The sequence below is a fragment of the Zalophus californianus genome, chromosome 10 (assembly GCF_009762305.2).
Source record: "Zalophus californianus isolate mZalCal1 chromosome 10, mZalCal1.pri.v2, whole genome shotgun sequence".
NCBI lineage: Eukaryota > Metazoa > Chordata > Mammalia > Carnivora > Otariidae > Zalophus > Zalophus californianus.
This window is the reverse complement of record NC_045604.1, coordinates 4,518,302-4,587,396: the sequence shown is the minus strand read 5'-3', so window position 1 is coordinate 4,587,396 and position 69,095 is coordinate 4,518,302. Positions and strand designations below refer to the sequence as shown.

General features: G+C 50.0%; 2 protein-coding genes across 4 annotated transcripts; both read right to left on the bottom strand.

The window, feature by feature from the left end:
• Positions 1-10,065: 10,065 nt before the first annotated feature.
• Positions 10,066-19,913, bottom strand: SLAMF8 (SLAM family member 8). 3 transcript variants are annotated; one of them, XM_027609774.2, is made up of 6 exons: positions 19,723-19,913; positions 16,916-17,242; positions 13,597-13,902; positions 13,410-13,514; positions 13,042-13,092; positions 10,066-12,545 (listed from the first exon to the last, which is right to left on the bottom strand). In XM_027609774.2, exons 1-6 carry the CDS (start codon positions 19,865-19,867, stop codon positions 12,481-12,483), a joined length of 999 nt encoding a protein of 332 aa, XP_027465575.1. In that variant the 5' UTR covers positions 19,868-19,913; the 3' UTR covers positions 10,066-12,480. The 3 variants fall into 3 exon arrangements, with proteins under 3 accessions (XP_027465575.1, XP_027465576.1, XP_027465577.1); XM_027609775.2 differs by lacking the exon at positions 13,042-13,092 and having other exon boundaries at positions 19,723-19,911; XM_027609776.2 differs by lacking the exons at positions 13,042-13,092; positions 13,410-13,514.
• A 6,126-nt stretch (positions 19,914-26,039) lies between these two features.
• On the bottom strand, positions 26,040-41,859 carry FCRL6 (Fc receptor like 6). Its single transcript, XM_027613106.2, has 10 exons — positions 41,730-41,859; positions 36,720-36,740; positions 34,962-35,228; positions 34,199-34,483; positions 33,770-34,051; positions 33,275-33,400; positions 30,099-30,164; positions 29,400-29,471; positions 27,375-27,406; positions 26,040-27,299 (listed from the first exon to the last, which is right to left on the bottom strand). Exons 1-10 carry the CDS (start codon positions 41,788-41,790, stop codon positions 27,171-27,173), a joined length of 1,341 nt encoding a protein of 446 aa, XP_027468907.2. The 5' UTR covers positions 41,791-41,859; the 3' UTR covers positions 26,040-27,170.
• Between the last annotated feature and the right edge of the window lie 27,236 nt (positions 41,860-69,095).

Sequence of the window (69,095 nt, the reverse complement as noted above, 5' to 3'; positions counted from 1 at the left end):
TCCTGACTCAGTTCCTCTTGAGTCTCTCCGGGTTTTAGGAAGTGATGCTCTGGTCATCCTCTTTTAAGCCCCCAATTCTCAAGAATTGAGAAGCATGGAATCCGTGAATTTTCTTTGCCGGGTTTCCATTAGAGTAAGTATCAGCATCATGCTGCCCAATTACATTGTGATTGCTCTGGGCCTGCAGACTCTCGTGGTGACTCTGGGAGGGGGTGGTGGTTTTTCCTGCCTCCCTGGAAACCGGGGGCTTTTGAGAATTACACAATCACTGTCTGGAGGCATGGGACTGGTCTGAACTTTAGCCTTGTCTCCTGTGCTTCCCTAGAATGTCCTGGGAAGGCCCTGCGTGCAGTTTGCCCTCGGCACCCAGCCCCTCTGCTGCGATCTCTCATTTACTCCTGGGGTGTGGACCAAAACCCATTCTGGTCAGTTCCTTGCAGTTAGATCAGGAGGGACATGCAGAAGGCACAGAGCCTAGAGGGAAGTGGGACCATGCAGGTGAGGTGGGACGGTGTCGCTCTGGGTCAAGCTGGGGGAGCTCGGGCGCGGTGGTGGCTGTGCGGGCCAGTGAGGCGTGGACAAAACAGCCTGGTGCTGCCCCGCAGTGGCCTTCCTGCATGCATTTTAGGAGGACAGGACGGGACACTGCGTGCCTGGGAGGGGACTGAAGCCCTTGATCAAGTCAGGGAACAGAGTGGAAGGGGATGGGGAGACTCCAGGGGCTGAGGGGCTGAGTCCACGGTGATGATGGATCCCTGGTGGGTGTCTTGGGGAAGAAAGAAGGAAAGGTGAGGGGAAGAAAACTTGTAATAAATATGTGTGGGTTAGTCATGTTCACACATGCAAGGGAAAAGGCCTTAGTTCTGGAGACAGACAGACCTGAGTTCATCGTTACGTGATAAGCCCCAAAGCCTCAGCTTTTTCCTCTGTAAAATGAAATAGTAACAGGGCTATTTTGTGTGAATGCTTATTACACAGCCCGGTACATCTCTGGGGCTCTGCAAATGGTTGCTTCCCAGGCCCCCAGCCCTCAGTATGGCATTTCATGCGGCAGGAGGGCAGGCTTGCGGGCAGACGTCTCACTGCCCAGAGGTGGGGGCGGGGGCAGTGGCAGGCCCGCAGGGAGGGAGATGGGATCAATGATGCCTTGGGCTTGAATTTGGAGGTGACTTCCCATCTCGGGGAAGAGGCGAGGAGCCAGCAAGCAGCAAATAGGGAAGTAGGAGGAGAACCAGGAATCCACGTGCATGTATTAATATTGATGACAATCCTCCTTAGTAATAGCGTTGCTAATAATAACAGGAAGCACCGGAAACACAAGTTCAGCAGGGACCCAGAGTCAGGCCTGGGGACAGGCTGCCCAAATCCCCAGGGCCACCTCCTGTCAACCAGGGCGTGCCCTCCCGGGCTCTTTCTTGTCTGCCCACTTGCTCTCAGCTTCCCGTCCTCAGGCCCGCTCCGGCGCCCGGAGCACTGACCTCCACAGCGCCTCCCAGGTGTGCGGTCTCTGCTGTGGGGTCTCCACTCCCCGCCCAAAGCCGAGGAGGGGCCCTCCCAGCAGGGGCCACAGAGATTGTCTTAAACATTTTTGGGGAGAATCAGGTCCATCTTAGAACCGAGCTCCCTCAGCTCAGGACAGGTCCCACTTCCTGCCGGCCTGTCTCCACCTGTCAGTCCCCATGGGCGGGGCGTCCCCTGGTGTTGTGCTCCTCCTCCTCTCCTGCTGGGAGGCCGCCGAAGCCTGTGGCCCCAACCTGTCATGACTGGCCTCAGTGCGCTCCTTGACTCTGCAGACTCCCAACCCACCGCCTCCACCCCCAGCCCCCACCTGGCCTCAGTGCTCCCCCTGCTTGCTCCACTTTCCCCCTCCCCTGCCCCCCCGCCCCTCCCCTCCCCCCCCTTTGCCCTTTCTCCTTCCTTCCCGCGTTCTCTCTCTGCCTCCCCCCAATCTCTCTCTCCCTCTCCCCCCCCCCCCGTTTCTCCTCTCTCTCTCCCACCATCTCTCTCTCTCATCCTTTTTCTCAGCCTGCACCGATCTTTCGAGACAGACTGACCATCTCTGGCTCTACTATCCCAGGCTCTACTGTGCTCCCAGAGAAGGGGAAATGGTGTTGCCTTTGTTATCCTTGAACGGTCCTGGAGTGTCCTGCTACCTTCCTGTCTCCATCAGACTAAGCTTCCACTGAGGGCAGAGCCAGGCCACCTCCTTTCTCAGTATCTACTCCCTTCGAGAGCTCAGAATCTCTCCCCGAGCTGACCTTCCCTAAAATTAGTGTGATGGATGAAGATTGTATTAGATACTTCTCCCCCAATTTGGGATGCCACCAGCACCCAACAGCTGTGATCACCTCAGAGGCATGTGATGGAAAAAGTCACACAAATCCCCCCACATCTTCCTCAAAGTGAAAATTACCCACCAGCTAACCAGCAAGTCAGGTAGGACCTGGGGAGATCCCACGGCTGCTCCAGGCTTCCTGGGCTAGGGCGCCGGGCCCAGCTCCCCTGGACTAGTTACTGTGCTCCCTGACTTTGGCCAGCGGGCTCCCCAGTGCTGCCCTGGCCTCTCCTCCGTCCGCTCCCGCGCCGCCTTGCTCCTGCGTCGGAGGGGGCAGCACTGTCCCTCCCTGCTCCACAACCCCCCCCACCTCCCACCTGTCAGAAGTCCCGCCGGCTGTACCTTCAGAGCACATCCAGAGTCCAGCCCTCCTCACTTCCTTCGGGCTCCCAGCCTGGGTGACGGCCACAGAGTCCCAGCCGGGCCCCCTGCTTCCTCCCTCGCCCGCCTACACGTCATACTCAGCAAAGAAGCCGAAGTCACGCTTAGACCGTTCTTCTGCTCAGAATGCTGAGACGGCTTCCCATTTTACTCAGAGCCAAGGCTGACGTCCTTCCACTGGTCCTCCCGACCTTGCACCGTGCCGCAGGGACCAGGCCTACAGCCTTTCTCCCCTTGGCCCCCTCCCCCCGGATCCACACTGGCTCTAGCTTCTGCAACACTGGCAGGGGCTCAGCCCCTGCGGTCTCTTTGCCCAGAATGGCTTTCCTCCAGATTTCCCAATGGCTAACTCCTCACCTCTTTCAAGTCTGTTCAACTGTCTCATGGAGTCTTAGTTAAGGTTGGAGGGCCCTGCTGCCCACACTCCTGATGGCCCTACGCCCTCTATTCTTTAACCCAGAAGATGCATCCCCCGCTACCATGCCGTCATGGTTTTACTAACTGACACCCCCACCCGTCAGCTCCACGGGGGTGGGGATCTATGTTTTACTCCATGTACCTAATGCAAACAATGCCAGGCACTTAGGAGGCACGCCATACATTTTGTTTCAAAGATTTCAAGAGGCTGGCGGGAGACAGGCAAGCTGCAGCGGGGGGGAGGTAAAGCCCTGCCCAGGACCCCCGAGGGGGTGGGAAGTGATGTAGAGCAACCTGTCTCCTCCTGAGTGGCTGTGAGCTCCCTCAGAGGCCCAGAAGGTGGTCTGAGCCCAGCCATGGGATGATGCCACCTCAAGGGGGCCATCCAGATAGAAAATCTCCCACCCTGAGACTCCCAGCTTCCTCAGCGGAGGGGATGTCTGAAGAACAGCCCCTACTGACCACCTGCATGCGCCCCTCCCCCCATTAACTACTCTGTTCACAAGTGTATTTTGGCCACACACTTCCTGTGTGTTGTTGGTGGAAGGGGGTATTCAATCTGATCCTTCCAGGAGTTCCCAGGCTCCCCAGGGACACCATTAACCCCATTGGGAAAAATTAAAGAATAACGCTCATGACAGTTGATTCAGCTTCTTGCAAGGCTGGGACAGTGGGTGCTCTGAGGTCACTTGAGGGAAAGGTCCTGGGAGTGGGGGTATCTGGGGCTGGCTTCAGAGCTTGGGCTGGAGAACAAGATGGATGCGGGGCTATATCCTCCCTGGGAAGTACGGGAAGAGCCTGGGAAAAGAGGCGGAGGGCATGACCGTGTCAGGTTCGGGGGCAGCCTACTACCTGGGATGGAAGGTGTGGGTCGGGTTGCCGAGCCTCTTCCATCATAAGGCCCTCGCAGGGAAGAGGGGAGGCGAGGTGCGTGTGTCACCTGGGATGCTGGCCAGAGAGGGGTAGGGGTGCGTGTGAGGGGAGTGTTCCCTCCTCCATCCTCCAGGCTGAGGAACCTCATTTCTTCCGCTGAAAACTGTCCAGTGAGGCCTCATCCCTCCCGGACCCCAGCTTCCTCTCCGCCTTCCCCTGCCTCCCGAACCGGGCAGGGCAGGAGCATTCCTCTTCTCGGTGGTGTGGGGGACCAGGGAGGAGGCGCTGATCTCATGGCATTATCGAGGCTGTGCCGGTCCCTGAGGCAGAGACGGCTTGGTGATGGGATGTTTGCGTGTCCTTCAAACTGGGTGGTTGGACAACCTCACAGGAGGCTGTGTGTGCGGGGTTAGGATGTCCACCAGGGTCAGTGGTGGCCAGATGGCCACGGCTCCAAGGGATGGACCACAGCAGACTGCCAGTACCCTCCTCTGCCTACGAGCACCCCCGCCCCAAGGCCCTGACACATGTACCCTTGACTCTCTGCTGGCCCTCCCCTCCCCTAGGCAACTCATTGACCCCTCGGGAGGAAACGGGACATTTCCAGCCCGGAGTGGCTGTGTAGCCAGATATTCCCTGCTTCACCCCGACTCTAGCTCGTGGCTGCCCCCTCCCTACCATGGCCAAGGCACACCAGACTCTCCTTTCCACCAGCCAGCCTGATCCTGAGGCAAGTCCTCTTGATGTCCTCAGCACCCCATGGCCTTGACCTGGCTTGTGCGACTTAGCCAGTGCCGGATGGTTGCGGTGTCTGAGCATGACGCTGTCCCTTCACATGGAAAAGCTCTCCGGAGCAGCACTGGGGGCTCCACCTGGGCGATCCAGGCAGGACTCAGGATGCCTGCCGCAGCCGTGGGGAGGGTGTCCTCCCTGACCCTCCCCTTAGCCAAGCTATCCGGGTCTCCATCTCCATGTCCCTGGGGCCACTGCCCAAGCTCAGCTTTCTGCTGTCCCGCTCCAGCCGTTCTCTGCGAGGCCGCCCGAGTGAGCTTTTAAACATGCAAGTCTGGTCCTGTCGTTTCCCTTCTTACAACTCTGCGGTGGCCTCCTTTTACGTTAGAATTAAATTTTCAATCTTACCATGTCCTACCAGACCCTACATGGGCTGACCTCTGCCCTTGCCTCCTCCCAGCGAGCTCCTTCCGGTCACCCTCCGGCCGCGGGGGGCCTTCCTGCAGACCCTCCTCTAAGCCAGGAGCTTTCCAGAGGGGCTCTCAGGCGGCCCAGTCCTCAGCGCGCCAGGCCTCCCCGCTCTGCTCGGCGACTCCCGTCCCCGCGGGCCTCCGCCTGGGCCGTTCCTCAGAGACACCCTGTGCGTTGCCCTGCATCAGCACCACTTTTCCCCCTCGTCATTCTTGCTTGCAGTTTTCCCTTCTCCTCCGTAGAGCTTAACACAGTTTTAATTAAATGTTGTGTGTGTCTGGTGTTTTTTAAAGATTTTATTTATTGGGGCGCCTGGGAGCCTCGGTCGGTTGAGCGGTCGAGCGTCCGCCATCGGCTCAGGTCACGATCCCGGGGTCCTGGTCGAGCCTCTCTGCTCAGCGGGGGGAGTCTGCTTCTCCCTCTGCCCCTCCCCACTACTCCTGTTCTCTCTCGCACCATCTGTTCTCTCTCTGTGAGGCACACACAGAGAGAGAGCGTGAGCTCCATGTCTGAGCTCCACACTGAACGCCAAAGCCCCCTTCTTAGCTGCCCTCAGATGTGGGGGTGCACATACAGGCACTTTGGTCCATCTTTGGGAGGACGAACGTGGGAAAGGGGCTTGTACAAGTCCCAGATTCCCGTTTGGACAGGGAATTCCAGGATTCTGGATTCCCGGACTGTGTTCTAAGAAGGGAAAGAGTGAGCTCCAGGTGGCCGCAGCCTTGGCTCATTGCCTGTGGAGGAGAGTCCCAGCAGGCCCTGCGGTACAGACCCAGGGCAGCGGCCGTCTTGCCTTGGTGGAAGGGGGACACTCTCCGTGTTCATGGCCTCTGGGAATAACTGGACAGGGAATGGACCGACAGACATCCAGCTCTATCTGTCCTCGTCAGACACAACCCCCAGAAGAATAGACTCTCCAGTGACCGCTCCCCGGAGTTGGCTGAGGCTCTAGCTGGTAACTCTGGCCTCCGGTGTACAACTCCCTCCTGCATGAGTCATAGGTGAGCGCTCTACGTCTCCTCCCGACTGCCGTCCCTTTTCTGTTCTACCGGGAGGGGAGCCTAAGGGCAACCTGCCAGCCTGGGAACACAGCGACGGCAAGCCCTGATGCCGCTCTGGGACACCTGCCCCAAGAATCCACTGGCCGTACCTTCTTCCATCCCTGCCCACTGAAGCTTTGCTACCAGCCAGAGTCTCTGTCCCTTTCTCTGCTTCCTTTGGGGACCTGACTGCCTCTCCTTGGGGTCACAGTTCTCACAGGCCAGGAGAAGACTTTGAGACACACGGGGGGCTGTATTATGGTTGGTCACACGTTGCTTCCCCACTAGGCTGTGAGCTCTTTGAGGGCAGGGGTGGGGATGCCATGACTCAGACTTCCCTGCATCCCAGTCGGGCCTGGTGCACTGGGGGGTCAGCAGGGGAGCAGTTGATGCTTCCTGAATGAACAGATAAATGCATTTCCTTCCCTGCATCCCAGTTGGGCCTGGTGCACTGGGGGATCAGCAGGTGAGCAGTCGATGCTTCCTGAATGAGCAGATAAATGCATTTCCTTCCCTACCGATTCCCGGTCAAACTGCTTTTTTATCCTTTATTTTGTTAAACCAATACCCCTTCTGACAAGATGTCTTGTAACTCTTCTCCATCCCCTAGAGGGAGGATCCTTGACCCCATCTAGGCTGATCAAGCTTTATCTGTTTGTTGGGAATTTTAATCTTCAGGGAGCCACATGGAAACAGAAACAGAACAGATTTATTCTGTGGTGGCCCCAAGGAGGTTGTCCCAAGACCTGCATCCCCAGGGCCACCTGGCTTTGTCCCTTCTGAGGCCCAGTTCATCAGTGTTTTCTTTGATTCTCGAGTGCTATAGACTGAATGTTTTTGTCCCCTCCCCCCCCAGATTAATAGGCTGAAACCTAATTCCCAAAGTGATGGCATTTGGAGGTGGGGCCTTTGAGGAGATGAGGTCCTGAGGGTGGAGCCTCGTGAGTGGGAGGAGTGCCCTTAGAGAGGAGACCCCAGAGAGCTCGCTCACCCTTCTGCCGCCCCGTGAGGGCACAGCGAGAAGCTGGCCGTCCATCCGTGAACCAGGAAGCTGGCTCTCACCAGACTCTAAATCTGCTGGCGCCTTGATCTGGACTTCCTAGCCTCCAGAACCACGAGAAATCAACTTCTGTTGTTTAGAAGTCACTCGGACTACAGTATTTTTTTTTACACCTGCCTGACCTGATGAAGACACCGAGCTACCTACAACCTTCTAAACATTTCCTTCTTTTGCTTTAGTTAAAACCAGAGTTGGTTTCTGTTCTTTGCATCCAAAGAACTCTGATGCCAGGGTTTTCACATTATTCTTAGATCTTCTGAAGAACAGGATTGTTTAAATGGCCAAATGTATGATATTGACTTACTTGGCTCAAGTCCTATTGTTTGGTGCTTCCCTGGCAGTGGTATTACTCTTTTCTGCCGATCCCTCCTTCTTTTCAGTTCTGATGCATCCCTGAGCCGCACACTGAGGAAAGGGCAGAGGAAAGGAGGCTGAAGAAGTCTCGTTTGCCGGAAGCTGGCGTGTTTCCTTTCATTGGCCTCCTTTATTCCACGGTCCACTCATTCTTTCCATCCTTGCTTTCTAACTCGTTTGTGATGTGGGGAGGATCTTATGGGTCGTCTAGGGCAGGAATGGCTAATAGGTTTTGTTTTGGCTCCCAACCTCAATTAATTGGCCTGAGTCACTTGAGCGTCATGCTGCCTGCGGACTCAGTGTGTCGTCATTACTTCTGCGTGCCCGACACGGTCCCGGAGAGCGGAAGTCTGTGTACACGTACCGCATATTTGTCATTCCTGATTTAATGCAACTTCCCACCTAATAGGAAAAGTCTCTAGTCTGCAATACTGCCCTGAGATGGTTTCAGCTTAAGCACATTCATTGTAACAGCTCGCCTCATGTCGGGCTTCCTCTCTTTGTCAGAAAGTTCTCCCTGGTGGAATGGTGCAGGTGATGGGACTGGACGGATGGGATAAACCTCCAGCCAACTCTGCCCCTGCCACGGACCAGTCATGTGATTCTAGGGAGTAACAATCTCTTTGGGTCTCGGCTTTCCACCTGAGAAATGAAAAACTTGAACTGAGAAACCACAAGATTTCCTTCCAGCTTTAAGATCCTGTTACTCATGTGAGTCATTGTCTGCCTCTCAGGGCCATATGCCAATGGCCTCAGTTACACAATCTGGCTCCATGACAGCCCTTCAAACAACGGGAGACCTTCCGAGTCTTTTGTTCTAGGCTCAATATGACCAGTTTCTTTAATCATTTTTCATATGATAAGGTCTCTAGACTTTTTGCTGTGTGGGTCATTCTCTTCTTAACATTTGAGTTTTTGTGCTGCATGCAGAAAAGATGTGGGGAGCAATGGAGTCAAATCTGGAAGGAGATGGTGCTTGCCCTGAAGACCAGTAACTAACCAAGTGCTGAATAACCAAACAGGTGTCACTTCTTAACAAAAATGGAAGGATGATTTCCCAGAGATGTCGTTTGCAGAAAAATTTTTAAAAAATATTATTTATTTATTTGAGAGAGAGAGAGTGAGAGAGAGAGAGAGAATGCGTGCATGAGCGCAAGCAGAGGGGAGCGGCAGACGGAGAAGCAGACTCCCCACTGAGCAGGGAGCCCGATGCGGGGCTTGATCCCAGGACCCTGGGATCATGACCTGGGCTGAAGGCAGATGCTTAATCAACTGAGCCACCCAGGTGCCCCACAAAAATTTTTTTTTAAATTTTTAAATTTTTTAAATTTATTTTTGTAAATGTTTTATTTATTTATTCATGAGAGTCAGAGAGAGAGAGAGAGAGAGAGAGAGGCAGAGGCAGAGGGAGAAGCAGGCTCCCCGCCCAGCAGGGAGCCCGATGCAGGGCTTGATCTCAGCACCCTGGGATCATGACCCGAGCTGAAGGCAGACGCTCAACAACTGAGCCACCCAGGCGCCACCCCCCCAATTTTTTTTTTTTAAACAAGGCACTGGGTATTCCTAATCCCTACTGATGAAAATAAACATGTCTGTCTCAGCCTCGCCTTTTGCTATGCCCCCTTTCCATTCTCTCTGACATCATGTCCCCTGACCCCGACGCCCTATCAGCTCTTGCTTTGCCCAAAGGACAGGTACAAAGCCTCAAGGAAAATTTAATGAAAACAAAGAAAAGCAAAAACAGAGGGACAGGGTTCTGGTCTGACCATGTGCCAACTGGAAATAATGGTGTAAAGGTAGTCATGAGAGGAATCTGACTCCCAAACAGACAGGGGTGTTCCTGGCTACCCTAACCCCAGGCACATGCGTTCTAAAGACCACAAGTTCCCACGTGTTGTGGCCCAAGGCCACCACTCGGATCCTCCCCATTCCATTGTCCCCCACCACACTCCCTGTTTTGACCCAGCCAGTCTGGCCTCCACTCTATTTCTTGAAAACACTAACCATACTCCCACTCCGGGGTCTTTGCGCCTTTTGGTCTGTGGGTTACTCTGCCTACCCGCCGCACGGTTCACTCCACTCGCCTATCTGAGATGGGCTCCCTCTCCCCGACACATCGTTCTCTAGCCTTTTACTCTGCTTTATCTTCTTACTAGGGCCCATCAACACTGGACACATGCTTCCTTGCCTATTGTATTTCCAGAATATAAACTCCATGAAGGAAGGACATTGCATTATTCACTTCTGATTCCCCAGGGCCTCAAGCTGTACCCAGCATATGCTGAACCTTCCATCGATATTTGTTCTGTGTGACCTTTACGCCATCAATCCCAATGCTTTTAGCACAAACATTGTTCCCTCGGAAGTACTTTGAGTTTTCTGGTGGAGGGTTAATTAGTCCACTAGTTGACAAGGGAATCACGAGGGATGGGAACATCAATTTATTTGAGCAGCATGGATCTATTTAAAAAGGCCCTGATGCACCACCCCATTAAACCACTTAAGGTCACTAAGAGTGAACTCATGAAGGGAGAACCATGGGCCCCACCCCACCCAGAATTTTTCTGATCTGAGGTGGGGCCCAGGAGATGAAGGGAAGAAAGGTAGGGGCTATTGGGGGTGTGTGTGTGTGTGTGTGTGTGTGTGTGTGTGTGTGTGTGTGTGTGTGTGTGTGTGTTTCCCCCACATATCCACCATGGCTCATTGCTAGATCCGGGTCTTTCTCTTTCATCTCCCTTCTAGGGACTGAGGCCAGCTTGCATGAGAAATCAGTGGCCACAGGGAATGCCTCCAGGTGGCAGGTGGAGGCAACACAAGCTGCTAGGTTAGGAGGTTCATGGGCGCTGTTCAGGAGGACTCGGGGGAAGGTGACAGCAAAAAGTGGGCGCAGGAAAGCCAAGAGGACAAGACGAAGCCCCGTGACCAGCTGGGGACCTCTAAGCAGAGCCAGAAGGAATAAATTCCAGAACGAGTTGAGTGGATGAGTGGGGATGTAAGTCTAGAGGCTGATTGTGCTGACCATTTGTCGAAGGTGAAGTGACTGCCCAGAACCTGGGGGAAGGAAGAGAGATCCTTGCACAGGACTGACCTCGTTGGGGGAGGGATAAAAGCTGTCCTGGGAACATACTTCATAGCCTGCCCCTGTTTCTTCAATACCTCCTTCCTTTCTATTATCAAGCCCTGAGGGAGGTCCCAAAGAGAATCTGGTTACACCTGGGAGGGAGTCATGGTGGAACTCACCATCTGCAAACCCCCAAGCAGAAGTTTCCAACGGCAAGGTCCCAGAGTTTTCCCAGACATAACCACTGAGAGGCAGATACTCTTTTCCAAAGATGACCACGGTCTCAGCTTCCATCCCACATGCTCTTCTGTGATGGTGACCTTGGCCATCTTCACACTGAGTGGTGGAGTCTTTGTCTCTTCCTCTTGAACATGAGGGGATCTTCTGCACTTGCATCTGAAAATGAGTGTAGCAGATTCTAGGATGCCTCAGCACCTTTCCCCTCCATACCTCTCTTTCTGCTTCACTTTTCCTGGCTCCTCACCCTCTTGGTCTCAGGCAGAGACACTCAGGCTGAGCTGCTTTTCTTGAAGCTGTGCAAGAGCTTTCTGTAGGCTGGGGTAAATTTAATATCTCTCTCCGTGGTCACTGTGCTGGAGAGTGCAGAGAGAATCTCAAACCCTAGCCCCAGATCCTGCAAGAGGCATGGTTGTCAGCAGAGGTGGTGAAAATGTCATTCATAAGGTGTTACTTGCCAAATGGCACCATCCCTTGATTTTCTCTACCTGCAAATTACCTTAGAGGGGCCATGAACTCAGATGACCTGACAGTCCTTCATGCTGGAAAGAGAATCTTCTGACCCCCATCTCTTACCTTCATCTGTTTCTAGATCTTTCCTTATGATAATGCCTCGGACATCAGGAAACATCAGGGTCTCAAACTACAGGGGCTGGGCTGGGGCCAGAGCTGGAAGTGGGTGATTCAGAGTTTCTCTGTTAGTTCAAATGTCTAATGTCTTTTAGAGTCTGGGACCCAGACTGGAGGCAATCCTTTGGTGCCAGTTAGTTGATACGTGCATTGGTCTGCTAGGGCTGCCATAACAAGATATCACAGAATGAGTGGCTTAAACAACAGAAATTTATTTTCTCATGGTTTTGGATGCTAAAAGCACAAGACCAAGGTGTCAGCATGTTGTTTCTTCTGAGGCCTCTCTCCTTGGCTTGTAGATGTCTTCCTTCTCTCTGTGTCCTTCCATGACCTTTTCTCTGTGGGTGAATCCCTGGTGTCTCTCCCTCTTTTATAAGGACACCAGTCATATGGAATTAGGGCCCATCCCAATGACCTCATGTAATTTTAATTTTCTCTTTGAAGTCCTTTTTCCAAATACAGCCATATTCTGAGATATTGGGGTTAGGACTTCAACCAATGGACTTGGAGGAGACAAATTCTGTCTACAGTAATACTTCATGAGCAGTGGTGGGGGTGGTGGGGGTGGTGAATGCCCTGGACCATCAAAGTCCCTGTGGATCCTGGAGAACTTCCAGCATCTTTGAGGGGATGGTCTGTCATCTTGCCCCAAGCAGAGCCAGGAGTGGGGGAGGGCGGGATGTAGAAGGTTGTGTTAGTGTTTTCTGTCTGGTGGCTCCCAGCACAACAGCTGTCTAGGCTGCTCCTGGAGGTGGGACAGGAGTCTCATGGGAGGTACAAGGGCCATGGTGGTTTCCAGACACCAACTATGTTCCAGAGTATCATGTGCTTGGGCAGTGGGCTTCCTGATGGTCCAGGCAGCAGTTTATATCCTCCTCCATGGCAGACCCTACACAAGGGGGTTCTCTGTCTCTGAAGCCACTCTGTCAATACAGACGTCCTTCTGCTTTTTCCCTGGCAAAGAGATCAGAAAGGTTACTCCTCTGATGTTTGGAATCTTAGCCTCCTTGGCTTGACCGGAAGCCATCCCAGACAGCCTGGGGCGGATATCCCCCCAAAGCCCAGGTCTGTGGGGTGTTTCTGTCAGGGGCAAGGCATCCTGGGGTCGAGGCAGGGGCTGAGCTAGAGGGATGGCTCAGAATCCAGCCGCACCTCTGAGTTTATCCTGCTCTCTTCTCCTTGAGAAGGAGGTCTTATCAGCCCCTAGCCAGACAAGTGCTTCCCTCAGAGAGCACTTCCTAGGAATGCTAAAGCAAGAAGGGGTTGGGATTCATCTAGACTTCCACTCAGCAAAACTTTATCCATACCAGTGCTTTTCCAGAAACCATTGCTAGATGCCCGGTGGTAAGGCAGTCTTTGCCTTTAAGGGGCCGAGAATTCAGTGGGAGAGTTAAGTGCAGTGAGTGCCGTGACTAGGATAGACAACGGAGATTAAAGGAAGTACACCCACCCTGCCCAGGCCAGGGGAGGAGATCAGCAAGCCTTCCTGGAGCAGGCGCACCTGGGAGATTGTGGAGGAGATCGTCACATGAAGAAGGGGGATTGGGTGGGAAACCAAGGAAAGTGTTGTCCAGATAGGGAGAGTGGCACGTGCAAAGGCCTGAAGAGTTATATAAGACAAGAGTTCCTTTGAAGAAATGCAAATGAAACTTCACGTAGTTCAGTCTGATTGGAGACCAGAGTATGAGTCAGGAGATGAGGTGGCAGAGGTAAGGAGGGCAGACCATCCGAAGCCTAAAAGAGAGAAGGTCCAACCCTGCTCTACTCCCCAGTAGATCCCCCTCCTCCACACACCTCTGGCACCTGCAGGACTCCTACCTGAGCAGTAGGAGTGCCAGGCAGAGAGGAGACCAGCCAGGGTCAGGAGCAGGGAGATGGGCACCACCACCAACAGCACATCTTTGTAGGAGGACCTTCCTGGGGCTGGACATGCAGGGGGCAGGGTCAGAGGGGGGGTTTGATGCTTAACAATCCCTCAACCACTGACCCCTGGCCCTTGGCATACCTGCCTCGCGATGGCAGCTCTCCCAAGGGGTGACGGTGGCCAAGTCCCAGCTGACAGGGTTAGAGACAATGCAGGAATAGGCCACACTCTTGTCTCCCGGTCCCAGTGACACCCTCAGCACCTGTCCATCCGTGAAGAGGCCGCTTGGTTCAATACCAAAGTCAATGGTTCCCTCCTGTCGCCAGCTATAGGTTATGTCACTGATGTTGGGGGCCCGACAGAACAGGAACACCTGGCAGGTCTTGGGCAGCGGAGCGTCCCCTGATACAGCAATAAATACTTGTACCACGGGTCTGGGCACTGCATCTAGGCAAGAACAGTAGAGCGGGCCTGGGTTATGGTGATGCTGGGCAGGGCATACCGTGCCAGTCCTGGGATCCATGCAGGGTTAGAGGTCACCTCTGACTAGGCCACTCTTGCTCCAGAACCTAGTCTGGTTTCCCACTGCCCACAGGACAGAAGCTGAATTCCTTAGTCTGGTATTCAAAATCCTTCATGAAATAGTTGATGTCAACCTCTGTATTTGTAACCTCCTGCTGGTCTTACTCACCTACCCTCATTAATTTCCGGTTCTCCCAAGCGTGTCATGCTTTTCCACATCCTGCATGCTTTCATATGGCCCAGCTGTGCATGTATGACTTTCTCTTCTCTTCCTCCTAGGGAACTCCTACCAACCCTTCAAGACCCAGCTTGAGCACATCGCTTACTGTTCTGATTATGAAGCCTTCCCTGATACTGTAGGCTCTGAAGACTCCAAAACTCTGTCTGTCCTTTGTCATAGCGCTTTCCTCATGACATATCAGACAGGTGATAAGCACCTATTAAATCAGGGAAGAAAACAAACACATTCCTGGACTATTAGAGCTTATAGTTTGGTGAAGACAGGTACTGACAAGTGCCTGAATAATTAAGGAAATAATTACAAGGGTCCAAGCTCCTGTGGAGACCAGGGGGTGGAGGTTCGGTTTTGTTATCTTCATAACCTAGCTCTCTAGGTGCTCAGCCACCTGGACCAGTGAACACAGTGGAGTCCCGGCATCCCAGCCGGTGGCTCTCCTTTCTTGTATAGGTTGATGAGTCAATCCCCAGTCTCTGTGGCAATGGGGACCAGCGGGAGAGCATTCTGGTGACAACGGGAGGGCTCTGTCTCTGACAGCATTCCAGAGTCAAGCAGAGTAAAACCTCATTAATGCCAGCTCAGTCTGGTGGGATTTGTGATATGGAAAAGGAAAGATTTCCTGGGCACACTAATAGTATAAACAAAGATTACCGCGTGTGTATGTGGGGGGGATATTTACACTACTTAAGAGGACAAGCTGCTTTCAAACACTATCAGGCACAGTAGAAACACCCATTGACATTTCTAGTAACTGATCTGCTAATTCAAATCATTCTTATCTATTGTCAAAGCAGAGCTCCCAAGGACGGCTGCTTGGCAGCGTTGTGCAATTAGTTCTAATCATGCTATGTATTTGGAAGCAATAAAACAGCAATTTCCTTAAAATCTGTAATTCAGATGCTGAGAACAAGGCATTTTAGAGCTTAGTGGTGTGGGTGCTGCGTGTATTATCCCATTCAATGTCCTCAGTTCACATGTGCAGCAGCTGAGACTCAGAATAGGAAGAGGCTCCAGGGCTGCCTGTATGGTTCTGTAGGTTATTCACTGCACAAGCCCACCCCACGGGGCTAAGAGGACAATCAGTGACGGTGGGGCTGCTGAAATCCAGCCAGCACGCTGCCTGCCAAGCTGTGCGACTTGGTTCAGGGCTGCGTGCATCCAGGACACACGTCCAATGGTGCACCGGCAGCCCGAGTGGCTCACAGACTGGCTGTCCCTGGGTTGTTGGTGGTGGGGGGGTCCCCTCTCCTTCCCAGTTTATTGCCTTTCTCTCCCTCACTGTCTTCCTCTTCCCCGCTGTCACTCCTACTTTTTGTTCTTAACATTGGACCTTTTTCTCCCCACTGCCCTTATCAAATTTCTGAGGTTTTACTGAAATAGTGATTTGAGGTACCTCACATGCCTTTTCCAAGACATTAGGCAGATGAATGAGAGCTAAAAGGCTATTTTTTTTTCTAGATCAGCAGAAATATGGTGGAGGGGGAGGCAGTGGAGGTGGAGATAGAGGTGATGATGGTGGTAGAGATGATTGTAGAGGCAGCAATGATTGAGGAGGTGATGGTGGAGGAGGTAGAGGTGGTGGTGGTGGAGGTGAAGGTGGTGGTAGTGATTGTGGAGGAGGTGATGGTGGAGGAGGTGGAGGTGATGGTGGAGAAGGTGAAGGTGATGGTGGAGGTGGTGGTGGAGGTGATGGTGGAGGTGGTCATTGTGGAGGAGGTGATGGTGGAGGTGGTAGTGGAGATGATGGTGGAGGAGGTGAAAGTGATGGTGGAGGTGGAGGTGATGGTGAAGGTGGTGATTGTGGAGGAGGTGATGGTAGAGGTGATGGTAGTGGTGGAGGTGATGGTGGAGGAGGTGGAGGTGGTGGTGGAGGTGAAGGTGGAGGAGGTGCCTGGAGGGGGTGGAGGTGAAGTTGCTGTTCCAGTGCCCAGTGAAGTCAGCCGCCCCAGCTGAGGGGCCGAGTGGGGCTGTGTGAATGATCCTGCCAAACCACGGGGCGCAGAAGACCCGCCCAGCTGAGCCCCACCACCCCGCAGGTGGTGAGAAATTAAAATGGCTGTTTTCGGGCAGTAAGTTTCGGGGTGGTTTGTTTTGCAACAATGAATAATTGAGAGAACCCATGAATGTCATATAGTTAAAAATCTTTAAATACTTCTAAAAGAACTCTTTAAAGCGATATGAAATCAACATTCCATGCTTCAATTATATTTCAAGTTTTAATAAAAAAGTTGTGTCGTAGTTTGGCAATATTTTTTTCCTTGTTAATGTTTTGTCAAATAATGGCACATCTTATAATCTTAGAATTTTGGAGTGTAGGCCAGACCACTGTCTCTGATGCTTTCCCAAACGCAGTGTATCTTGCATTTGTGGGCAACTATGTGTAATATTACTGACGATGCCCATTTTATAAATGAGAAAGGTGAGTGCTAGGGAGGCTTCGCGTTGTGTCCAAGACCATTGAGCCCAGAAAAGACCCTGCTGGAGTTCAGGCAAGGACTGTGGGGTGGCAAAGCCGGGCTGCCTCACACAGGAGCACGCCTGCCTGGGAGCACCTGGGGAGCTTTCTCAGATGTGTCCCGAATCAGCTGCGAGGTCAGAGGCCAGAGGTCTCTGGAACCCTGTCCTCCCCAGCTCCTGGGACACAGGACCCCTTTCCAGCACTTTGTGGGCAGCCGGAGAGCTGGTGTGGGGCGCACTCACCGTACACCTTGAGCTGCAGGAGCTGGGTCTGGGCCCGACCGCTTGTGTCCACCAACAGCACAGAGAAGTTGCCGCTGTCTCCAGACTCCAGAGGCTGGAGCTCCAGGCTGAGGTTGCTGTGGAGCTGGGCCCGGCCCAGGAAGCGGGAGCGGTACAGAGTCTCTGGGGAGCCCCGGAAAAATGTGGCCAGGAGCTCCTCCGAAGGCCAGAGAGATCTCCAGATGGCCTCTCGGACTTGGAAGCTGGCAGGGCGCTCTGCCACCAGCAGCACAGAGCCCCCAACCTGGCCGTGCACTTGGGTGCTGGAGGCTCTGGTGGGAAGCAGTGCTGCAAGAAGAGCCACATCACCGCCGGCCCCAAGCTCCTCACCCGTCTCCCGCCACCGCTTACGCACCCAGCTAAGCTGCTGCGAAGCGCTGGGGCCCCTCTCCCCACACTCCCTCCACCCACGCTGAGCAAGGTGCACTGTGCCGGGGGTGGGGGTGGGGCTGGAATAAAAGCCTAAGGGAGAGAAACCTGTCTCTGTGCTTGGGGAGCTCCCAGAGGAAGTCCAACTCTAAGCAAGTGATTAAAGCATATTAAGTGAAGTGCCACGATGGGGAAAAAGATGCCCTGGGAGAACACAGGTAGGGTGATGGCCTTGGGAGGCTCCGGGAAGAAATGGTTAAGCTGAGAGCAGGAGGAGTGGGGATCGGCCGGGGGGGGGGGGGGGGGGGGGGGGGGGGAGGGGGGGGCGGAGGGCTGTGTGGAGCAGGGCTGGAGAAGTGGCACAGGCGAGGGAATGCGGCGTTCCGCGTTCGAAGGCCTGGGGGGCGGGCGGGAGCGCGTGGTTCTCGTGGTTCTCAGAACTGAAAGTTGCTCTCTGCAGGGGAGTAAGAGACTGTACTGCGGGGCTGGTGGGAACCTGGTCCTGCCGCCTGAAAGCACACGTGGGCTTTACCCTTAGAGCTCTGGGAGGCCTTGCACAGGGTTCAGTAAGAGAGGATGAGATGCTGGTTAGAAAGACGTGCCAGCAGGGGTGTGGGGGTGCACTGGAGTGGGCAGGGCCCAGGCTGTGGCTGTTTCTCGGCCTGCAGAGTGAGGGGAGGAAGAGGGAGGAGTTAAGACTCCGGTGTGTCATCAGTGGGGTCGGGTCCTAGGTGCAGTCTGGGGAGCGAAGGCGAAGGGCGTCGGGGGTACCAGGAACCCACAGAGCGCCGTTCTCCGTGATCCCGAGGAGCTGGAGGAGAAGCAGGCTGGGAGGTGGGGAGATGCTGAGTTTGAGGGCTGTGGGCGGTACCTTAGCGGGAGGGAGCCCTGACTCCTTCGCTGGCTAATTGCTGCTCATCCTTGGAGACCCACTGCCTCCCCTGACCTCCCCATTTGTTGGAGGGGGCGGGCGGTGTCCACACTGTTTCTCCGTGTGGCCCAGCAGCCTGGGGTGCTTCGTTCCTCTGCCAGGATGGCCTGGGGATGAGTCAGGGGCTGCCACGTGAGAACACAAGTTCCTCTTGTGTTCTTCGTACCCCCACGCCCACGCTATGTTTAGGAGGAGCATGGAGGAGAGGCTCAGCGCATTGTACTAGGTGAAAGGAGGCCCTGAGGACTCCCCTGGCACCTGGCACTGTGGGGCTCAGGGACACAGAGCAGCATAGCTCGTGTGGGACATGCCCGAGCACTGGGAGTGGGCTTGACAAGCCCTGTTCCGGGGGGTCACTCAGCCAGCTCCCTGCCCATCTCACTGCCCTCTGCAGCCCTAATCATCAGGCCTTGCTGCAGAGGCTACTGCGGGTGGAGGCCCAGGCTACACAGAGGATGGTGCTGGATGCAGGTCAAGGTCCCTCCAGTCTCTCCTGCCCCAACTTGGCCGCAAACCCATGCTGTGACTTCAGCACAGCACCCTGGTCCCTTCCGTGGTCTCACCCCCAAAACAAGAGGGTGCACCCAATCGGTGGTACTCATCTGGTTTACCATTAAGGGGCCTTCAGAAAAATTCTTTTTTGCCTTCCACGTCCAGGGACTTGAAAGATTTGTGCACCACACAGATTCCTTTTCCTTTGGGAGGGATTTCCTGCCTGTGTTTAGACAGGTTAGAATCCTCACGGCCTTTGGAGCCCTCGAGGCCAGGAGCCCAGGAGGGGCACACTGGATAAAGTCATCTCCAAGTCCCTCCGAGTTCCTGGTGGGAACCTAGGTGGCTTCGTCTTTGCCAGGCCCCGACTCCTGCCCCTGGCCTTGCACCGCTGACCCCTGGCATGTGGGCTGCCTGCTCACCACGGAGGGAAGTGTCGCCCTTCCCACGGCACACCCTTCCCACATGCCAAGTCCGTGTGCTCTGTTTGGCTCGCTCCCCCCTCTCCACCCTTCCCAACATCCCCCTCCCTTACACAGACCTGCAAGGAGCAGCCTCGGCTTCCCCCAGGTTGATGGAAAGGCCTCCTTCTTTGTACGAGCCTTCTCGCCCTGCCCTCCCTCTCCCCAGATTGTACTAGAATTCCCTCATCCTTCTCACAACCCTGTTTTTCCCAACCACTGGTACCACCAGCCTCAGTTTGTAACTGCCCGGGGCCACGGAGCAGCTCGTGTGTCATGGACAAGGATGCTGCTATGGCTGCCACCTCCTTCCTCCCAAGGACCCCGCAGAGCCTGGCTCTGTCCAGCTTTCAAGGTTGCCCGAGAACTTGCTTCAGTCTTCCCTGTCCCTCCTCAGCCCCTGGGTTCTCCCTTGGGATGCGGGCCCCTGCCCAGGCGACTGACAAGCGAGGGGCCCTACGGAGGGGCCTCCAGCTCTCTGAGGACGGGCCACACACCGGCCCCCCCCCCCTTACCTTCCCAGAGAAGCAGGCTCCACAGGGACCACATGCCCATCCTTCTCCAGAGAGGCCAGCAGACTCCTTCAACAACCCAAATCCAGAACATCTGGGGGCAAGTGGATACACGGGAGGAGCCTGTGGTCCTTCTGGAAAGTCCCATGTTCAGAAGGAGCAATCTTGACTCAGAACAAGATGCCCCGAAAGTGAAAATATTCAGAGTAAAGTGGAAGTTGGCTCCCAGCCTGGCTGGGCTTTTGTCAGGAGTGGATTCTTGTAAGTCAGCCTCTTTCATGTGCCCGTGGTGGGCCAATGCCATCCGCCAGAGGCAGGTGCCCCAGCACAAGCCCACATCCTCTGGTTGGACTGGCCAGCCTTCCCTGCATCCCACCGCCCCACGGCCGGCTGCCCTTCCTGCTGTAGCCACAGAGAACCCTCTAGACTGCAATTCCCTTTGTTACTTCTCTAAAATTCTTCCGCACCTCCTGCTGCCCTCGAAAAAGAGACTAAACTCTCGGCTTGGTGTACAAGGCGCTCCTAAGTTCGACTCCAGTCTGTTGGTCCGAGCTGGCCTCCCCGGTCCGTTTTCTGGCCATGCCAAGCAGGACTGCTCCTCCGGGGAGCACCCACTGCACCCCCACGCACTGTGCAGCAGGCACGCTGCTCCATTCAGCCCTCCGGACTGGGCGCGCTGCAGCCGGCCGGCTCCCCCTCAAGCCATCTGAGCCCAGTGCCGGCGGGCTCTCTGCCCTCAGCACACTGTCTTGCCACGGTTTTCACGTCTCCACGGACTGGTTGCCCACAAGGTCTTCCCCTACTCATTTCTGTGCTCCCCTTGGTGCTCAGCACGCTGTGGGTGTTTCCTAAACATTTGTAAATGAGTGCATGAATTCTAGACGTGCTCACAGCGATTCTCCGCGAGGGTCTTATCGATTCGAACCCAGAGCGAGGCTGGCACCTTGCAGAGGTCACGAGCGAGAGCTGAGACTGGAGCCTCGCCCCGGGGAGCCTGGGCCACTTTGCCAGTGCTGCCCCTCCTCATCCTGAGTCTCTTCTCACTTCCAGTTACGCGGGTTCTTGAGTCAGGGGAGGCCCTGCGGGAAGATGAAGGCAACCCCCGAGAGCCATGCTGGGCTCATGGTGTCCCGTCCACGCAGAACTCCTGACCTCACCTTGGGACCGGGCCAAGAGCGAGGCAGGCACGGCGGCCGGAGAGTAGGAGGGTCTGGGACCGGGTTCCTGCCCTCTAGTGGCTTGCAGCTGAAGTGTAGAAACAGGAAATGCCCAGAACGAAGGTCCACTACAGAGGGGGAGGGCTCTGTGCAATGGGCAGTGGGGCCTTCTCGCTGCAGAGGGTGCGGGGACCTACATCTGTGGATGTGGGCGGGGGACCCTTCCCTAAAAGTGGGCTTTGAGCTGTGCCTTGATGGTAGGCATGATTTGGATAGGCAGAGAAAAGGGGAGAGCCAGAGGCTGGGCCAGGCAAGGGGAGGAGCCTGTTAGGGCTGCAGCGGGTAGGAATGGAAAGGGAGGTTGAGGGTCAGATCACAGAGGCCTTGAACACTGGCTTAGGGATTAAGCTTTTGTTCTGGGGGCAGCAGTTCTTGGCCTTGCTGGACTCAAATCCTTGGAGACCCTGGTTCAGTGGGGCTGGGACGGGACCCGGGAATCTAGTTTGACCAGCACTCTGCTCCAGGTGATCTGCAGCTGGTGGGCCAAGGGAAGGCCCTGAGAAGGTCTGCTTGGGGGGAGGGGTTGTGGCCCGTCCTGAGCCCAGGGTAGCTGGCTGGGGGAAGGACAGCATGCGGGGCAGGTTGGCAGAGAAAGAAGAGGCAAGAAAGCCTGGGTAGCAGCTGTTGGGATGGTCCTGACTGGAATAGGAAGGAAATTCCAGAGTAGAGAGGCAGGGACAGGGCAGAGTCAGGGGACAGAATTTGGGAGCCACCTGGCCTCACGGTAGAGATGCTAAGGGAGGGGACTCATTTATGACTCCGCTGTGAATTCTGTCCTTCTTGCATCAGGTGTTTATTGAGCATCTACTTACGTGCCAGGGGCTGGGAACACAGAGATGAAAGGCTTGGCCCTGCCCTCAAGGAGGCTGCAGTTTGGGTGAGGAGACGGGATGTGTAACCCGATAATTACAGTCGGGGAGGCAAGAGTGGTGCGTGTAGGGGCTTATTTAGGATGGGGTCTGGCGCATAGTCAGCATTCCAAAAAATCTTAACTGTTGCTACCAAGTGGCCAGAGAAGGAAGAGAGGAGAACAGGTGAACGCAGAGCAAGGGGGTCAGGTGTGAGCAGTCCCCTCCATCTGTCCCAGACTGGCCCCTACATGTCTGCACCCTGCCTATAGCCAAGGACAGGCTTCCCAAGCGGGGGAGCCCTCCAAGCCCGCCTAGAGGTGGACGGTGTGGGACCGGGAGGGTGTGGGATGCAGGAGCTGGGCCCTTGTGGGAACGTGGGGGATAGAGACTCGGAATTCCCGCAGAGCAGACTGTGGGCAGTCACGCTCCCTCTTAGCAGATTGGATCTACGTGGGGGTCCATCCAAGCAGGAACCGAGTTGCCGTCTTCCCAGCCTCCCCACCTCGCCCCCCCATGCCCTTTTGCTAGAGGGGAATTTCAGGGAAGCCGAGGAAGGGGGAAGAGGAGGTTGGTGAGGGTCAGCAGACGTCCCACCTCCCCAGAGGGAAGAACTCCAGGCTGTGTAGCCACCGGAGAGAGACAAACGGGGGCAGCTCCGGATGGGTTAAGTCTGCGGAGGCAGGCTCTCCCCCTCTGCTGATCACTGGTTCAGAGCAGGATAATTAGCCCGCCAAAGGACAGTGTGCTGGAGTCACTGGGCTGGGAGTTCAAAGGCACCACTCCCACATTCCTCAATTAAGAGAGCAGAGGGGCCCCTGGGCCCTCCTGGGAGCCAGGGAGTGGCTGTGGCTCGGGGCTGTAGCTCCATCTGCACCTCTCCCCCTCTCCCCTAGCCCACCTCCACTGCGGGCAGGGGTGCGGGGACAGGTGTCCCCGGTGGCCACGCAGGCTGCCCCAGTTCCATTCGGGGCCAGTGGAATCTGGGTGTCCTGCCCACTCACACTTGCCCTCAATTCTTGGACTGGCCTGGGGACAGAATAGGGCCACACCAGAAGAGAGGAGAGATGGAGGAGAGAAAAAAGTCGGAAGGTGTTTGGGGGAGAGAAGGAAAGCGGGTGGAGCTCCAGACAGGAAGGAAGGGCATTTGGCGGGCTTTCTGGGAGGGAAGGGGGCACCTCTGGAGGGTGGTGTGGGATGTGGGCTGAGAGGCCAGGGACAACCCATCTTTATGTCTACCTTCACCTCCTCGGTTCGCGTAGAGTGGACCACCTACCTGCACGATCTGTCCGATGGCACCAAGCCACCAGGCGCCGGCTGGCCCCAGAGGCTGCCCTGGGTGGGGCAGTCTACGCACAACCCACCCCCTCCCCCTGTCAGCCAGCTTGGGCAGCAGAGGCAGTGCCTGCGTGTGTGAAAATGGGGTACCTGACCTCCCCTGAGATAACACTCTCATGCCTGCACCCACGGCCCTGAGCATGAGGGCCTCTTTAATATTTGTGCCTATAGCACCTGCCATGCCCCACCCTTGTTCTGGCTTTGCTCGGGATGTGGAGACAGAGTGCAATCTTTGATCTTTGATGCGCGAGAGCAAGGTGCACGCAGCAGGAGAGGGGAAGCAGGAGAGAAGAAACAGCCCTGTAGAAACTGGGTGGGTCGGTCGGAGCCTTCTTCTTTTTAGGGTCTGCTTTTGAGGCAAAGACAGACTTTCCCAGGGAGCTGAAGGCAGGCTGTGTAAAAAAGAGACAAAGCCGTGACCATGCGGAGGTAGCCAGGGAGGAACTGGAATCTCACTCACTCACTCAGCGAGCATTTGCTGGATCCCCATCCTGTGCACCTTCCCGCGGTGAGCAGGTGTAGAGAGCACTCAGCATGGGAAGCCCGTGAGCGCAGGGCTCGTGCTGGTGCCCATGACGCCGATCTGTACCCCAGGCAGAAAGAATTCCCAGACAAGTAGGACGATGTGGGCTGATCGTTCAAAGGGCTTGACAGACGGACCCCTCTGAAGACGGTGCAGAGGGACACGCGCCGAAGACGCAGGCGCGCTGACTGCCCTAGGCCCTGCCGGCCGCAGCTCCTTTCAGCAGTGCGGCTCCGGATGGGAACGTGTGTTTGGGGCACGAAGCATCCCGGTATTGGGTGAAAAGGCCTGGGTCTTCCCTGTCCTGTGCGCCGCATCTGTCGTTCCTGTCATCGCGGTCCGTACAAAGACGAAGGACGCAGAGCTACTTAGCGGATGCTGGTTTAGGTAAAAATGTCAAAGACCTTATTTTCTAGCCGAATCTAAAATAAACCCGGAATTGAAAGCAATCCCAGTATCTGCAAGCTGCCTGGCTCAGGGAAGGGTCACGCTCCATTTTTAGTGTTTGTCTCTAAAATATTGAGCCACATATAAAGCAAGGATGGGCGTCCAGTGGCACCTCCGGATGCGGCTGTCCTATGGATGGTCAGACGACGGAGGTCAGTAGAGGGCAGCCGCGAGGCCCCGTTCCCGCTCCCTCTCCCCGGAGGGACAGCCGCACCACACGGCCTCAGCTCTGAACCGTGCACAGAGCCCTTTCCTCCCTGCTTGCTCAGGAGGTGTTTTGACCCCACAGAGCCCCGTTCCCTACGTCCCTAGAGCAGGCAGACAACTCATCGCTGCTGGAGGAGTGTCTGCATTTAGCTCTGACTTGGAGAGAAAACTAACAGTGCAGAGCCTTGCGGTCCGTTCTGCAGCCTTCCTTGGTGCCTGCAGGGTCTGTCCCTGGAGACCCGGGAGAGTCCCATTCTCCTCGCCACCAGCGTCCTCCAGGACCAGCAGCGGGTTCCTGCTCTGAGCACTGGCAGGGAGCCTGGGGGCCACCTGTGCTGCTGTCAGGCCAGCCAGGGAGAGTCTGGGGTCTCCTCTGAAGCCTCTGCTTTCTCTATGTGCTTTTCGAGGATTTTCTTTCTCAATTTTCTTAGTAATTGTTCATTTTTAAAAATCCCGGCTCATTCTTTTCTAAACTAAGGGGGAGGGATATTTTCGGCTGTGCAAATAGAAGTGGGGGTGGGGAGGGATTCTGGGGAAGGAGCAAAGTGCAGGAGAGATGAGCCACAAGGGTGCGTGTGTGTGCACGTGCGTGCATGTGTGTGTGCGAGTGTGAGTGTGTAAGTGTGTAGGATAGGGCTTCTCACCTGTGTCAAAGGAAATGTTTCTCTTTATTCTGAATCCATTGTGGACCTATACTTCTGTAGAATACGATAAAAGCAATTTACTAAAAAAAGAAATAAAAGAGACATCCAAAATATAAGCCCTATTTTTTTATGATTGTATTACTCTGTCAGATTGCTATAAAAGTTTCTAAGTTCGGGCGCCTGGGTGGCTCAGTCGGTTAGGCGACTGCCTTCGGCTCAGGTCATGACCCTGGAGTCCCGGGATCGAGTCCCGCGTCGGGCTCCCTGCTCGGCGGGGAGTCTGCTTCTCCCTCTGACTGAGAGCACGAGAAGGGGGAGGGTCAGAGGGAGAAGCAGACTCCCCGCCGAGCAGGAAGCCTGACGCGGGACTCGATCCCGGGACTCCAGGGTCATGACCTGAGCCAAAGGCAGTCGCCTAACTGACTGAGCCACCCAGGCGCCCAATAAATAAAATCTTAAAAAAAAAAAAGTTTCTAAGTTCTTGCTTTTCACTGTTCCACTTATCCCACCCTGCACTGGTAAACACCGTGCACACACAGGCGCCAGTGTCACTGGTGTGGGGCAGGGGGTGGGTGGTGTGAATGCTCAGGGAGGAGCTGGTCCACGGGGGTGACTGGCAGGGCAGTCTTCTTCCCGCTCTCCATCATCAGTGTCTCCTTCATGAGCTGTCCTCTCTTTGACTTGACTCTTTACAAGGGGCCAGACTGTTTATAGAGGGCGTGGCAAGGCTTGGCTTCTGTAGGTGCTTCCTGATTGACCAGCGAGGACCCTGGGCTTCTAGATGACCTGGCATGTGCTTCCCAGCCTGGCAGATGAAGAAGTGAAGGGGAGGGGCCCTGATGTCTTCCGGACATGGCCTGGACCAGTGATGAGAGAGATGGGGAGGAAGCTGAGGAGGCTAAGGAAGAGGAAGTTCAGGTGGGGAAATGGGAAGGAAGAGAAGGCCCGGGGAAGCTGAGAAATGCTAGTGAGGGTTGTCTTAGCAGTTCTCTGGGCCCTCTGTCTTATCCAGTGATGTTCCCAAAGGCGAGTGGATGAAGGTACTCTCATGAAGTGTCTTTTGGAGGCAGACCAGGCTTTCTAAACTTTAATGTGCATACCAACAGCTTACAGATCTTACTTAAATGCAGATCAGGATTCAGCAGGTCTGGGTCTGAGTCTGAGTGGATGCATTTCTATTAAGCTCAAGGATGAATGCTGGCTGTGGGCAGCTCAGGGGCACCTGGGTGGGAGCTCTGGGTGGGCAGGAGGACGTGGGCCTCTTCCCAGGACAGGTGGGTGGGGTCGGTGACATCCAGCAGCGTGACTGGGACCTCACTCTGTGATTCGGGAGCAGGGGCCTGCAGGGTCAGGGCTGGGAGGAGGAGCAGGGAGAACTAATCCTCCTAGTTACCAGGACTAAACCCTCAGTATCAAGGACCAAACCAACCATCGGGCACTATGAGTGATCGGCTTTGGTGAATAGTATGAAACAAACTGATACACTTCTATGAACAAATAGATTCTACAAGTGTGTATCTTGGTAAACACATGAGGGGTAAGTGAGTGTTCTGATATACTCTACAAATGGGGGTTTTGGGCAAGCCTCAGTTCCAGCAACTTTGGTAACCTGGTCGCCGGAAGGGGTCTGAGCAGAAATGTGTTGCAGAGAAGGCTGGGCTCTCAGTGCCTGGGACGGGGGCTCTGGCTCTGGGGTTGAGAATTCTGTGCTATTATCTGGGCCAGGCCTTTCCCCCCAACTCTTGGTCTCCCCGAGCCACTGAGAGGTCCTTAGCCCTGTGGTCACTCAGGGGCCTCAGCGGCAGCTTGGAAGCTGGAAATGCTCTACCAGAGCTGCCCGGGGGCTAGCTCTCTCCTTCAGGGAGAGGCCAAGCCCATGCACAGGGACTGAGGCCACCTTAGGAAGTCCTTACAAATGTTGAAGAGAAGGCACTCCAACCCTTCCACTCATGTGCAAGAAAACATCTGTGGCTTCCGTGTCTGGTCCACTGCTTGGAACTCATGTGTGAACGGGGATGCCCCTGCCCACATGTTCCTGTTCTTCCACTCAGAGGGCAGCCCAGAGATCATTTAGGTGTTCCTCGAGTCTCCTCGGAACCCTGGCCGGGACGCCGGGCTCCCTCACTGCTGGGCTCAGGGATTGGGGACCTGCAGAAGGGACTGGGGTCTCTGCTGGCCTCCTGGGGAGCACTGGAGGCCTCAGGTGGGTGGTGTTGGGGGGATGCCATCAGTAGTAGAGGACCTCCTCGAAGTTACCAAGGGCAACTCTGTGGGTCCTGCTTCTTGTATTCGGTCCCCTGGCTGGAACCTCACCAAGCTTCGAGTGTTTCACCTCGGTGTAGATGACAGAAGTGTCCTGTGGCAGAGTCAGGTCAGGATGAGGAGGCAGATGTAACACAGAGGGGGAGGGAAGAGCAGGGGTCCAACTCACCCAGGTCCCCGAGGCTGACTCAGCAGGCCCGGCTGTGGGGGAAAGAGAAACACCCGGGTTAGGGTGTCTGGCTCACCTGTGCACCTGCTGTCCCCCCTCCCCAAGCCCAGGGAGCACTGTTCCCCCGCTTCCCTTCTCAGGACCCTCACCTGCCATCTGAACGCAGGTGGGCCCAGGAACCAGGAGGCCTGGGTCTGCGCAGCTCGACCACAGCCCAGCTGTGTGACTGCAGGCCAGCCTTTTAGCCCTGGGACCTCAGCTTCCCCAGCCAGGGAGAAAGGAGCGGTGGTAACGGTGACTGCCTCACAGGGATGATGGTTAGAAGCAAGAGAAATGAACGTGTCCAAGACATCAGACAGCGACCATGCACCAGGCAGTCCTTCAGGTGCGAGGATTGTATTTATTATATTAATCTCACACCAATCCTGCCAAGTAGGGACGACTATTTCCTTCTCAAATTGGGATGAGAAAACGGAGGCTCAGAGCGGCTAATACTCCCCAGGGTCATATCCATAAGAAGGGGAACTGTAGGTGAATATCAAATCTTTGCAAACGTGAAGCATTCTCCCAAGGATAGCAGATCCATCATCCCCTTCCTGTGCATCTTGGAATACAATGGCCTCTCCTGCCTTTGGGTTTCAGACCCCCTTGCCCTCCCCTAAGTGAAAGCCTGCGTCTTGCAAGCAGGAGCTGGGAGCAGGCCGCCCTGCCCCGAATCATGCCTTTGCCTTGTTGCCGTGCTAGGATTAAAACAGCCACATTTCCTTATTTTGTCCATGAAAACCACATATTTAGAGTTGGCTTCTTTTTTACTTTCTGGTGTTTAAGTTCTAATTGTGACTTTCCTCTGGAAGGAACCGTGCCTGGATGTGTTTTCCTACCTGCCCACCAATGCTTGGGTCCTGGGGAAAGTGGCCCTGAGCCCAGGAGACTCCCTGTTTGTCCACTTCCCCTACTGCCCTTCATGGCAGGGAGCAGAAACCCCAGGCTGATTCAAACCCATTTTAAAGCCAGGAATAGAAATCTCAGCAAAACAAAAACAAAAACAAAAAGCTTCATTTTTGAACACCTGTGACACACCAGACAATCTTTAAGGTATCTAGAACCTATGTTCTATCCCTAGTAACTTATGATAGTCTTGCAAAGTAGGCATTATCTCCACTTCATAGATTAGGCTCAGAGAGCTTAAATAACTTGCCCAGTTGCACAGTGAGTATATAGAGTCAGGTTTTCAACTCAGGTCTGACTGACTTAGAAACTCATACTCTTCCCACGACGCCAGGTTGGCCCCTCTCCATGGGAGAGAGGACTAGCCTTTCCCCGTCCCTGCCATCTGATTCTGGTATCTGTGGTTGGAGCTCATGGTCTTCTTGGCTCCTCTCAGAGCTGGGACTGTCCTGCTGAGACTTATACTGTGGGGCAAGACAAACTGCATCATTCCTTTCTCTCTTTTCTTTTTTCCTTCACAGTGCTCAGAAAAAGGCAAAAAAACATTCTAAGTAGGGTGGCAGCGGTGGTGGTGTGGTGGAGATGATATTGAAGGTAGTCATTATGGTGGAGATGGTGGTGTTGGTGTTGGTGGTGTTGATATTGGTGGTGTTGGTGTTGGTGGTGTTGGTGTTGATGGTGTTGTTGTTGGTGGTGTTGTTGATGGTGTTGTTGTTGGTGTTGATGGTGTTGTTGTTGTTGGTGTTGTTGTTGTTGTTGATGGTGTTGGTGTTGTTGTTGGTGTTGATGGTGTTGGTTTTGATGGTGTTGTTGTTGGTGGTGTTGGTGTTGATGGTGTTGGTATTGGTGGTATTGGTGTTTTTGTTGGTGGTGGTGTTGGTGGTGTTGGTGTTGGTGGTGGTGGTATTGGTGTTGTTGTTGTTGTTGGTGGTGGAGGTGGTGGTGGTTGTAGAGATGATAATGATAGTTGTTGTTATGGTAAACAGTAATGTTAATAGTAGTCAACTACCTCAAGCCAGGCCCAAAACTTCCGTTTTACATTAGCAAACATGTCAAGTTTGGTTTGAGATCACTCACCTTCACTCTTCTTTGGGACTATAATCATTGAAGAGTAAATATCATCTTCCTCATTCTCATTCGGCCAAGTGACTAAAAAAAGAAATGAGGCTTGAATAGGACCCACCTGCTCTCCCACCTCAAGACATCAGTGTCCTGAAGACACCTCTGGAGGGAAGCCAGTCAGGGGCTCTGTCATGGTGGTAACTGGGAGTGGGAGGCAGTCATTACTGTGGAATATCCATCTTGGTGGAAGCTGCCTGCCCCCATAGCAGATTCTAGCAGCTTTACCAGCCCTGACTTTGTTTAAACTAGGCGTTGGCAAACTTCTTCTATAAAAAAGAGTCAATATTTTAGGCTTTGCTGGCCATACAGTCTCAGCTCTGTAGCGCAAAAACAGCCATACACAATACATATATATTGTTCTTTACAAAGTACTTGGTGGACTAGATTTGGCCCATGGGCCAGAGTTTGCCAACCGTTGGTCTAAACCCTTCTAACCCTCCCTCTGGACGCCGGCCTTCCCTCCTACTTCCCTGCCCCTCCACCAGCTTCAGAATACTGGTCCCTCACACTCTCCCCAGAAGCCATCTACTTCCTTCCCCGATGACTGGTTCCCGAGACTTGGGGCTCACAGGGCTTCCTTCTCTTCATTCCCCCTCAGACTCCTTTCTTGGTCTTCAGCTACAGGCCATGCATGGTCCTGCTGCAAGTCCTTACCATTGCCATACAGTGGGTGCTGCTCTCCACCTGGGGCTGGGGGCAGATTCTGGGTTGGAATGGGCCCTAGGAGATACAAAGGCATCCTTCAGAGAGCAGGCTGGGCAGTGGGGGTAGAGAGTCTGAGAGAAAGAAAGTCAGTGGAGGCTGCTGGAGGTCTGAGGCTGGTTTGTTTATGAGGGCTAATTTACAAGTCTGGACATGGTTAATTTTTACAGGATGTTTCCTTTGAAACATATCCTAGAGGGTAGAATGGCCCCATGGGAATCATAAACTAGGAGAAGCAGGGCCAGAAAGGAAGGGTCACACTCCTGCATGGAGAGGGCCCAGACTCACCAGTCAGGCTGCATTTCAGAAAAAGGAAAAGCTAGTAACTTTGGCCACACACTATGTGCCAGACACTGGGCCAGGGAATTCAAATACAATGTCTACTTCACAGCACAGTGCCTAACCCAGTGACCAGCACATAGCTGGATGGCAAAAAAAAACCTCTCTTCCTAACTCTTTGGTGCCTGGTATTCTTTGTGACCATCTTGCAAAGGTTGATACTATGATGCCATAGTATCATATGTAGATGAGGTGTCTGAGGCTGGGAGAGGGGACTTCTCCAAGGTCACACAAGGTAAGTGGTAGGGACAGACTCTTAATCCAGGTTTATGTGCTTTTTCTCCACTAGCATGCTGCCTCTGTGAAAGCAGGTGCTCCCAGAACTTTAAAACTTATCTCCTAGGATAGGGATTGGGTCACATGGATTTTAGAACACTTGGTTCATGCCTGGTGCCCAAGAAATGTTTATTATCATTGATAGCAAGAAGGCACCAGAATCACTGGCAGGATTGGTGGAAATGGTGCTTCCTGTAAAACCAAGAATGCATTTACAGAGACTCCAAGAAACTCCCAGTTATTAAATATCCCCTGGTGCTCATTCGTTAGGGCTGTGTTTTTGAGTCTCCGTTTACTGAAGAGCTCCAGGAATTTGATGGACCTCTGTTTTATGCAGGGTGTGAACACTGTTAAACAAACCACAGTGGGCACACCTAGGCAAGTGCTACTTTGGAAGTGGGCCCCTTGCGTGACTAATATGGTGCTAGTGACACCATCGTTGGCCAAAATGTTTTGCAAATTGCCTTCAGAGATACAGCTGTCAAATATCTTTGGTGGTAGCACGTTTTTTGTTTGTTGAGGGAGTGGACATGCTATCTGGAGATGGTTAAGAGTCTTCCAGAGCTGGGTGTGAGTAACGAAGCTGTTGATCTACTGTTTTTCTTGTGAAGTTTTGGAATTAGGCCTGTGTGACATTCTCAAGGTTTTGCACCTCTGAGTTTCTGAGATAAGAGAACCAAGACTGCCACCAGGAGCCCTATTTTCCTGAGAGACAGGTTCCTTAATACAATGGAGCCCAGCTGTTCCCAGGTTGGCAGTGGGGGTTGGGTGGGGGGCGTGTGGGCTGCTCAGCAGCAGGGCCTCCACATGAAGAGAGGTGTTCTTTCGTTCCCTGTGAGAGGCTTCTTCCTCTTGAGGATCCTTCACTGGTTACTGCTCCCCTGCCATCTTGTCTGGGGCTGAGAGGGAGACAGCTGTGCTGTGTTGCTTTGTCTTTAATGCTCTGACCCAGAAGTGAGGGGCCTATGTTACTGAGGCCAGGTAAATGGCTGGGTCACTAGAAGGAGGCTTTATTGTAGATGCAGCGATGAAGTCACACATTTTCAGTTGCTGGTCTGCTACTCCAGCTGCCTCCCCATCTAGCTCTGGACCGGCCTCCATCTTTCTCCTACCGTACAGGTTATTTAAAGCAAGGTAGCCTGCGCAGAACCTCGACTCGAGCCTAGAGGGAAGGTTTGTTGGACAAAGACTGCTAAAAAGGGAGAGGAAGTTGGAGGCTGGCCCAAGCCCTGACTGGGGTGCTGGTAAGGCAGGGGAGTGGGTCCAGGGCTGGGGAGAGGCCCTTTCAGGGGGCCAGGCAGGCGCTCAGGGAGGAACACGCTGACTGCATGACTGGGTGGGCTTTCTCACAGAGTAGTCCGGCCCAGCTCCCGAAAAACTCACCACAAAGTCTTTAACAGAGGGAGCTGCCAACTTGAATTAGAAAACCTAGCTTCGGTGGTCTGCGAGAGCCATGACTTTTTCCCTTGGCAAGTGGAAAATAGGAATGATATTTATAATGATGTCTTATTCTTGTTCCTCTCCCCCCGGGGGCAGGGGGAGGAGGTGGGGTTGATTTGAGTCTCTGTAGGTGGGTTCGAAGGACTAGGAATAAGCTGGTACCAAAAAGCTTTGGCATGGGAAGCCCTTCCCTTAAATGTGGCCCGAGGTGAAGAAGGGTTAGAACAGGAGTAAGTGGGGAGCCACCAAGGTGATTGCAGCGGGAGCCCCCATTCCTCCTGCATCGTCATGACCGGACAGGAGAGGAGCAGGGTCTGGAATCCGCATAGACTAGAGGGAGACTGTACCAAGACCCCGGCAGATGCCAGCCCAACACTTAGGTATCAGGTAGATGTCATCTCCTTAGCCGAAACCCTCACAATAACCCCAAGTGGGAGATACTTGATGACTTCTAGAGTGAACGGGCCCAAGGTCACAGAATTAGGAGACAGTGTTGGGAGCAGGCCATTGCTGGGTCGTCTCCGCCATGTTTCCTTTCTGATGAGTGAACCTCCACTGAGCACTCCCTCAGGCGCAGCACTGGACAAGATGGGTGTGTGCTCATAAGCATGCAGATACTCACTGGGGTTCCCATTCCTTCTTTCTCCTCTGCTTAGCAGAGTTCTGGTGTGACAGAGTGTGGGTGGCTTGGGGTTTTCTTGGCATATTCATCAGCCAGATTGTCTTTCAAACACGAAGGACTCTGATGTGCATTGAGTTTGGCCGGTAAGAATTCCTCTGTTTGTGCCTCTGTTTAAGCCCAAGTGTGCGGTCATGTGTTTGTGCGCATCTCTGGGCGACTATGGGCATGTGAGACTGTGTGTGTGTGTGTGTGTGTGTGTGTGTGTGTGTGTGTTTTGGAAGCTGGAAGTGTCCCTCCGTGGGCTCCTTTGTGTGACATGTAAAGAGAAGTCCCTCCTCCCACCCAGACCCCAAAGAGGAGCAGCTGGTCCCCTCAGATGCTGGCTCTCCAAAGGCTGGGCAGTGCCTGGCTTAAGGATTCAGCCACTAAGAAAGTCAAAAAGTTCACTGACCAGTTTTCCTCCAGGGTCTGAAGTAAGCCACAAGTGCAGTGGCGATGACCAGCACACCAAGCAGGCTCACAGATAGACAAGGAACGAGCCAGGGGCTGCTGGTGAGGGTAGGCAAGCCCCGAGGACCTAAGGGATGAAGTAGGGGTGACCATGAGCGTTGAGGATGAAATTCAGAAATGTACCCCAGATGGGCACAGAGGAGGCAGAATGGCTGGCATCAGGGGGAACCGTGTGGCCTAAAGGAGCCTTGTAGATGGAATGAGGGATGGTCCAGAGGATACCAGCACGGACGGGCAACACCACTGATGACCATGTACAATACCCCTGCCCCCCATGGATCTCATGCTTTCCCTCCAGTTTCAGTGGGCAGATACCCCAAGCAGGGTCCATCTCACTCATGCAGTGCAGGGTGTGGGTGGGGGGTACACAGAGGGGTGAGACCTGACCCCCGCCAGCTTGCTGAGGCTCAGAGCCTGGGTGGGGGACAAGACATACCATCCAGGGACAGTGTCCTGGGCTCACTTGTCTCTTTGGAGACATTGTTCTCCGCCTGGCAGGAGTAGCTACCAGCATCCTGCTCTGACATCACAGTGAAGGGGAAGGAGGCAGCTCCTCCATGGGGAACAGAGTGGTTCCCCAGGATCTTCTCGTCCAGGTAGAATGAGTACAGGATTGGAGGGGAGCCATTCTGGGTCTCACAGAGGAGCTCCACCACGTTCCCCACAGCAAGGCCAGTGGACCTGGGTCTCAGGGTGAGCAGAGGCTGGGACACAGGAGCTGGGGCAGCACACGGGGCGGGAGGCTCACCTACACCACCCAGGCCCCTGGCCCCTCCTCCCCTGGGGACCCCTCCCCACAGGCCCAGGGGTCCCATTACCTGAAGCCCATATCCCTGGGGAGTGTCTTCCCTTCTTCCCCACTTACCTTGCACCCTCACCTCCAGATGGGGGCTCTGTTTCTGGACCCTGCTACCCTCAGGGGTCGCCTGGCACCAGTAAAGCCCAGAGGCTCCCTCCCGGGCTTCTGGGAGGCAGAGCTCTGAGTGGGGGCCCCAGTTCTGCAAGGTGCGGCCATCTTTGTGGAAGGAGAAGAGGAGCCTCGAGGCCGACCTCTGGGGGTGCAGCTCCGTCTGGCATCTCAGGGTCAGCGGGCTCCCCTCACGGAGCTCGGGAGAAGGGACAGCACTCAGCACTGGAGGTGCGAACAGCTCTGGGGAGGAACAGGCCCAGGCTCAGGGGGAACTCCCGAACCCTGAGTCCCCAGAGGCGGGGGTCTAAGCTAGGGCACATCCCAGGCCACAGCCCCGTGCCCCATGACAGACACTGCCATTGTCTCCCAGGACCCACCTCTCATCCCATGACTACACCCCAGCCCCTCGGGGTATCCTGAGCCAGAGCCAGAGGGCCTATAGGGCATCTGGTCCCCAGAAGGGAAGGGTCTGGCCCAGGGTCTCTGGGACTGAGTGGCGGGCCACTCCGCGGCCCGGAGCATCCCCCTCCTTCCCCGGGGTCCAGATGTACCCCGCGGGGGCAGGGCATTTGGACAGCATGGTGGACATCTCAGGGCTCTGTGGTCAGCCCGGCATCAGGGGCAGCCAGAGGGAGGGCTGCTGACCTCTAGAGACCAGATCCCTGAGCAGCACCCTAGCCCCCACAACCCCCCGACGCCCCCGAAGCTGGTGACTCACCTTGGACTTGAACCGTGGTCATCTGTGACCTTTGTGTGCCCAGGTGCAGGATGAAGGTCACCTTCCCAGTGCAGCTGTACTGGCCACTGCTTTCCAGGGTTGCTGTCCCCACGTGCAGAATCCATTTGGCCTTCGGGTTGCGGAGTAATTTCCTGTCTTTGTAGAACTGGACCTGGGACAGGGCTATGTTCTTCCATCCTTGGCACTGCAGAATCAGGATGTCGCCCTCAAACACGGGGTCTGGCAAGGTTCGGAGGTACAACCAGCCTGTGAGACACAAGACCGGGGTCATCCTGGAGCCGCATGTCCCATCAGCCCATTTTCTCCCTCCATCCTCCAGCCTCGGGCCTCCCCTGGGGATGGAGGCTCCTGGGCAGCACCTGCGTGGCCGCCCCGTCCCCCAGGCCTTCGTGCCAGACCAGGGCTGGTCCTCTGCTTTCCTTTCCCCTCCTTCCTCTCCCCTGCCTCTTCTCTCTAGTCCACTCCACTCCCCTGCCCTGCTCTCCTCACACCTTCTCTCTGGTCTTCTTCTCTTGTACCTCCTCCTTGGCTCCTTTCCAGCTGCCCTTCCAACATCTCCAAGCTTGGGTCGAGCTGAATTCCTTCCATCGTTGTTCTACCTCCTTCCTCTTGACCCAATTCTCACCCCCCAGACGGGCTACTTACCCCTGTTCCCCCAGGGCAACTCTGTGCTGCTTCCACCTCTGAGGACAACTGCACACGGCCTACCAGCCAGAAGCCGGGGGTGGGTGTGGGGAGTGTCCCCCCACCCCCGGGCTCGCTCCTTCTGCTTTCCTTGTCAACCTTCTCCCAGCCCAGCCCCCATTCCCACCCCCCTGCAGGGACTTTCATTTCCACCACTGTCCTGGGGAGGGATCTGTCCTGTCTGTCCTCATTCTTAAAATGCATTCTGTCTGTCCTCATTCCTAAAATGCAGTCTACAGCCTGACGTGGACAAGAGATGAGCTCCTGGGGGCCCAGCACCATCTGCAGGGCAGTCCCAGGCTGGGCCTGTCCCCAGACCGTACTTTTTTGACAAGCCAGACACCAGTGGTCCCAGGCAGCCTCAGGAGCCAGGCCTGATAGCTGAGAGCAATGAGGAGGAATGGGTGGGAGGCCCCAGCATAGCCTGCCTTTGCCTGGGTCTCTCTGGATCCTTAGGACCCGCCCCCACCCCTGCAGGCTCACACAGAACTGAATGTTGAGCCTTGCTTTTGCTGCTGCTCTTTCTAGCAGCATGGAGCCCACGTCGGTTTGAATTCTGTCCAGCACCCCCTCATCCCACGCTGGCACCATAGAACATGTCCTTGGCGGTCAAGATGTTCATAGGCCAGCATTTTTCCTACTGGACAGAAAGCCCCATGCTGGTCAGGATGGACTGGAAGGCAGAGGTAGTGGAGGGACAAAGCTGCCTTCTCTGAACATACAGGGAACGGGAGGGAGTCCAGGGCCTTGGTCAGTGGGGGATATAGGAGCTTCAGAGACACTCTGAGAGGAGGAGACAAAGGCCAGTGCCAGCTATAAGGGAATAAGATGAGACCCAGAGCCATTTGCTGGGACTTGAATCACCTAGAATTATCCTTAGCCTGAGCCCAGTGGGGTCCCAGGTCTCATTTCTGCCTGGGCATCAGCCAGGACTCCTGAGGAATGGGCCTAGTCTGCGGCTCTGAAGATGTTTCCAGGGGACCCAACGGCCCATCAATCAATCTTTGGCCCAGAGACATATTTGGAATTGGAAAAGACATAAAAGAGACTCACCACTTTGCCCAACACAGGGAACTGCAAGAGAACAGAGTGATAGAATTAGGGTAAGGAGCAGAAAGCCTCCTTCACAAGGAGGCCTGTCATCTCAGGAATGGGTGCTCATACCCATTCAATAAACCAACCACCCAACCCCCTGGGCACCTACTCATCCAGCCCCCCAGCCACTCAGCCACCCAACTACCCAGCCACATAACCACCCAGCTACCCAACCACCCAGCCACCCAGCCACCGAGCTACTCAACCAGCCACCTAGCCATCCAGCCCCCATTCACCAAGCTACTCAGCCAATCAACCATCCAGCCACCAACCACACAGCCTCCCAGCGACTGAGCTACTCAGCCACTCAGTCCCCCAGCCCCCTAGCTACTCAGCCCTTCAGCCCCCCAATTGCCAGCCGCCCAGCCCCCCAGCCAGTCAGCCACCTAGCCACCCAACCACCAAGCCACCAAGCTACTCAGCCACTCAACCATCCAGCTACCCAAATGCCCAGCCCCCCAGCCCCTCAGCCCCCAGCCACTCAGCCCCTCAGTTCCCCAGCCCCCCCAGGCCCTCAGCATCTCCAGCCACTCAGCTTTTATGTTGGACCCACTGCCTAGAATACTCTGCCCTATCTCAGTTCAAATGTCACACCCTTAGGTCTTTCTGGGACCCCCAGTTGAAAGAATTCTCCTCAATCACTATTAACAACACCCCACTGTATTATCATCAGAACACTTGTCTCTATTTGAAGTTATCTTATTCTTTAAATTGCCTACTTGTTATCGCCTGTCTCCCTCTGTGTAGAATGTAAGCTCTGCGAGAGCAGGGACTCTGCTTGTTTTGTTCACAGTCACGTCACCTATGCCTAGGATCTGTGCCAGGAATAGTCTGTGTTCAACAAGCCTCTGTTGAATAAACACTTGCAGGCTTTCCTTTGTGCCCAGCCATGTGGGGCAGGCAGGGCACATGAAGCAGGATCCAGAAGAGTGGACCCTTGCACGGGTGGGTCCGAGCTCCTATCTGCACCTGCAGAACTCAGAGAGCAAAGGCAGACCATGCAGTCCGGCGGCCCAATCTGTCTACAGAGCTCTGGAGGGTCCAGCATGGAAGTGACTGATGAAGGAGGTGAGGAATCACTAAAGGCTGAGGGACCTGGCCTGCCATCTCGATCAGTGAGGGAATGACAAACAGGCCAGTGCATCACACTGTTTGCATACCTTTATATGTGCCCCTGATGCTTCTATCTATCTATCTATCTATCTATCTATCTATCTATCTATCTATCTATCTATCTATCATCTATCATCTATCTATCATCTATTATCTATCTATCTTTTTATTATTATTTTTTAAGATTTTATTTTTAAGTAATCTCTATACCTAACGTGGGGCTTGAACTCACAACCCCGAGATCAAGAGTCACATGTTCTACTGACCGAGCCAGCCAGGTGCCCCAAAATATTTTTATGTAATTGACCTAATCATGCTTTTTGCTTTATTGCTTTTTTTTTAATTTAAGTAAGCTCTACACTTAAATGGGGTTCGAACTCATGACCCTGAGATCAAGAGTCTGCATGCTCTACTGACTGAGCCACGTTGGCTCAGAGCAGAATTTTTATTTTTATTTAATTAAAAATAAAAATTTTAAGTAGACTTCATGCCCAGTGTGGGACCTGAACTCATGACTGTGAGGTCGAGAGTCACATGCTCCCCTGACTAAGCCAGCCAGGTGCCCTTAATGCTTTTTTTAAAATTTTTTAATTTTTAAAAATGTTTTATTTATTTATTTGAGAGAGAGAGAGAATGAGAAAGAGAGAGAGAGAGCACGAGATGGGGGAGGGTCAGAGGGAGAAGCAGACTCCCTGCAGAGCAGGGAGCCCGATGCGGGGCTCGATCCCAGGACCCCGGGATCACGGCCTGAGCTGAAGGCAGACGCTTAACCAACTGAGCCACCCAGGTGCCTGCCCCTAATGCTTTTAAATGAATGAACGTTAGAGGAGCAAAGTGGCCTGGGAAGAGAGGCCAGGCCACGATATGATGATAGATGAGGTTAAAAGTATGAGTAGCCCAAGGGATGGAGGGGCACAGCCGGACATGAAGTGGTGGAGAGTGTTCTAGACTTTGGGACAAGGGGTGAAGCAATGAATGTCACAGGGCCGAACACAGTTGGGCCAGCTGTCCTCAGGCCCTACTGTGTCCTTCACACTGACCCGTCCTAGGGGCTGTGCAGAGACGGAGAAATGTGGGAGTGGCCTTGGGAGGGGTGGGGGAAGACCCTCTCACCAGGGGCTTGAGATGCGGCCATTTGGCTTGTTGATTCACATGCTGTCACCCTTGTTGTCCACACGGCCTGGGACCCAGACAGAGGCTTTCAGCTTCACTTCTCTGCTCAGCTTGGGCTAGCTCAACCACAGGCTTTCAGTGTGTGCAGAATGATGAGTCTTTCTTGCCATCCCTCCATCTCCCCCCGGCCCCATCTTAAATACATCTTTTCCTCTGAGCTTGGTGTAGTGGGAAGCACGCAGGATTTGGAATCACATGACCTGACCTTGACTCATGAATCCATCTCTTTCTGTGTGAACTTGGATACACTGTTTGGATCCCAATAGCCTCAATTCCTGATTCTGCCTATACAATAAGAAGCGTGACAGTCATTTCTTCCTTACCGAGTGGTTGCGTATAGTGACCCACTCCCTGGAAACGTGGTGACTGCATTCACTGCAAGCAGAAAGAAGGCCTGACCTCAGGGTGACTAAAACCTTGCAATGTAGTGATGCCCCTCTTCTTTCCCGTTTACCGGAAAAACACCTCTGCAGCTTCAAAGTGGTGAGTAAATAGGGCTGAGAGCACAGAAGCCTACAAGAGAGAAGGCATCCAGAAAGCAGAGGGACACTTCAGATGAGCTCGTGTCCCCAGGCCCCGATGACCTGCTGTCCAGCTGTGACACCTGGGAGCTGTGCCAGCAGAGCCAGTGTCTGTGATGAAGCTAGCTGGCCGTGGGCAGCGCAGTGGGGCGGGGGCTGCATTACAGCCCTTCCTACAAAGGGGACTGTGGACCCCAGTTTGCTACAGGCTGAAGATGAAGTGGTGACACAGCCATTGCATAAGCCACAAAACAGAGTCCCGGACAATGGAGACGGCAGCCCGGTCGATCTTGGTGCTAGTCAGGCCATGGTGGGGAGGAGGGGAAGGCCCAGCTCCTGGCCGACTGACCAGGTGCATCGAGACCAAGCAGACCAGGATGATGAACAGGGCCGAGAAACCATTCCCCACTGGAGGGGTCGGGGGATACTTATCTGAGAAAGACACAGCAGAGTAGGGACACAGTGGTCTTCCAATATTCAATGGGTGGAGCTTAAAAGAGGGGGAGAGACTTCAGGCAGAAGTGGGACTATTTCATGGGAATGAGAGAGACCAGGGAGGCAGGTTTCAGCAAAGCATGAAGGACTAGCTCATAACTGAGCTCTAGCACATTGGAGCATGCTGCTTTGCCAAGCTGTACCTTCCATGGTGCTAGGGAGAGGTGGTGTTGTGGGAGCTCTGAGATACTTGTCATAGGTGTGTGTGCGTCTACACAGGGTGGGTTCCAGTCTTGGCACTGAACTTAGCTAATGCTCAGCTCAGAAGAAAATTAAGGTTCATCTCCTAAACTTCAAATACACCTTTAGTGTATAGCCGTGTACCAGCACGCTCAGCGTCAGGGCCCCTGGCCTCTTGAATCTCTGATAGTCAATAATAGTAATAGGCACCATTTGTTGTGTGAACATACCCCACCAGGAACTTGAAATGAATTTTATTTTCCGGTCTTACTTGATTAGAACCCAACCACAGCCCTGCTGGAGGTATCACGGTGGGATGGAGAAAGCACCAATGGACTTGGGTTTGCATCTCTGTTTTACTCTTGCTAGCAGGGTAATTCTATGCAAGTTTCATAAACTTTTTGAACCTCAGTATCCTCAATTGTTTAATAGGGATAGAAAAATACTTGCCCTATGATTCTAAAGGTTAGATGAGATACATTACGCACTACAAAGCAGGACTTCAGTGCTTGTTTCTTTGTCTCTGCCCATATCTAAGAGGAAATAGCAACTCTGCACTTAGGGTAACTCTGTTTCTCCACATCTAGCCCTGGGTTCCAGCATCTTAGGCTGGTTTTCTGGGGTCCCCAAGCATCAAGTGTGACTCTGCCCAGACTTGTTTCTTCTAAGTGTAGAAGGTAATAGTGGCTGAGACTGAGTTGAGTCTGGGGGGCCTAGTGACCCTCTCCCCACTCCCATAATTCTCTACTATTGGAGGAGCAGGCTTTCCATCGCTGGCATGGGTGACTGGTCCCTGGGGAGGTGGGTCAAGGAGAGAAATATAGATCAGGGAGAATGGATTTGATCCTTCAGACCTTCCCCAAGGACCAGTCAGACCCAAAACAGACCCTCCTCATCCCCAACAGAGAAAGGGCATAGGCAGAAGGGGGATGGCCAGTTTGTAAAGGGCTTTGGACACTCAGAGCAAAGCCCCTTGACCAGATGAGAAGCCTGGTCATGGTTGACTGCTTCTAAGAAAACACTGAGGCTTCATGACAAGGTATCTTTTTGTAAAAGCCCATTTCCTATTGCTGAACAAAATGCACAGAACTGCCTTTTTCCATTTCCCTGATCCCTCCAGTCCACCCCCTACCCAAAGCCTTCTTTCCTTCTATAACTTCATTTTCCTTTTGAGACAGCCTGATGAGTAATTTCATCTTATTTGACAGGGTAAACATGTCATTGGGCCTCACAATGTGATTTTCTGCCTCCCTAATTTAGCTGATATTGAAAGCCTGCCCTTCCAAGGACCAAGGAAAATGGGATAGGAAACATCAGGGAGGCCCCCCACCACACCACATCTCTGTCAAGCACACCCATGTGCACACACTCGTTTCAAGCTCCAGCCATAAAACCCACTTGAATCCAGAAAGGTGAAATGAGAAGTCCCATAAATGACTTACAGTCTTTGGTGCCCAAGAGGGAAAGCTCACGCTTGGTGACTTACCGAAGAACAGCACAATCCTGCAGAGCAACATGGGGCCTGGCCTGGCACAGAGGAGGGACATAGGTCCAGATAAAGGCAGATGCAAAGTCCGGGTGGAGGGAAGAGCATCTAAGCCACAGGCCCAGGTGCGAGTGAGTGACCCCTATGATGTGGGTGGTGTTGCTGCCTCATACACTAAATAGAGGAAGTGGGGAAGAAACTTTAGAAGTTCAAATTAGTATTTCCTCTTTGGTGGAAGGTGTATTATATAGGTGAACTTTCTTCACCATGATGCCCGAAGGAGTCAAGTAATTTACTAGTAAGCACTTTTGAACATTCTCCGTGGCTTCGAAAATCTCATGCTAATGAACCAAGATGGGACAAGGCTATGGAAAGATACAGAGGCTGCCAGAATTTGTGTGATTTCAGCATCATTTAGCTTGAAAGGCAGCACAGTTCTGCAAACACTAAGATCATCCATCCCCTACCCTGAGTGACCTCCAATTCTCCAAATTTGCCTCCTATCCAAAGAGAAATGTGTCTGTACACTGCAATGAGGTGGAAAAGTGGAATCCTGAAAATGGTCCATAGGACCATCAGTTCAGGAGGCACTCAGGGATTGATGAGGTCAGAGTAGAATGGGCTGGAAGTTCTGAATCTGAGGTTTTAAGACTGTCAGGTTATTATTTTGAAAACTGTTCCTTAAAATGCACCAGTAAGAGAGTAAACAGGTAAGCCACAGGGTGACAAGATAGTTTCCATACACATGGCTGAGAAAGGACCCATATCCAGAATATAAGACTTTCTAGAAGTCAGTACGAAAAAGACAGACAACCTATTGGAAAAATGGGCAAAATAATTCAATAGGTAATTTACAAAAGCAGATATCCAAGTGCCAAATGAACATAGAAAAAGAAGCTTGACTTCATAAATCCCTGTGGAAATGCAAATTTAAACTAAATGGAACTCCACTACCTCCCCCACGAGAATGACTAAAACTATCAAGGAAGACAGGCAAGTGCTGGTGAGGATGTAAAGCAGATAGAAATCTTGTAAACCTCCAGTGGGAGTGTAAATTGGTACAACCACTTTGGAAAACTGCATGACAAAATCTAAATGAATCATAAAGATACCGGATGACCCAGCATTTTCACTCCTAGGTACACACCGAGCAGAAATACATTTATACTGACACCAAAGACATATACAAGAATGTTCATAGCAGCATCACTTTTAACAGATAGAATCTGGAAACTACTTAACGAGCCCTCAACAGAGAAGGAGGCCACACACCTTCACCTTCTTTGAGGACAGAACGTGGGAGTTTAAACTGAAGCATGGAGGGTTGGGTAAAATACCAGGATGCACTTTCTGACAGTAAGGTTTTTCCTGAAAGTCTTTAAGTGAGCAGTTCCACACAGTTTGGGAAGAATTCAATGTGCTTATTGCCAAAGACAGGAATGGAGAATGTGAACTTTCTAACTTTTTGTGCTCTAGATTCTCTGATTCACAGGAAGTGGGAAAACAATTTGACACTGGCAGGCACTTCTAAAGTGACTCTGTTGATTGGGAGAGGTGGACATGGTGAGGAGGTAAAATAGGAAATGGATATTTTATCCACTCACCTTAAGATGTTAACATTTGTACATTTTCCCCTATTGTTTTCTTTCCAACAGATCTCTTGACTTGAGTCAAGCTCAGCTGCAAGTCCAGAGTGTGGGGCAGCAGCTCTGTAGGGCTGCAGCTAAGGTAGAGACGGGGCAACCGCAAACGGTCTAGGTTGCAAGCACTTATTGTGCTTTGTGTGCAGAACAGTTGAAGCCTCTACCCTAGCTGCTTCTATTTTCACCATGTTCTAGCTGCTTGGGTGTGTGAACTCTTCCTGACTTCTCACTCTACCCCTGAACTGTGAGATGTTGCTGCATTTATTTTTAAAAAATTTTTTATTGTTATGTTAATCACCATACATTACATCATTAGTTTTTGATGTAGTGTTCCATGATTCATTGTTTGTGCATAACACCCAGTGCTCCACGCAGAATGTGCCCTTTTTAATACCCATCACCAGGCTAACCTATCCCCCCACCCCCCTTCTCTCTAGAACCCTCAGTTTGTTTTTCAGAGTCCATTGTCTCTCATGGTTCGTCTCCCCCTCCGACTTACTCTCCTTCATTCTTCACCTCTTGCTATCTTCTTCTTCTTTTTTTTTTCTTAACATGTATTGCATTATTTGTTTCAGAAGTACAGATCTGTGATTCAACAGTCTTGCACAATTCACAGTGCTCACCATAGCACATACCCTCCCCAATGTCTATCACCCAGCCACCCCATCCCTCCCACCCCCCACCACTCCAGCAACACTCAGTTTGTTTTCTGAGATTAAGAATTCCTCATATCAGTGAGGTCATATGATACATGTCTTTCTCTGATTGACTTATTTTGCTCAGCATAACACCCTCCAGTTCCACCCACGTTGTTGCAAATGGCAAGATCTCACTCCTTTTGATGGCTGCATAATATTCCATTGTGTATATATACTACATCTTCTTTATCCATTCATCTGTCAATGGACATCTTGGCTCTTTCCACAGTTTGGCTATTGTGGACATTGCTGCTATAAACATTGGGGTGCATGTATCCCTTCGGATCCCTACATTTGTATCTTTGGGGTAAATACCCAGTAGTGCAATTGCTGGATCGTATGGTAGCTCTATTTTCAACTTTTTGAGCAACCTCCATACTGTTTTCCAGAGTGGTTGCACCAGCTTGCATTCCCACCAACAGTGTAGGAGGGTTCCCCTTTCTCCGCATCCCCGCCAACATGTCGTTTCCTGACTTGTTAATTTTAGTCATTCTGGCTGGTGTGAGGTGATATCTCATTGAGGTTTTGATTTGGATTTCCCTGATGCCGAGCGATGTTGAGCACTTTTTAATGTGTCTGTTGGCCATTTGGATGTCTTCTTTGGAAAAATGTCTGTTCATGTCTTCTGCCCATTTCTTGATTGGATTATTTGTTCTTTGGGTGTTGAGTTTGATAAGTTCTTTATAGATTTTGGATACTAGCCCTTTATCTGATATGTCATTTGCAAATATTTTCTCCCATTCTGTTGGTTGTCTTTTGGTTTTGTGAACTGTTTCTTTTGCTGTGCAAAAGCTTTTTATCTTGATGAAATCCCAATAGTTCATTTTTGCCCTGGCTTCCCTTGCCTTTGGCAATGTTTCTAGGAAGAAGTTGCTGTGGCTGAGGTCGAAGAGGTTGCTACCTGTGTTCTCCTTTAGGATTTTGATGGATTCCTGTCTCACGTTTAGGTCTTTCAACCATTTGGAGTCTATTTTTGTGTGTGGTGTAAGGAAATGGTCCATTTGCATTCTTCTGCATGTGGCTGTCCAATTTTCCCAACACCATTTGTTGAAGAGACTGTCTTTTTGCCATTGGACATTCTTTCCTGCTTTGTCAAAGATGAGTTGACCATAGAGTTGAGGGTCCATTTCTGGGCTCCCAATTCTGTTCCATTGATCTATGTGTCTGTTTTTGTGCCAGTACCGTACTGTCTTGATGATGACAGCTTTGTAATAGAGCTGGAAGTCCGGAATTGTGATGCCGCCAGCTTTGCTTTTCTTTTTCAAGATTCCTCTGGCTATTCGGGGTCTCTTCTGGTTCCATACAAATTTTAGGATTATTTGTTCCATTTCTTTGAAAAAAGTGGATGGTATTTTGATGGGGATTGCATTGAATGTGTAGATTGCTCTAGGTAGCATTGACATCCTCACAATGTTTGATCTTCCAGTCCATGAGCATGGAACGTTTTTCCATTTCTTTGTGTCTTCTTCAATTTCTTTCAGGAGTATTCTATAGTTTTTTGAGTACAGATCCTTTGCCTCTTTGGTTAAATTTATTCCTAGGTATCTTATGGTTTTGGGTGCAATTGTAAATGGGATCGACTCTTTGATTTGTCTCTCTTCTGTCTTGTTGTTGGTGTATAGGAAGGCCACTGATGTCTGTGCATTGATTTTATATCCTGCTACTTTACTGAATTCCTGTATGAGTTGTAGCAGTTTGGGGGTGAAGTCTTTTGGGTTTTCCACATACGGTATCATATCATCTGCAAAGAGTGAGTGTTTGACTTCCTCTTTGCCGATTTGGATGCCTTTGATTTCTTTTTGTTGTCTGATTGTTGTGGCTAGGACTTCTAATACTATGTTAAAGAGCAGTGGTGATAGTGGACATCGCTGCCGCGTTCCTGACCTTAGGGGAGAAGCTCTCAGCTTTTCCCCATTGAGAATGATATTGGCTGTAGGTTTTCCATAGATGGCTTTTATGATATTGAGGTATGTACCCTCTATCCCTATACTCTGAAGAGTTTTGATCAAGAAAGGATGCTGTACTTTGTCAAATGCTTTTTCTGCATCTATCAAGAGGATCATATGATTCTTGTTCTTTCTTTTGTTAATGTATTGTATCAGGTTGTTTGATTTGTGGGTGTTGAACCAACCTTGCAGCCCAGGGATAAATCCCACTTGGTCGTGGTGAATAATCCTTTTAATGTACTGTTGGATCCTATTGGCTAGTATTTGGTGAGAATTGTTGCATCCATGTTCATCAAGGATATTGGTCTGTAATTCTCCTTTTTGATGGGGTCTTTGTCTGGTTTTGGGATCAAGGTAATGGTGACCTCATAAAATGAGTTTGGAAGTTTTCCTTCCATTTCTATTTTTTGGAACAGTTTCAAGAGCATAAGTATTAATTCTTCTTTAAATGTTTGGTAGAATTCCCCTGGGAAGCCATCTGGCCCTGGGCTTTTGTTTGTTGGGAGATTTTTGATGACTGCTTCAATTTCCTTAATGGTTATAGGTCTGTTCAAGTTTCCTATTTCTTCCTGGTTCAGTTTTGGTAGTTGATACATCTCTAGGAATGCATCCATTTCTTCCAGGTTATCTAATTTGCTGGCATAGAGTTGCTCATAATATGTTCTTATAATTGTTTGTATTTCTTTGGTGTTGGTTGTGATCTCTCCTCTTTCATTCATGATTTTGTTGATTTGGGGCCTTTCTCTTTTCTTTTTGATAAGTCTGGCCAGGGGTTTATCAATCTTTTTAATTCTTTCAAAGAACCAGCTCCTAGTTTCGTTGATCTGTTCTACTGTTCTTTTGGTTTCTATTTCATAGATTTCTGCTCTGATCTTTATTATTTCTCTTCTCCTGCTGGGTTTAGGCTTTATTTGCTCTTTTTTCTCTAGCTCCTTTAGGTGTAGGGTTAGGTTGCGTATTTGAGACCTTTCTTGTTTCTTGAGAAAGGCTTGTATTGCTATATACTTTCCTCTCAGGACTGCCTTTGCTGTATCCCAAAGATTTTGAACAGTTGTGTTTCCATTTTCATTGGTTTCCATGAATTTTTTTTAATTCTTCTTTAATTTCCTGGTTGACCCATTCATTCTTTAGTAGGATGCTCTTTAGCCTCCATGTATTTGAGTTCTTTCCGACTTTCCTCTTGTGATTGAGTTCTAGTTTCAAAGCATTGTGGTCTGAAAATATGCAGGGAATGATCCCAATCTCATGGTACCAGTTGAGACCTGATTTGTGACCTAGGATGTGATCTATTCTGGAGAATGTTCTATGGGCACTAGAGAAGAATGTGTATTCTGTTGCTTTGGAATGGAATGTTCTGAATATTTCTTTGAAGTCCATTTGGTCCAGTGTGTCATTTAAAGTCTTTATTTCCTTGTTGATCTTTTGCTTAGATGATCTGTCCATTTCAGTCAGGGGGGTGTTAATGTTCCCCACTATTATTGTATTGTTGTCAATGTGTTTCTTTGCCTTTGTTATTAATTGCCTTATATAATTGGCTGCTCCCATGTTAGGGGCATAGATATTTACAATTGTTAGATCTTCTTGTTGGATAGACGCTTTAAGTAGGATATAGTGTCCTTCTTCATCTCTTATTACAGTCTTTGGTTTAAAATCTAATTTGTCTGATATAAGGATTGCCACCCCAGCTTTCTTTTGGTGTCCATTCACATGGTAAATGGTTTTCCACCCCCTCACTTTCAATGTGGGGGTGTCTTTGGGTCTAAAATGAGTCTCTTGCAGACAGCATATGGATGGGTCTTGTCTTTTAATCCAATCTGATAGCCTGTGTCTTTTGATTGGGGCATTTAGCCCATTTACATTCAGGGTAACTATTGAAAGGTATGAATTTAGTGCCATTGTATTGCCTGTAAGGTGACTGTTACTGTATATTGTCTGTGTTCCTTTCTGGTCCATGCTGCTTTAGGCTCCCTCTTTGCTTAGAGGACCCCTTTCAATATTTCTTGTAGGGCTGGTTTCGTGTTTGCAAAAATTCCTTTAGTTTTTGTTTGTACTGGAAGCTTTTTATCTCTCCTATTTTCAATGACAGCCTAGTTGGATATAGTATTTTTGGCTGCATATTTTTCTCATTTAGTGCTCTGAAGATATCATGCCAGTCCTTTCTGGCCTGCCAGGTCTCTGTGGATAGGTCTCTTGCCAATCTAGTGTTTCTACCATTGTTGGTTACATATCTTTTCTCCTGAGCTGCTTTCAGGATTTTCTCTTTGTCTCTGAGATTCGTAAGTTTTCCTATTAGATGTCGGGTGTTGACCTATTTTTATTGATTTTGAGAGGGGTTCTCTGTGCCTCCTGGATTTTGATGCTTGTTTCCTTCCCCAAATTAGGGAAGTTCTCTGCTATAATTTGCTCCAATATACCTTCTGCCCCTCTCTCTCTTTCTTCTTCTTCTGGGATCCCAATTATTCTAATGTTGTTTCATCTTATGGTATTGCTAATCTCTCGAATTCTGCCCTCGTGATCCAGTAGTTGTTTATCTCTCTTTCTCAGCTTCTTTATTTTCCATCATTTGGTCTTCTATAACGCTGATTCTCTCTTCTGCCTCATTTATCCTAGCAGTTAGTGCCCCCATTTTTGATTGCACCTCATTAATAGCCTTTTTGATTTCGACTTGGTTAGATTTTAGTTCTTTTATTTCTCCAGAAAGGGTTTTTCTAGTAACTTCCATGCTTTTTCCAAGCCCAGCTAGTATCTTTAAAGTCACGATTCTGAACTCTAGGTATGACATCGTACTAATGTCCATATTGAGTAGGTCCCTGGCAGACGGTACTACCTCTTGTTCTTTTTGCTGAGGTGATTTCTTTAGTCTTGTCTTTTTGTCCAAAGGAGAATAGATGAATGAGAGAACAAAATGCTAACAGGTTAACAACGTCCCCAGGAAATATACTCTATACAAATCAGAAAAGATCTGATACCAGGGGAAAAGAAAGAGAAAGAAAGAAAAAAAGAAAGAGAAAAAAAGGAAAAAGAAAAAGATAAAAACAAAAACAGAACAAAACAAAACAAAAAAACCAGAATATGATCAGATATGGTCAGGCTAGTGCATAGATCAGTGTCACACACTAGACTTTGGGTGTATTTTGGTCTGTTAGAAGAAATTGCCTCCTAAAATTTTAAGGGAAGAAAGACTTATTTATGTACAAAATAAGGGTTGATAAAATGAAGGGATGGCAGATGACTGTAAAGATGAAAATTATAAAAGATTTTATAAAAGGAATTGATAAGAAGTTGTTTGAAAAAAGAAAGAAGATTAAAAAAAAGAAAAAGAAAAGGGAGAGAATGTGATCAGGCAGGAGACTAGAACAAAGCCATACACTAGTGATTTAGGGTATATTTTGATCTGTTAGAAGAAACTGTATCTCAAAATTTTAAAGAGAGAAGAACTTATATATATGCCAAAAATAAGGGTAACTATTATGAAGGGATATAATATGATTCTAAAAATGAAAAATAAAAAAAAAATTTTAAAAAAGGGATTGATAAGATGTTGGTTGAAAAAGGGAAAAAGAAAAATTCAAAGAAAAGCCAGTTAAAAAAATTAACTTTGAAAAACTAATGAATCATTGTAAAAAAGCCATGAATTCTATGTGCAGTGTTCCCCTAGCGCTGGAGTTCTCCCGTTCTCCTTGATCCGTAAACTTGGTCTTGGCTTGCTGGCTGTTCATGCTGATCTTCTGGGGGAGGGGCCTGTTGCCGTGGTTCCCAAATGTCTTTGCCGGGGGTGGCATTGCCCCACCCTTGTCGGTCCGGGCTAAGCAAGCTGCTTGGGTTTGCTCTTGGGAGCTTTTGTTTCCTGCAAGCTCTCAGTACAGCTTTGGAGGACCAGAGTGAAAATGGTGGCCTCCCAGTCTCCGCCCGGAGGAGCCGAGAACTCGGGGCCCCGCTCCTCAGTGCGCCCTCAGAGAAAAGCAGTCACTCCCGTGTCCCCGGTCTCCGGCCGCACTCCGTGCTCACCCGGCCTGTGACCGAGCATTTCTATCTCTGGCACCCGACCCCGTGTGGAGTCTCCAAACCCAGCACATCCCTGCGGTGTGCTCCCGCGCCGCTCCTCCCGGGGGAGGAAGGGGAGTCTCCCCGGCTCTGTCGCTTGTTGGTTCCCTGCTGCAGGAGCAGTGGCCCGACTGGGTTGTGGATCACAGTTTATGGCCACCCCGAGCTGAGAGCCCGTGCCTCAGCTCTGTCTCTGCAGCCAGCTTCCCTGCTCCGATCCCTGGGAGCTCTGCCACACTCAGGCACCCCCGGTCTTTCTGTGACCCCGAGGGTCCTGAGACCACACTGTCCTGCGGGGGTTCCACCCCCAGCTTAGCCACTGGAGTGATGTCCCTCAGAGGAGCCGACTTCTAAAAGATCCAATTTTGTGCTCCGCGGCTCTATCACTTGCCAGAAGTGGCCGACGGAGGCCCCCTCCCCCGCCATCTATCCTCCCGAATATCGCCTCGGATTCACTTCTCCGCACGTCCTACCTTCCAGTAAGTGGTCGCTTTTCTGGTCAGAGAGTTGTTGCTATTCTTTTCTTCGATCTCCTGTTGAGTTCGTAGGTGTTCAGAATGGTTTGATCCCTATTCAGCTGAATTCCTGAGACCAGACGAAATCCAGGTCTCCTACTCCTCCGCCATCTTGCTGTTACTGCATTTTTAAAGACGTTAGTGGAATTGGCCCTCTGAGCTGAGCTGGCTGTATGCCATTCCCTTGGGAAGGAAGGTGACTTTAGGAGTTGCTCCTAGGTTAGGAATCTTCCAGGACCCAGGCTGATCTTGAACTGAGATGGAGATGGGTTGGGAAAGGAATCAAACCCATAATACTAAAACTGTAAGGATAATTCAGGGCTAAAAGGAGGTGGGGAGGATAATGGGGGGAGAATTCTCATCCAGATGGGGTTTGTGGACTTAATAGATACATATAGAGCATTCCATCCCCAAATAGCAGAATACATATTCTTTTCAAGTGCACATGAAACATTTTCCAGGATCGATCACATGTTAGGTCACAAAATGAGCCTCAACAATTTTAAGAAGATCAAAATCATATCAAGAATCTTTTTTGATACTAGAAATCAATTCCAAGAAGAAAACTAGAAAAAAACATGAACATGGAGGCTAAACAACATGCTACTAAACAATCAATAGGTCAATGAAGAAATCAAAGAGGAAATCAAGAAATACCTTGAGACAAATGAAAATGAAAGCACAACATCCACAAATATATGGGATGCAGCAAAAGCAGTCCTAAGAGGAAGTTCATAGCCCTACAGGGCTACCTCAAGAAACAAGAAAAATCTCAAATAAACAATCTAAACTTAACCCAAAGGAACTAGAAAAAGAATAAACAAACCTCAAAGTTAGTAGAATGATGGAAATAACAAAGATCAGAGTCAAAATAAATGAAATGGAGACAGAAAAATAGAAAAGATCAATGAAACTAAGAGCTGGTTCTTTGAAAAGAAAATGAAGTAGATAAATCTTTGGCCAGACTCATTAAGAAAAAAGAAAGGGGGGGGGGAGGAGCAAGATGGCGGAGGAGTAGGAGACCTGGATTTCGTCTGGTCCCAGGAATTCAGCTGGATAGGGATCAAACCATTCTGAACAGGTACAAACTCAAGGAGATTGAAGAAAAGAATAGCAACAACTCTCTGAACAGAAAAGCAACCACTTTCTGGAAGACAAAATGACAAGACGGAAAAAATAACCTCAACAAAAAGAACAAGAAGGAGTACCAACTGCCAGGGACCTAATCAATACGGACATTAGTAAGATGTCAGAAGTCGAGTTCAGAATGATGATTTTAAAGATACTAGCTGGACTTGAAGAACGCATGGAAGTTATTAGAGAAACCCTTTCTGGACAAATAAAAGAACTAAAATCTAACCAAGTCGAAATCAAAAAGGTTATTAATGAGGTGCAATAAAAAATGGAGGCTCTAACTGCTAGGATAAATGAGGCAGAAGAGAGAATTAGTGATATATAAGACCAAATGATGGAAAATAAAGAAGCTGAGAAAAAGAGAGATAAACAACTACTGAATCACGAGGGCAGAATTCGAGAGATAAGTGATACGATAAGACGAAACAACATTAGAATAATTGGGATCCCAGAAGAAGAAGAAAGAGAGAGAGGGGCAGAAGGTATATTGGAGCAAATTATAGCAGAGAACTTCCCTAATTTGGGGGAAGGTAACAGGCATCAAAATCCAGGAGGCACAGAGAACCCCTCTCAAAATCAATAAAAATAGGTCAACACCCCGACATCTAACAGTACAACTTACGAGTCTCAGAGACAAAGAGAAAATCCTGAAAGCAGCTCAGGACAAGAAATCTGTAACCAACAATGGTAGAAACACTAGATTGGCAAGAGACCTATCCACAGAGACCTGGCAGGCCAGAAAGGACTGGCATGATATCTTCAGAGCACTAAATGAGAAAAATATGCAGCCAAGAACCTATATCCAGCTAAGCTGTCATTGAAAATAGAAGGAGAGATAAAAAGCTTCCAGGACAAACAAAAACTAAGGGAATTTGCAAACACAAAACCAGCCCTACAAGAAATATTGAAAGGGGTCCTCTAAGCAAGGAGAGAGCCTAAAAGCAACATAGACCAGAAAGGAACACAGACAATATACAGTAACAGTCACCTTACAGGCAATACAATGGCACTAAATTCATACCTTTCAATAGTTACCCTGAATGTAAATGGGCTAAATGCCCCAATCAAAAGACACAGGCTATCAGATTGGATTAAAAAACAAGACCCATCCATATGCTGTCTGCAAGAGACTCATTTTAGACCCAAAGACACCCCCACATTGAAAGTGAGGGGGTGGAAAATGATTTACCATGCTAATGGACACCAAAAGAAAGCTGGGGTGGCAATCCTTCTATCAGACAACTTAGATTTTAAAGCAAAGACTATAATAAGAGATGAAGAAGGACACTATATCCCACTTAAAGTGTCTATCCAACAAGAAGATCTAACAATTGTAAATATCTATGCCCCTAACACGGGAGCAGCCAGTTATATACGCCAATTAATAACAAAAGCAAGGAAACACATTGACAACAATACAATAATAGTGGGGGACTTTAACACCCCCTCACTGAAATGGACAGATCACCTAAGCAAAAGATCAACAAGGAAATAAAGACTTTAAATGACACAGTGGACCAAATGGACTTCACAGACATATTCAGAACATTCCATCCCAAAGCAACGGAATACACATTCTTCTCTAGTGCCCATGGAACATCCTCCAGAACATCCTCCAGACCCATCCTAGGTCACAAATCAGGTCTCAACAGGTGCCAAAAGATTGGGATCATTCCCTGCATATTTTCAGACCACAATGCTTTGAAACTAGAACTCAATCACAGGAGGAAAGTCGGAAAGAACTCAAATACATGGAGGCTAAAGATCATCCTACTAAAGAATGAATGGGTCAACCAGGAAATTAAAGAAGAATTAAAAAAATTCATGGAAACCAATGAAAATGAAAACACAACAGTTCAAAATCTTTGGGATGCTGCAAGGGCAGTCCTAACAGGAAGGTATATAGCCATATAAGCTTTTCTCAAGAAACAAGAAAGGTCTCAAATACACAACCTAACCCTACACCTAAAGGAGCTAGAGAAAAAAGAGCAAATAAAGCCTAAACCCAGCAGGAGAAGAGAAATAATAAAGATCAGAGCAGAAATCTATGAAATAGAAACCAAAAGAACAGTAGAACAGATCAACGAAACTAGGAGCTGGTTCTTTGAAAGAATTAAAAAGATTGATAAACCCCTGGCCAGACTTATCAAAAAGAAAAGAGAAAGGCCCCAAATCAACAAAATCATGAATGAAAGAGGAGAGATCACAACCAACACCAAAGAAATACAAACAATTATAAGAACATATTATGAGCAACTCTATGCCAGCAAATTAGATAACCTGGAAGAAATGGATGCATTCCTAGAGATGTATCAACTACCAAAACTGAACCAGGAAGAAATAGAAAACTTGAACAGACCTATAACCATTAAGGAAATTGAAGCAGTCATCAAAAATCTCCCAACAAACAAAAGCCCAGGGGAATTCTACCAAACATTTAAAGAGGAATTAATACCTATTCTTCTGAAACTCTTCCAAAAAAATTGAAATGGAAGGAAAACTTCCGAACTTGTTTTATGAGGCCAGCATTACCTTGATCCCAAAACCAGACAAAGACCCCATCAAAAAGGAGAATTACAGACCAATATCCTTGATGACCATGGATGCAACAATTCTCACCAAAATACTAGCCAATAGGATCCAACAGTACATTAAAAGGATTATTCACCACGACCAAGTGGGATTTATCCCTGGGCTGCAAGGTTTGTTCAACATCCACAAATCAATCAATGTGATACAATACATTAATAAAAGAAAGAACAAGAACCATAGGATCCTCTCAATAGATGCAGAAAAAGCATTTGACAAAGTACAGCATCCTTTCTTGATCATAACTCTTCAGAGTATAGGGATAAAGGGTACATACCTCAATATCATAAAAACCATTTATGAAAAACCCACAGCGAATATCATTCTCAATGGGGAAAAGCCGAGAGCTTTCCCCCTAAGGTCAGGAACGCGGCAGGGATGTCCACTATCACCACTGCTATTCAACATAGTATTAGAAGTCCTAGCCACAACAATCAGACAACAAAAAGAAATAAAAGGCATGCAAATCAGCAAAGAAGAAGTCAAACTCTCACTCTTTGCAGATGATATGATACCGTATGTGGAAAACCCAAAAGACTTCACCCCCAAACTGCTAGAACTCATACAGGTATTCAGTAAAGTGGCAGGATATAAAATGAATGCACAGAAATCAGTGGCCTTCCTATACACCAAAAACAAGACAGAAGAAAGAGAAATTAAGGAGTTGATTCCATTTCCAATTGCACTGAAAATCATAAGATACCTAGGAAAAACAATCTAACCAAAGAGGCAAAGAATCTCTACTCAGAAAACTATATAATACTCATGAAAGAAATTGAGGAAGACAAAGAAATGGAAAAATGTTCCATGCTCATGGATTGGAAGAACAAATATTGTGAAAATGTCTATGCTACCTAGAGCAATCTACACATTCAATGCAATTCCTATCAAAATACCATCCACTTTTTTCAAAGAAATGGAACAAATAATCCTCAAATTTGTATGGAACCAGAAAAGAGCCCGAATAGCCAGAGGAATGTTGAAAAAGAAAAGCAAAGCTGGTGGCATCACACCCCGGACTTCAAACTCTATTACAAAGCTGTCATCATCAAGACAGTATGGTAGTGGCACAAAAACAGACACATAGATCAATGGAATAGAATAGAGAGTCCAGAAATGGACCCTCAACTCTATGGTCAACTAATCTTTGACAAAGCAGGAAAGAATGTCCAATGAATGTCCAATGGAAAAAAGTCTCTTCAACAAATGGTGTTGGGAAAATTGGACAGCCACATGCAGAAGAATGCAACTGGATCATTTCCTTACACCACACACAAATATAGACTCTAAATGGTTGAAAGACCTCAATGTGAGACAGAAGTCCATCAAAATCCTAAAGGAGAACATAGACAGGAACCTCTTCGACCTCATCCGCAGCAACTTCTTCCTAGAAACATCGCCAAAGGCAAGGGAAGCCAGGGCAAAAATGAACTATTGGGACTTCATCAAGATAAAAAGCTTTTGCACAGCAAAAGAAACAGTCAACAAAACCAAAAGACAACCGACAGAATGGGAGAAGATATCTGCAAATGGCATATCAGATAAAGGGCTAGTATCCAAAATCTATAAAGAACTTCTTAAACTCAACACCCAAAGAACAAATGATCTAATCAACAAATGGGCAGAAAACATGAACAGACATTTTTCCAAAGAAGACATCCAAATGGCCAACAGACACATTAAAAAGTGCTCAACATCGCTTGGCATCAGGGAAATCCAAATCAAAACCTCAATGAGATACCAGCTCACACCAGTCAGAATGGCTAAAGTTAACAGGTCAGGAAATGACACATGTTGGTGGGGATGCGGAGAAAGGGGAACCCTCCTATGCTGTTGGTGGGAATGGAAGCTGGTGCAACCACTCTGGAAAACAGTATGGAGGCTCCTCAAAAAGTTGAAAATAGAGCTACCATACGATCCAGCAATTGCACTACTGGGTATTTACCCCATAGATACAAATGTAGAGATCTAAGGGGGTACGTGCACCCCAATGTTTATAGCAGCAGTGTCCACAATAGCCAAACTGTGGAAAGAGCCAAGATGTCCATCAACAGATGAATGGATAAAGAAGATGTAGTATATGTACACAATGGAATATTATGCAGCCATCAAAAGGAATGAAATCTTGCCATTTGCAATGACGTGGCTGGAACTGGAGGGTGTTATGCTGAGCAAAATATGTCAATCAGAGAAAGACATGTCTCATATGACCTCACTGATAGGAGGAGTTCTTTTTTTATTGTTATGTTAATCACCATACATTACATATTTGTTTTTGCTGTAGTGTTCCATGATTCATTGTTTTTGCATAACACCCAGTGTTCCATGCAGAACGTGCCCTCTTTAATACCCATCAGCAGGCTAACCCATCCTCCCCACCCCCCTTCCCTCTAGAACCCTCAGTTTGTTTTTCAAAGTCCATCATCTCTCATGGTTTGTCTTCCCCTCCAGTTTCCTCTCTTCATTCTTCCTCTCCTGCTATCTTCTTTTCTTTTTTTTTCTTAACGTATATTGCATTATTTGTTTCAGAGGCACAGATCTGTGATCCAACAGTCTTGCACAATTCACAGAACTCACCATAGCACATACCCTCCCCAGTGGCTATCACCCAGCCACTCCTTCCCTCCCACCCCAACCCCCACTCCAGCAACCCTCAGTTCGTTTCCTGAGATTAAGAATTCCTCATATCAGTGAGGTCATATGATACATGTCTTTCTCTGATTGACTTATTTCACTCAGCATTACACCTTGATAGGAGGAATTCTTAATCTCAGGAAACGAACTGAGGGTTGCTGGAGTGGTGGGGGGGTGGGAGGGATGGGGTGGCTGGGTGATAGACATTGGGGAGGGTATGTGCTATGGTGAGCACTGTGAATTGTGCAAGACTGTTGAATCAGAGACTTGTACCTCTGAAACAAATAATATATTATATGTTTAAAAAAAAAGAAGAAGATAGCAGGAGGGGAAAAATGAAGGGGGGGAAATCGGAGGTGGAGACGAACCATGAGAGACTATGGACTCTGAAAAACAAACTGAGGGTTCTGGAGGGGAAGGGGGTGGGAAGATGTGTTAGCCTGGTCATGGGTATTAAAGAGGGTATGTTCTGCATGGAGCACTGGGTTTTATACGCAAACAATGAATCATGGAACACTACATCAAAAACTAATGATGTAATGTATCCTAATTAACATAACATAATAATTAAAAAAAATAAATTATGGTGCTATAGACCATGAAAAAAAAAAAAGAAAAAAAGAGAGGGGCCAAACAAATAAAATCTGAAATTAAAGGGAAGTTACAACTGACACCACAGAAATACAAAGGATTGTAAGAAACTACTACGAAAATTTATATGCCAACAAATGTGACAACCTTGAAGAAATGGATAAATTCTTAAAAAAATATAATCTTCCAAGACCGAATCATGAAGAAATGGAAAATCTGAACAGACTGATCACTAGTAAGGAGATTGAGTCAGCAATCAAAAAACTTCCAATAAATAAAAGTCCAGAACAAGACGGCTTCACGGGTGAATTCTACTGAACATTTAAAGAAGAATTAATATCTATTTTTCTCAAACTATTCCAAAAAGTTGAAGAGGAAGGAGGACTTCCAAACTCATTTTATGAGGTCAGCATTACCTTGATACCAAAATCAGAGAAAGGCACCACACACACACACACACAAATTACAGACCAATAACCCTGATGAACACTGGTACAAAAATTCTCAACAAAATATTAGCAAACCAAATTTGACCATACAGTAAAAGTGGGACTTATTTCAGGGATGCAAGGATGTTTCAATATGCACAAATCAACCAACATGATACATCACATTAAGACAATGAAAGATAAAAGTCATTATCATCTCAGTAGATGCAGAAAAAGCATTTGATAAAATTCAACATCATTTTATGACAAAAAATCTCAACAAGGGGGGCATAGAGGGAAAATACCTCAAAATAATAAAGGCCATTTATAATAACTAACCCACAGCTAACATTATACTCAGAAGTAAAAACCTGAAAGCTTTTCCTCTCAGATCAGGAACAAGACAAGAATGCCCATTCTCACCATTTTTTTCCCATAAGATTTATTTATTTGTTTATTTATTTATTTATTTGAGAGAGGGATGAAGGGGGAGACAGGGAGAGGGAGAGAAAGTTTTCAGTAGACCCTGCACAGAGTGTGGAGCTTGATATAGGGCTGGATCTCATGACCCTGAGATCACGACTTGAGCCGAAACCAAGTGTTGGATGCTTAACTGACTGCACCACCCAGACACTCCCATTCTCACCATTTTTATTCAACATATTATTGGAAGTTCTAGCAACAACTATCAGACAAGATAAAGAAATAAATGGCATCCAAGTTAGAAAAGAAGTAAAACTGTCACTATTTGCAGACATGATACTATACAGAAAACCCTAAAGACTCCACCAAAAAACTATTAGAACTAATAAGGGAATACAGTAAAGTTGCAGAATACAGAAATAATATACACAAATCTGTTGCATTTCTATACACTAATAATGAACTATCAGAAAGAGAAATTAGGAAAATAATCCCATTTACAATTGAATTAAAAAGAATAAAATACATAGGAATAAATTTAACCAAGGAGACCTTCACACTGCAGACTATAAGACATTGATGAAGGAAATTGAAAAAGGCACAAATAAATGGAAAGGTGTATCATGCTCATGGATTAGAAGGATTAATATTGTTAAAATGTCTAAACCCCCCAAAGCAATCTACAGATTCAGTGCAATCTCTATCAAAACACCAGTGGCATTTTTCATAGAACTAGAAAAAATAATCCTAAAAATTGTATAGAGCCACAAAAGTCCCTGAGTAGCCAAAGCAATCTTGAGGAAGAACAGAGTGGGAGACATTATGCTCACTGACTTCAAATGATACTACAAAGCTATAGTAATCAAAACAATATGGTGCTGCCAGAAAAATAGACTTGGATCAGTGGAAGAGAATAGACAACCCAGAAATAAGCCCATACTTATATGGTCAATTAATCTTTGACAAAGGAGGCAAGAACATACAATGGGGAAAAGACAGTCTCTTCAATAAATGGTGTTGGGAAAACCTGATAGCTACATGGAAAAGAATGAAACTGTACCACTTTCTTACACCATACACAAAACTAAACTCAAAGTGGATTAAAGACTTAAATGTAAGACCAGAAACCATAAAACTCCTAGAGGAAAACATAGGTAGTAAGGTCTGGGACATTGGTCTTAGCAATATATTTTTTTAAGATTTATTTATTTATTTATTTGAGAGAGAGAGAGAGAGAGAGAGAGAGAGAGGATGAGAACAAGGACAGATGCAGAATCTCCGCTGAGCAGGGAGCCCAGTGCAGGGCTTGATCCCAGGACCCTGAGATCATGACCTGAGCCAAAATCAAGAGTCAGATGCTTAACTTATCTGAACCACCCAGGTGCCCCTTATCAATATATTTTTGGATGTGTCTCCTCAGGCCAGGGAAACAAAAACTAAACAAATGGGACATCAAACTAAAAAGCTTCTGCACAGCGAAGGAAACCATCAACAAAATGAAAAGTTAATCTACTGGGAGATGATACTTGCAAATGATATAACTGGTAAGTGGTTAATATGCAACATATATAAAGAACTCATACAACTTAATATATAAAAGATATGAACAATCTAATTAAAAAATGGGCAGAGGATCTGAACAGATGTTTGTTCAAAGAAGACATACAGGTGGCTAACAGACACAGGAAAAGATGCTCAACATCACTAATTACCAAGGAAATGTAAATCAGAACCAGAATGAGATATCACCTCACACCTGGCTGGAAGGGCCTTATTCAAAAGACACATGTTGGCAAGGATGTGGAGAAAAGAGAACCTTTGTGCACTGTTGGTGAGAAAGCAAAGTGATGCATATGGAAAACAGTATGGAAGTTCCTCAAAAAATTAAAAATACAAATACCATACAACCTAGCAATTCCACTTCTGGGTATTTATCTGAAGAATACAAACACATTAATTTGAGAAGGTATATGTTACCCCTATGTTCATTGCAGCATTATTTACAATAGCCAAACTATGGAAGCAACCTAAGGGTCCATTGATAGATAAATGGGTAAAGAAGATGTGGTATATATACACAATGGAATATTATTCAGCCATAAAAATAATGAAATCTTACCATTTTTGACAACATGGGTGGACCCAGAGGGTATCATGCTAAGTGAAATAAGTCAGAGAGAGAAAAAGACAAATACAGTATGATTTTGCTTATATGTGAAATCTAAAAACCAAAACAAATGAACAACAACAAACTTAAAAACAGAAAAAACTCATAAATACAGAGAACAATCTGGTGGTTGCCAGAGGAAGAGGTTGGGGGGAAGGGCAAAATAGGGGAAGGAGATTAAAAGGTACAAACTTGCAGTTGTGAATAAATATGACGGGGTACAATGTACAGCATAGGGAACATAGTTAATAATACATGACTGCTTGGTATGGTGACCACAGATGGTAGCTGCATTTATCCTTGTGATGGCTTCATAACGCATGGAGCTGGTGACTCCCTCTGTTGTACAGCCAAAACTAATATAATACTGTATGACAACTACACTTTAATTTCAAAAAGGGGGGGGGTGCTTAAATCCCAGGTGTCCCCATCAGTCAGGGTCAGCCCTGAGGGATGGTGGCTGTTGAGCCCTGGGAAGTCAGTTCCCCTCACATGAGATGGAGGGGAGAGCACAGCAATTGGGATCAAGGGCAGCTCTGGACATAGGGACAGCGTGGTGGACCCTGGAGCTGTCCCTCTGAGCTTCAGTCCTCGCTCCAGACCCGAACCTGCTGAGACCTTAGGGTCCTCGTGTCTAAGGTGGATAGTGAGATACAAATGTGAGTGGTGCTACCAGAGCTTCCTGCGGCACGGTGGAGATGTTCTCTGGGCCACCCGGTCAGCGTCTGCTAGCCCCACGTAGCCACCCGACACTTGAAACGGCCAGGGAGGGATGCCTGGGTGGCTCAGTTGTTAAGCATCTGCCTTCGACTCAGGTCATGATGCCAGGGTCCTGGGATCGAGTCCCGCAATGGGCGCCTGCTGAGCGGGAGGCCTGCTTCTCCCTCTCCCACTTCCCCTGCTTGTGTTCCCTCTCCCACTTCCCCTGCTTGTGCTCCCTCTCCCACTTCCCCTGCTTGTGCTCCCTCTCCCACTTCCCCTGCGTGTGTTCCCTCTCTCGCTGTGTCTGTCAAGTGAATAAATAAATTCTTAAAAAAAAAAAAAAAAAAGAAATGAAACGGCCAGTGAGAGTGAGGAACTGAAATTTAGTTGTTCTTAATTTTACTTAATTTAAATGTAAGCATTCGAGTAGGAAGTGCTTGATGGGGGTCAGCTGCGGAGAGCAAGCCAGCCAGGAAGCCTGGAGCCCCCGGAACCTGCCACACCCCGGCTTTTACTAGCTTCGTCCTTAGGACAGATGCGGAAGAGGGGAGTCGGTGGGGGTGGAGCCAGATTGGGGATGGAGGTCTGGGCCGGCCTGCAGGGGGAGGGCTCACTGGGAGGCATCTGATCACCACACTCTCCCTCCCGCCTTCCCCACCTTCCTTCTAGAAGCATCTGGAGGGAGCCTGAAGGGCCAGTGGGGGGGGGGGGGGAGAGAGAGAAAGAGAGAGAGAGAGAGAGAGAGAGAGAGAGAGTGTGTGGTGTGTGTGTGTGTGTGTGTGTGTGTGTGTGTGTGTGTGTCAGGTCTGCAGCGACCCCTTGTGGCCACATGGACAGCCACCGCGCTAGGGAGCTCAATACCGGGTCATTCTCTACCCACCCACCACCCGGCTTTCTTTTTTTAGCTCCTGCTTATACTCAGTACAATCTTTCTGCCTCTTAAAGTATTTTTTAAATGCCCCCATTATTCTATTTTGCCACATCACGATTGTTTTATTGTCTTTCTCGATTTCCAGTATGTGACCTCCCAAACGCAAGGGCCAAGTCTAATTCCTGTCTGTGTCTCCAGGCCTCGCACACTATGAGATTCGAGATACACCAGAGCATAGCTGTTAGGAGTTCCGGAGTCAGAAAGATCTGGGTTCTAATCCAGATTCTGCGGCTTACTAAGTGGAGGACCTGGGGCAGTGGCTTAATGTCACTGAACTCAGGTGTACAACCTGTGACGAGGTATTGAGGACCTCTGATTTCTAGTACCAGGTAGAGGATCACACTGCTGCACACATGGCACCCTGTACACCCAGCTCTCCTCCCGAAAGTGAATCCTCGCCCTCCATCTTCTTAGGAGCCGCGTACTCCCAGCGTCATACTAACTTTTCTGTCTCGGTGTATCCGGCAGACGGCTGTTCATTCTCGCTCTGTTTGTTTGCCCCCATCGTTCCGGCGGACCACCCCGTCCTTCCGTAAACACGGGGCACCGGGGCACCGGGACGCCGCTCCCGGTTTCATCCCCGCTCTCTGGCCACTCCTTCCCGCTCTCTCAGCCTTCCTCCTCCGGTAGCTTTGAATGAGTTCTGCGGACCCTGGCCCCAGGCCCTTTCTCTTTGTACTCTACACTCTCTCACGAACTACTACGTGGTCTAAGTGATGGCCTCCAAGGCAACGAGTCCCAGGCGTGTCTTTCTAACACAGACTGTAACCCCGTGTTTGGAGTGTGAAACGACTTAGTCAACCAACTGCCTTTATGTTGGGGAATCTGACCTGATGTAGGAATACCCACCATGCTTCCCGATCTGTTTGGCTTTGGGGCACATAGAGAAAGTTCTATTCAAACAGAACACTGAGCAATGGGATAATATGCATGGGGTCTCAAAGGCTCCTTAAACTCAGCATGTCAAGACTGGACCCAGCCTCTGCCTCCCAACCTGGTCCTTTTCTGATGTTGCCCGTGTTGGTTAGCAGCACCAGTCACCACCCTGCCGTGCAAGTCTGAAACGTGGTATCATGACTCTGATCTGCCCCAAAGTGCACAGGAGCTCAGCAAAAAGGTTCTGAATAGGACCCTTTCGTATGACAGCTACTGTGCATGTGTGTGCGCGCGTGCACACACCATCTGTATTTCTGTTGTGTGTAATTTCCCCGCTGTCCGCCCCCATTGCCAGTCTGGCGAAAACCGGATCACGCCCCAGATTTCAGTTCATATAACATTCCTGACCACTGTGCTCCCCCCCCCCCCCGCCAGGCTGGGTCAGGTGCCACACATCCTGTCCCCACAAGTAGCATGTCCATCTGTCCATCCGTCCATCGGCATTGATCGCCTCCCTTATGCAACCGCCCAGGACTGCCGGCTTGCTGAGGTCACCAGCCACGTTTGTCTTGTTCTTTGCTGTACCTTTGGTGCCTGGCACCCACAGAGGGTGGGTGTGGGGTGGAGACTGATGGAAAGCGGATCCCACGTTGGCCCTGCTCCTGTGTGGGAGCAGTGGGAGGTCTGCTGAACTGGGGTCTCGTGTGCCCTCCTCAGCCCTCCCACCCTCTCATTCTCTTCTTCCTAAATCGGTACATTTTTAGGTGGTATTTCCTGACCTAAAGGTGCTGAGTTACTTGGATGCTAGGCTAACTTCATCTGTGCTGCTCCTTTGAATCACGCGTCCACCCCCGTCACCATTTCCTTACTTTTCACATCTACACGCCCATTACTTTCCTCCCTGTGTGCATCATCCTGAGCAGCATACTACACATTGCTCAGCTCCAGATAGGGCAGCCTTGGCCAGAACCTGGGGTCTCCGGAGGCAGGCTTAGGAAGTAGGGAACAGCTCTGCAGAAGGGGCTGGAAGTGGATGGAGGTGCATTCTTCCCTGGAGATCGAGGAAGAAAAGCATATATAATTAAAGTGATAAACTGGATTTTTTTGGGTTCTCTGTTTACCACTGTCAGACATAATCTATTTCATGCGTTTATACAGAATGCATATAATAGGTCAGATTTCATTTTCTGCAGTTTGCTCATTTTCTCCTCCAGCTCCCTGGGTAGACATGGAGCCAGAATGGAAGCGGAAAGGCTGTGAGACGTGTATGTAGGGGAGGTGGCCCTAAAGGATTTTGCATGCTGGGCCCCGGGAGCCAAATGCCCGGGAACAAGAACAAACTAAGAAGAGGCAATGAGATGTTTGGGCAAGAGCATGGCACTTGCAGTCAGACAAGGAACGCTGGCTCAGCTGCCTCTGTCCTGGCGCTTGGGTTTTGCTCTGCCTCCCTCCGCCCAAAGCGCTCTTCCCTGCCTTCCTACTCTCTTGTCCCCCCACCAGTCCTACACTGTGCTCCTGTCCTCATCTGCACAGGGACGCACAGATGTCACCCCTACAAGACGGACCTCTCCCTCCGCCTCGCTCGCCCCCTTCCAGCTCCCCCCAGCTGCTCTCCTCCTTTTGGTGCCCGGTTTCTCAAGGGTCACCGGGCATCCTGGAAAGTCTGGCTTTGACCGCCACACCCCTGACCCGCCCGGGTCAGCATCACAATGGCTCAGTTGTGGTGGCTCGAGCAGCAGAGCTCCGCCCTCTGATGACCCAGCTGCGAGGCAGCATTTTCAACGCTGAACCCTGCTTCCCTCGCCAGGGGCTTTTCTTTCCTGGAGTCCATCCTGCCCCCTCCTGACTTTCTCCCACCTCCAGCTCCTTCTCAGTCCGTTGGCCAGATCCTCCTCTTCTTGACACTGCATGGTGGGGGCACGGGTCCTCCAAGTTCAGTCCTGGGCGCCCTCCCCACCCCTCCCCTTCCCTTTGGTCCACTGCCCACTGTGCCCTAGTCCGGTGGCTTTAAACCACGTGTGGTGGCCGCAAATTCCTATTTCCTGACGTGACCAACCTCTCCTGTGGACTTCAGACTAGAATATACAGGTAGCCTCTCCTCCAGCCCTTGGGTAGCAGCATTTCTCAAATAAAACCCTGCAGTCTCCTCCTCACAGGGGATGGACAAGTACACAGACGGCCCATTCCAGTGCCCTCCTCTGCCCCGCTGCCCTCCTCCTCTGCCAGCCGTGAGTCCAGCAGAAACTCCAGAGTCACCCTCACCAGGATCTCTCCCCCAGCTCTATAGGGTCCTCTACAAAGTGTGCCTCAGATCCCCCTCACCCTCCCCATCTTCACTGCCCCCGCCCCCGGGGAGCCCCCACAGCTTTAGCCAGTGCTGCTGGGAGAGCCTCTTCCGTTCTTTTCCCGGCCCCTGGTCGTGTTCCCATGCATTTCCTACACGGAAGAAAGAAGTGACCCACTCAGTATAAACAGACCAACGCAAATATCCCTCTGCTTAAAACTCCCACCGTCTCTCCATCACCAGAGAGTAAAGCACGTCCCTTTGTATCCTGCGGGGCAGGCTGGGCCCTGTCTCCCTCTCCAGCCTTATGGGAGGCCACCGTCTTCTCCCTCTGTGCCGGGAGGCCCCTTGGGTTCTGCTAGCAACCGCAGCTCCTCCCTCCTCTGGGCCCTCACTGGCTCTTCCCTCTGCCTCTGGGCTCTGCCCGTGTGTGTGCAACGGTATTCAACACTCTGGAAATCAAAGCGGATAACACAAACACCTGGGTACCCACTCCCCAGCTCTATTTAATTCCAAAATGTCACATTTGCTTTAGATTTTTGTTTTCTTAATAAAGTGGTATGGAATCAGCTGAAGTCCCCCCCCCCCCTGTCTCCCTTCCGGAAGTAACCCCTGAAGTTGGTATCCTCATTGCCATGTCTGTTTCTACACTTTCACTACACGTGTGTGTCCGTTAACAATAGATAGTATATGGGGGCATGTTTAAAGTTTACATAAATGGCATTTTATTGTGGGAGGATGGGGCATGGCTTGGGCGATGGGTCCAGGCTGACACACGTGGCTCTAGCTGTCGCTCCCACCGCAACCAGCCTTTCATCGGATACATGCCTCTAACTATCGATTCTCCTAATGATGGATAGTGGTGCCGTTTTCTATTTTGGGCCATTCTAAACACCGCTGCGAAAAACATTTGTACACGTCTCCTTTGGCTCGTATTTGTTTCTCCAGGGTAGCCCCTTAAAAGCAGCATTTCGGAAGCAGAGCGTTCGCGCCTCTCCAGCCTTACCAGCGGGCGCCAGGTGCTCTCCCGGGTTGCACCTGCCACCTGCTGCGGACTGGGCGCCGTCGGGGCTGCCGCGCTCGGCCTCGCCGCGAGGGGGCGCCACGCCAGCTCGCCGCGACCCGGGCTCACATGCACCTGCCCGGTGCCCTGGAGGGCCGGACCCCAGAGACGCTGTGTGGAGGCGCTCCGGTCCTGGGTCGCTGGGGGGATGTGGCCTCAATCCTTCTCTCAACCAACTCTTTTCTAAACAGTGAAAGCAATACAAAACAACAACTTGCCCGCCTTGCGCTCAAACTGAGAAGGACCCAGGATGCGAAAACAAACACGGATGTGCGTAACGTGCACAAAGTACAAAGCTAGCATTTTAGCGTATATATTTGCTTCCGATTTTCCTTTCGAGGAAATAAGACATTCCAGAGTTTGCTTGAAGTTCTCCTCCCTATTCCTTCACTAACTCTTCCCCACCCCCAACCCTCCAGCAGGCCCCTAAGTTTGGGTTTGGTGGGTAGCCGAAGCATTAATTTTATGAACTATGTATGCATCTGTAAGCAATTTACAATAGTGTTTGTTTTTATTCACACAAATGGTTCTGTAGTACGTACCCTGCAAGTTTCTTAAGTGCCCAGCTCTGCTTCCGAGATGTATCTATGTCTATATACCTAGTTCGGCGTTCATCCATTTTCCTAGCAGGATATTTTAAAATTTTTTGTTTGCAGGTTTTGGCCATTTAAACAGCACTGTATATACCCTTCATGAGGGCAGAGGTTTTTACATTTTGTTCATGCTCGGTTTTGAGCTCCTAGAAGTGTGCCTGGAATACAGTAGGTGTTCAATACATTATATTGAGTTTAATGAATAAATGAACAGCCTCATACATGGTTCTAGGCTGCTCACGTGCAGAATTTGTCCAGAATATACATAGAGATGTGGAGTGACTGGAATTTTCCGGTGAGCTGGCCACATCACTCTCCAAAGCTATTGAACCTATTTATATATCCTCCAGCAACTTGAGAGTTCCCTTTCCTCCAGCCTTGCCAACTTTGGTGTTTTGAGACTTGGTATATGTGTGTGTCCAACCTGATGTATATAAAATCACATCTTACTGCTATTTTAATTTGCATTTCCCTAATTCCTTTCTGACCACCCCCCGTGATTTCCTTTGCTCTCAAGGGTGCAGCCTGACACCTGCATGCGCCTAGAGCTCTCCATGCAATCCCAGCCTCCTTCCCTTCCTGGAGGGTTTTGAGCACACATGCCAGGCCAGATCCAGGATCCAAAGGACTGAGGAGCAAAGTGTGGAGGCTGCTCACCGTCACCGTCCCTACCTAGTTCCATCTTGAGCTCTTCAGGCTCCCGTGAGGGGCAGGAGAGGGCTCCCTGGGTGCTCAGGCTGGTCTGTTATTCTCCAGGTCTCCAGCTGGGGGGGGGGGGCAGCCAAGAGTGCTCTGGGGCTCAGGGTGCTTTGGCGTTCACAGCTGCCTTGATTCCTCTGAGGACCTGCGTGTTCCCGTGGTGGGAGCAGCCTTTGGAGTCCCCGGCACCGCTCCTCCTTGGCACACACCATACCCGGCACCTACTGGAGAACATACCATCCGGTCCACTTGGCTCCTCTATACTTGACAAACTGACCACCATTGGGCCAAAAGAAGACAAGTTTGCAGGTCAAGGGACAGACATAATGGGAGGGTGGGGTTGGGGCAAAAGATACAACTAAGGTAGAAAGTTTGAGTTCACAAGGTGCCCTTGGCCTTGGGACAATAGGAACAAATACCAGGGCACTGGACTGAATGCAGCATCAGGGCCACCACCCCTTCGGACCTTTGAATTGAGTCAACTGGGATACGGCAACAGCCCAAGACTTGAGATGTGATGCCAGCGAATCAGCCAGGGCAGTGGGTGTGCGGGAGCCGTGCTGGCTGCCACTGGAAAGATACATTTCCAGCATGTAAGGATGACACTTGCTTGAGATCCTTTCCCATTTGAAAAGCATTAAAAAATCATAACCTGCAAGCCCAGAGGGCGAGCACTCTGACTTAACAACCCCTTTACTTTCTTTGGCAAAGCTTTATAGTCATTAACTTTCAGCAAGTAGGGAAAGCAGTTTCTTACTTAACTTGTATCTTCTGGAAAGTCTTAAAAATTAGCAGCGGTGAGACCTTGTCTCTCTTTGGCAGTGTTAAATCATAAAGCACCATCCTGTCGCTCATAATGGGGCCATTCTGTCAGGGTGGAACTTAAGACAAATGGGTCCTAGTGAGGTGTCCTCTGCTCAGAGGCCCGTGGCACCTCCACGCTGGTGATCAGATACAACCCTGACCCTTGGGCACGAGCTTCTGTGGCCCCCACCACCATCTGAATCCAACCCTGTGTTTCCTGCTGCTTCCTGGGAGAGGTTTTTAGCTCTTCCATGCCAACAGACTCCCAGCATCGCCCCCACCTCGCCCCGCGTGGCCACCCACTGACTTTGCTCACCTCTCTAAGCCTCCCTATATGGACTCTGCACCTGACGCAGACCACCAGTGGTTTCAATAACAGCCACCATTTGTACATTTCCCTTAGGCTCTCCGACTCTGCTCTCCACCTCTTATGGAAGGAGCAACTTCCCGAATCTGACCAGACACACTCCTCTTATCTCTTTAATCATGCCAGCACTGCTTAAGTACTTATGCACCGCATCTTCGCGACACACTTAGGGGTGTGCACGTGTCACGTATCCCCCACTAGATGATGCACCCCCTAGATTTATCCTGCCCAGTTC

Bases quoted from the DNA above. Each gene is read 5' to 3' on its own strand.
- FCRL6 (XM_027613106.2), bottom strand. From the start codon at position 41,790: ATGTCCCTCCTCTGTGCCAGGCCAGGCCCCATGTTGCTCTGCAGGATT. The intron at 35,229-36,719 runs GTGAGTCTCTTT...TGTGTCTCACAG, and splicing joins TCCCTGTGTTGGGCAAAGTG to GCTGGTTGTACCTCCGAACC. The intron at 29,472-30,098 runs GTAAGGACTTGC...TTCTTTTTTTAG, and splicing joins GCACCCACTGTATGGCAATG to TCACTTGGCCGAATGAGAAT.
- SLAMF8 (XM_027609774.2), bottom strand. From the start codon at position 19,867: ATGGGACTTTCCAGAAGGACCACAGGCTCCTCCCGTGTATCCACTTGC. The intron at 13,903-16,915 runs GTGAGTGCGCCC...GTTCTTGCCTAG, and splicing joins CCTGCAGCTCAAGGTGTACG to ATGCAGTGCCCAGACCCGTG. The intron at 13,515-13,596 runs GTATGCCAAGGG...CTGCATGTCCAG, and splicing joins GAGCTGCCATCGCGAGGCAG to CCCCAGGAAGGTCCTCCTAC.